At 46.2% G+C, this 66,722-nt stretch overlaps 2 protein-coding genes across 3 annotated transcripts; both read right to left on the bottom strand.

The window, feature by feature from the left end:
* Window positions 1-16,999: 16,999 nt before the first annotated feature.
* On the bottom strand, window positions 17,000-48,183 carry prdm5 (PR domain containing 5). 2 transcript variants are annotated; one of them, XM_035648547.2, is made up of 16 exons: window positions 47,930-48,181; window positions 47,110-47,193; window positions 45,955-46,077; window positions 44,400-44,568; window positions 44,067-44,244; window positions 43,780-43,872; window positions 43,554-43,675; window positions 42,801-42,880; window positions 40,141-40,225; window positions 39,866-40,023; window positions 39,280-39,373; window positions 36,252-36,412; window positions 33,262-33,355; window positions 24,550-24,635; window positions 20,362-20,466; window positions 17,000-18,461 (listed from the first exon to the last, which is right to left on the bottom strand). In XM_035648547.2, exons 1-16 carry the CDS (start codon window positions 48,026-48,028, stop codon window positions 18,297-18,299), a joined length of 1,896 nt encoding a protein of 631 aa, XP_035504440.1. In that variant the 5' UTR covers window positions 48,029-48,181; the 3' UTR covers window positions 17,000-18,296. The 2 variants fall into 2 exon arrangements, 1 of the variants encoding a protein (XP_035504440.1); XR_007032056.1 differs by lacking the exon at window positions 17,000-18,461 and adding an exon at window positions 25,335-25,460 and having other exon boundaries at window positions 20,418-20,466; window positions 47,930-48,183.
* A 7,574-nt stretch (window positions 48,184-55,757) lies between these two features.
* Window positions 55,758-66,402, bottom strand: ndnf (neuron-derived neurotrophic factor). The gene is made up of 4 exons (XM_035648650.2): window positions 65,884-66,402; window positions 60,138-60,335; window positions 59,620-59,744; window positions 55,758-58,433 (listed from the first exon to the last, which is right to left on the bottom strand). The coding sequence occupies exons 2-4, from the start codon at window positions 60,332-60,334 to the stop codon at window positions 57,037-57,039; spliced, it is 1,719 nt and encodes a 572-aa protein (XP_035504543.1). The 5' UTR covers window position 60,335; window positions 65,884-66,402; the 3' UTR covers window positions 55,758-57,036.
* Between the last annotated feature and the right edge of the window lie 320 nt (window positions 66,403-66,722).

Genomic DNA, 66,722 nt, shown 5'->3' with positions numbered 1-66,722 from the left:
TGCCTCTTGTTGGTTATGGAGTAGGCGAAGTGGAGGGAAGCAGGAGGCCAGGAGCAGATGGGCAGAGATTGGGGCCCACTGCCATCCCACTAACTGGAGAGTGTGGTGGTTCAGTCAGGGTAGAAACACTCAGTAAATGTTGGGTACCACCTGATGACGTCCGCTCATGGGCAAAGGCTGTGGTTACCTAAAGAGGTAACCAGAGTAAGAACCCTGAAAGGAGTATGTTACGAGTCAAATATGATGGGGAATCATTTTCTGATCAATATAAGATATAGATTATACCTATTATTTGCAAAAACACCTTGGAAAATATGTTATATTCTTCTTGACCTTGACCATGACCTTTGACTAATCTGTACCAACAGTTAACCATCTGGAGACACACGCACAAGTCATTGTGTGCACACACACAAATTAAATGAAATTGAGGTTTTGTTTTTACAAAGGTTCATTTTCTAGTTCATGAATGCAGTGCTGTCAAGATTAAATGTTGACGAAGTGCTTTTCCAGAGGAAAACAAGCCAACCGGTATTGAACTGTCAGCTGAGAGCAGACACCAGCAGGATGAGTCTAATGAAAAGCAGAGAGTACTATGGACACTGCAGACGGGAAAAAGAATCTTAACTACTTACAAAGTGTTATTGCCTTTGACTCTAAGAGCATGTGGAAGTTCAGTTTGCGATGACAGAAGCTGTGTTTGTGTATATTAGTCTGACTCAGGGGCCAGACAGAAGGGACACGGGGCACCTCATGACATGTATGAGAGGTGACTGGATGACAGACGCTCACGGCGGGACCTTGCGTAAACAAGCCCATCGAAGACAGTGTCAATCAACAGCGCAGATTAGTGCTCAGGCTATAAGTCGTGTCGGAGATCCTTCATCTCTCCTTCAGCAGAACTTCAGCAGCACCGGCGCACTAATTGAAGTGCCGGCGGACTGAGCTGACCTGCACACAACAAAGCGATAACTCTCTGAATTATGACAGATAATGAGAGACACTGGTGATATAAAGCCGAAACAACTTTTGAGATAAAAGTTTTAACAAGACGGCAGTCGGCCGAGAGCGGGCCAAGGCCAAATATTTGGTCCTTAGTTAGACTTCTGTTATTACACCGGGGCGCATGACAGAATATTTATGACCGGGAAGCCAAAGTTTGGTTTGACCCTGGCACTACAGGAGACGGTGTAGAGTCACCAACGGGCCATAAACAAATTTCATACCAATCAGGCTTTTATTTTCTCTACATTTGTCCTCACAGTCAACCTGACATTCAAACAAATGCATGGACTAAATGATATATGTCCACGAAAATCTCTATTTTTCTAAACCGACTTGAGAGTTAAGTAACCAAATGTACTAGCGTCGTGCTCAACAGCGTTGCACATTACTTAGTTTGAACTATGCTGGTTGGTATGGTGTGAGTGTGTGTGTGGGGGTCCCTTTGTGTGTCTGCTGCATATATTATAATACCAAGGCAGAGGGATAGTTTGTGTCTGTCTTCAGTGAATCTCCTGAGACTTCGTGAGGTCCACGCTCCCAAAGACCAGGTGTTTGTTTTTAAGTGCCAGGCGTTTTCTCTCTCAGGAGGCAGGCAGCCATGAATGAATGTATGAATGAATGAATGAATGAATGACCTCTGAGAACCTTTGTGGAGCATCTATGGTAAGGCTGCACGACTAATCGTTTTTTGAATCACAATCTCGATTCTCACACACACACACACACACACACACACACACACACACACCTTCCCTCTCATTGTTCCATGACAACAATTCTGTGCCGTGTTTGCATTAGTATTGAGATTCGGTGCGTCGAACCAAGCGCTCCTTTGTCTCCCTGAGTCCCTAGCAATAAATGACAGAACCGCGTTACGCCACGTGATGAAAACAAATCAAAACAAATGCGCGCATCGTGCTGAAATCAAAAGAGAAATGAGTCGGATAGATTGCGATATGCCGCTGCTGTGTGTAACTTCATTGTTACATTTGTTTGTACCTCACGATTTACAGTCACGGAGTTGTTGGTGCCTCCACAGGAAGTGCACTGTGGAGGAGGACTGAATACGCATGATGTCATCTGATAAAAGAAGGTGATGCTCTCATCTGGTCACACATCACATCCACCGAAGTTTATCAAACCTGCATGCTTTTGTTTTTCAGGGTAACCCCCCTTTTGGTGATTGTTATGCTCAATTAAAGCCCTTATTTTTGTTTCAGTGGTTTAATCTGACTGCGAGATTAGACGGTTTGGACGTTGGGCCATGAAATCATGCAGGTGGTTGTTGAGGGCCTTTGTCTTGCTTGTGTCAAAGTCATGTGTTGTCAGGTTTGTCTGGTGGGAAGAGTACAACATTCCTGTCGGGCTGAGGGCACCGCTGAGCCACAGCCAGGATGATGTCATCACAGCAACCACGGCCGCGAGAGCCAGATCTGTGCCCGCGTCACACTTTGATTTGACCGAAATCAAAGGGTTTGTGTGATCGCATTATGTTAGATCTACGTTTTCATTGCAGGCACACGTCACATCGGACACGCGGAAAAAAAACGTGGAAACGGTGCCGTTGAGTATCAGGGGCTGAAAGAGTCCGCGCGAGTCCCGTCGCTCCGAAACGTTCTGCTTAACAGGTCTGGTTTCGCCCGTGAAACCTGCAGCTGGCGCTTGGATGCGACTTCACCAAACAACTCGTGCATTCATACGTCGCACACCTGCAACACATTTTATTGTGTAACTTGATGATTTGCTGGCGGAGCCAAATGGGAGCTATTTCTCGTCACCCGAGAAATTATAGGTCCCGATTTCCCTAGCCATACACCTTAATATAATACTGCAACGAGCCTACTGGGACACACGGACAGAGTTCTCGGAAGAGACACCCGAACGTGCCTCCATTGATGAGAGGCGGTGAGAAATAAATCCCCCGTCGTCCTGCTAATGCTCGGCTTCTGCAAAAAAAGTGTAGTACGAAAATGTCCACATGAACCCTCTGTGAGATTATCTCTTATGCGCCGCGGTGAATACAGCGTGATCATTTGCTTTTTAAAACACAATGTCAGATCCTGCGTTGGCCAGTCGAGCGGTTACGTGCCTCATCTCCAGTAGTCGCGGGAGGGGAGACAGAGTCGACCAGCGGTGCCAGCCTGAACCAGCTCCTCAGTGCAGCAGTGCTGGCATGCGACCACGTCCATTCATACACAAACACTGACATTCCTGAGCCTCTGGAGGTTCCTCTCTCCTCCTCTTTTGGACATGCGATCCAGTGCTTATTAAACAGAGCTTACTTGTAATTAAGCCTCCCAGATGGGTTTTTTGCGCTGGAGGTTCACTCTAAGCCCCTCTCTCCGCGCCTGTCTCCCTCAAAGTGATGAGCGAGGAGTAATAGGTTTCATCAAGTGCCGCGGGAAAGCTGACGGACTGTTGAAAGACGAGCGGCGGCGGCGGCGGCACCCGCTGCTCAACAAACTCGAGCGAACCAAACACGTATTCTGGGGCGCAATCGTCCCTGTCCTGAACTTGCCCGTCCAGTGGCCCTGTGAGGTACCGTGGTGTTGCGGCTCTGCACTGCTTGCTTACTGTGGTGTGATCACAGCACGGTGTTCACTGTAAAAACTGGAGGAAGGCACAGTATTTCCTGACCAAAACACTGGAAACATTCCCTCTTCGGCGTGTTTATCTTCATCCACAACAACGTGCAGACGGGATCTCCGAATGGGCGACGTCAACATGTGACAAAACTCAGAAAGGAGCCAAAGCTTGCTTTTTGTGCTCGGGGCTCATTCGCCGTCTCCTGTTGCGACTCAACCCACAAAAGCCGCTCTGCACGGACCCACGTGCGGAAAAAACGGCAAAAACTGAATCTGACAACGTGCGGCGGCCACGAAGCAGCGAGACGGGGCCCCGGCCCGCACGTGATGCAGCGAGCAGCTGTGCACGGCTGTGCTGGGAGGCAGGAAGCCAGGTGTCCTGCCGGAGAGCGGCCCGGGATTCCTGACGGCTCCCTCTGATGCATGTGTAGGCCTCCGACACCTCGCCGCGGACCTGCGCCGCGCTTTTTACAGAAACATCTGGCGGGCGACAGGTCTTATTCTCTGCTTTTTTTTTCCGCCAATTAGTGCTTCTCTGCAATTCTATGTGTTCCCACGCAGTGCACACACACACACACACACACACACACACACACACACACACGCACACAGCGTCTCTGTTCTCTACCTGCTGCCTCCTGCCAGGTTTGACACACAGGGACACAAAAACATGAAAGGAAACCAATTTTAAAGGGCTAATCTACCCATTTTTAAACACCAAGTTTATTTTTACAGTCTCCAGCTGGACTTGCTTCGTGTGTGTGTGTGTGTGTGTGTGTGTGTGTGTGTGTGTGTGGAAGCAATCAGGGAACACTGAGAGAGAGAGTGAGAGGGAGAGAAATTATGTTCACAGATTCAAATGACACTAAGCCCAGAGGATAAACTGCAGTAATTTATAAAGGCCCCATGGAAATGATCAGCCTGCTCGGGCGATTGCCTCCCAATGGATGTCGCATTTTGTTTTTTTTTAACTCGCTCAAGAGGAGGTCGCTTTGCAAAAAAATGGAAACATTTGTTTTGTGGAGTCCGGGCAACATGCCGATCATTAGCCCTCAAAAGCCACTTCAAAGTGCGCGGGTGTGTTCGTCGCTGTGCACAAGACACACAAGAAAAGGGAAAAAAGCTCCAATCATTTTCACGTCTTCGTGTCTGTTTGCTCTCATTTATCAGGCCCACGAGTTGTTGTCTCACCACCATGTGCCTGGAATTATCCGGCCCTCGCTCTGAGCGTGTATAAATTTCAACAGCGTTGTCGCTCGCACAATAATGTTTTCGTTGTGCCGTCGCGTGTCCAGATGTGCTGAGGATAATCGAGGGACAGAGAGAGGCATTTGCCACTGATTAGAGGGAAAGCTGAACTATCCATGCTTCCTCAACTACGCTGTTCCGATCCACCAGTGTGAGTGAGCACTGTCAAGAATTACACTGGACACAAAGTCACTCGAAGGTGAACTTATCAGAGGTCGTCTAAGTTGATCCTGTGCTAAGGTGTTTTTTCTTTCAGTTGCTAACAAGCATCGGCCCATGCCCAAGACACTTCTTTCAAAACTCCTCGTACAGTCTGCATCTCTCCTCCGACACTCGCTCAGTTCACCACAACACGACATCATACGTGTCTCAAAATGAACTCGTTCACACTGTCCGTCACAACACACAGACTTCAAAACACTGACAACACACATCTTTATCTTTGAACTTTTAGTGATTCTTTACATACATCTGTATCATATTATAGAATGAGAAAAATACGTTTTACTTTACCGACTGTACTAAAGTATATGTAAGAAGAATGAGTCAGAAAATGCTTCAATACCCCCCCCCCCCCATCCTTGCATATAGTAATTTACTTGTGCAAAATAAAAGGTTCAAACAAAGTCAAGTCAAGTAAAAGGTTGAAACAAAGTCAAGTCAAGTAGAACTTTATATGTCCCAAAAGGGGCAATAACACAACACAGCACAACACAATAAATACACCAAGCAAGTAGTCTTTGTTAAGGTACTGCTAAAATTAAAATAAAATAAATCAAAATAGGATGAAGGAAAAGGATAAACAATAAAAAATAAAAGCCATATTTACCAGTAACGTCAGGTGGTGAGGCTGGTATTACCCTGTTTTTACCTATTGGAGTTAAGCGGTGATATGGCTGAGGGGATAATAGATAGTTTATATCTGTTGGTTCCAGCTAATGGGAACATTTCTAACTTTCCAGGGCTGCAATACGGATTATAAAAAACAACAACAACAACAACATCTATACTATAATTGTCATACTGTACAGTAAAGCTCAAAACTCTTCAAGTTACTCTTCAGCTCTTAGCAGAAGAGATTTTGTCTGTAATGTAACATGATGGTGCGCTGTCACTCTGATGAATTTACACCATTATACATCTGACTGCCAATATGTAAAATGAGATTGTTACGGTCCGAACCTCTCGACCAACAGGACCACCGCTGAGGTGTTGTCCGACCCTGTCTGTCCGGGCCAGTACGCTCCCCTCCACCCTTTGCCGTTTGACACGCCGCTCCTCTGATGGATGTGTGCCGTCTGGACAAGGTGGCCCTGTGCTTTCATCAGGCCCTCAGCCGGCCGGCTGATAGGCCGAGGGAGCGGGACGGGCATCCCGTGCCTCCGCGCGGGAGATAAAACAACCGTCCCATGTCACCGCGCAGGAGATAAAACAAGGCTCCTCTTCACAGGTCGTACATCAACGTTATACCGTCTGACGCCAGGAAGCAGCAGAGCATGCTGGGTAGATGACACACCTAGCAAGATGGATCTCTCTCATCTGAGGAGTGAACGCATAACTTATCCCCGGGGCATGCTTTAACGTGGGAACTTGCTTTCCATTTGGCGGAGATGTCTCATGTTTACGTGTTTATTTTGAATTTATTGCATGTTGCTGCATGCATGAATTTCATTACTCTTTCGGTGTGTGTGTGTGTGTGTGTGTGTGTGTGTGACGCACAACAGCAACATGTCTCTACCTCACTATCCGGCTGTGTAGAACTGTAGATCCTGTCTAGTCCACGTTTTCTGGTAACACTCTTCATCTGGGAATCAAAACCCACCGTCCTCTTGTGTTTGCTGAGAGCTGCGTGGCTCTGCAGGGGGCACATTGCTTTAAAAATCTTTTTTTTGGGGATGTGTCACCTCAGCTTATGGCACCGATTTTTCTTATCCTCAACAGATTCTGTGTCTTTCTATGCATTCTCATGTCTCTCTTCAGAAAACACACACACACACACACACTGTCACAGTTTGATCCTCCGCTGAGTGAAGCAGACAAACACTTGACATCAGACTCGACCCGTCGCTCCTCGGCTCCTCGCTGCGTTCTCAGCCCTTCCAACCCGATTACACGTGATCGTTCTGTTATCCTCACAACATGCCCGAGCCACCTGTCATCCTTCTTGCCACTTAACTAAATGTGGTTTTCATCTGCCTGACGTGGTTTCCGATTTCTCCCTGGAACCGAACCGCCCCCTCCTCTTTTGCACGGCCGCGGAGTTTGATTGTGGCGCTCAGGTGCCCGCTCGCTTGCATACGGGGGGGGGGGCCTGTTTATTTGGAGAACGGGCACTCACACTGTCTCAACAACCTTCCAGCCGAGTGCACCGCGAGAGCTTTAATTACTGGAGTTTCGAAAATGAGGCCCCATTAAAATGAATGACCTTCATTAAAGCGGTATTAAGAGACAGATGCCTTCAGTGGGGGGAACGTGCAGTGAGAGTGGGGGGAGTGGGAGCACTTGACCAGACGCACAAGTGCCTGTATAAACAGCTCAGCAGGTTTTTCTTTTCTTTCGCCCTCTTTGAGCGAAGCCCCACTGCGACCGCCATCAAGATTACAACCACCTGGCTGTGTGTCCTGCTCACCTCCCCCACCCCCCCACTCCCCACCCAAACATTTTAATCATGGATGAAATTCATTTATATGTTGCGATAATTGTGCATAATTGTTTCTTTGAAGGGGAGGCGAGGCCGGCAGCATCTGGCCGGCATATGGCTCGATGGTTGCGAGAGAGACTTTTGTGGCCAGCAGGAAACAGCCGGCCCGATCGACTCTCCATCGGCCATTTAGCCAGAGTGGCCCGGCCCCAGTTGTGCTCCTTAGGTAATGAGGCCGAGCCGGGGACTGAGTCGGAAACTGGCTCGTGTGCCGTCCCGCGACACGTGTTTCATCCCCCAACTGACGGCGCGTCACGGACGGGATCGGACAGACGCGCTCGTCTCTTCAGGAATTCGGCAGCTTTCGACTTCTCCAGCTGGCCTTCCGCTCTTTGGTCGTACAGTACATTCCATATGGCCCACAGACGCGGTGACGGTATGCATAAAGACGCGTGCTGCACTGCGGTGTGTCTGAAGCAGAAAGGAGCTCACAGAGATGCACGCATTCACCAAACGCACACGCTTATGGCCCGGTATTACCTTCATTATACACCGTTCCGCGCCCTCATGATTACATACAGCGCCGGTAAACTAAATGACGGGCCCTTTATGTGGCGGCTGGAGGTGGAGACTGAGGGTGTCGGGGTGAAGTCGGTTGGATGTGTGAGAAGCATGTCCAGCTTTAACGCGGGAGACCGGAATTTACCCGCCAATTAAAGTTATTATCCTGAAGAGTTCAGTCCAGGAATAGAACTGTACAACCAAACAAACCCCTGCGGTTGTAATAAAGAAGTCAGCTGTGATCTGACTTGATGCTGCACAAGTAGTTTTCCAAACAACAGCGGGGCACAGTAAGGAGTAGGATGCCTGGCTGAGGAGCTGGAGGTGGTGCTGCTCCTACCTGTTCCATTTCCCTCTCTAATGTTCAAAAACTCATCCCCTGATGAGAGATGGCCAAATGAGCCACGAGTTTTGTTTTCCTACACAGCCTTTTGCCAAAACGTCCTAATCACCACAGTTACACGTTGTGTTTCCTGCGAGTGCTTCACAATAAAAGCCAGTCGGTGTTCTGCCAGTAACATAATGTGAGCCAGGAGCAGCCAGGAAAACACTGGGTTGGCAAAACTTAACCCGGGCTCTGGTACATCTGGAGCGAAGTGAGCGGCAGATAGTAAACCGTAACAATGGATTACACAGATTGATAGTTTCCTGTGAATCCCTCGCAGGCCATTCGACATCAAACGCGGGGAGAGCGGCCTCGGCCACTACAGAAGGAATCACGCCGAGTGACATTGGCTGGTCCCTGCGAAATACAGAAACTGTGGTCGGAAGCCTGATGACATCCTAACTGCTTGCAGGGCTCGTTGGTGAGCGTCTGCAGCCGTAGCTTTTCATTACCTCCCCGCTGAGCGCGGCTGGGTTCAGCGCTGCTGCAGCCAGCTCCCAGGGCTGCTCTCTGTATTTTGCCGTTGACTTGACTCTCTGGCTCTCCGCCCCCACCCCCTCAAAGGTCAGCACTGTCGAGGCGCCTCGCCATTGGTCAAAGGTGTGAACTTGCGAATGTCAAGAGGTTTCGCCAGGGTTGAACTCTGCGCTGGGCAATTACGCCAATCCATTTCGTCTGCTCGGATGGCGGCGAGGCCGCTCTGAACACTGTCCAGGGTTTCGTGGATGCTCTTTGCTTGGCGAACGGGCCCGCTCCTCAACTTACACAGAGAGGCTGGGAAATGTGCAGCTCTCCTGTGATTAGAGGACGCATGCATACGAGCGAGTGCGTGCGTCTCCCTCTTTCTCACGCACACGCCCTTGTGTTGGCCACAAAGCACATGTTGTCAGTGAAACACGCGCCGGGGACCCCGAGCGCAGTCTCTCCCGCATGTAAACATCACCTTTCTCCGTGGCCGTCCGGAGATGCACACACAGGTCGCCATTGAAAAGATGATTATTTTTCCCTCGCGCTCTCCCTCTGAGTGATATTCTCACTCGCGCCGAGAGCCTGTCAGTCAGTCGACCCCCATCCCCGACTCGTCACTGAGTGTCGTTGATGCTGACATGTCACATCTGGAACCTCTTCCCTGCATGTGCTGCGTAGACATTTCTTCTCCGCTCGCTCTCCGTTTCCCGAGAGGCCTGAATGTGAAGCTCCTGTAGCGGGCGAGAGAGAGGAGACGGAGATTTCAACACAACAACATCTGCATTCTGGACACGGGATCAGTTTCTTCTACATGTGGAGAATGTAGCGAGAACAAAATGGTGGAAATGTTCTGCAAAGTCTAAAGCTTCTCAATTTGTCCCGCGAGGCTCTTTGTGTAACGGCGGAACAGTTAAACCTTGTTAAGAAGGACGGGATGCTCAGATCTTTGATTTAACGCGCGATAATCTCCCTCAAGCAAATTGTGAAATCTCAACGATGCTTGTTGGACAGTTGTTGCTTAGCAGGCGGCAACGGAGCCACTTCAAGGCTGCGTTTCGTGTGGAAAATCCATGCTAAGTGTGCTGCAGTGCTCTTTTACAGGCCGAGGGTGTTTCCTTGGCAGGAAGAGCGGATGAAATAATCATTAATATGTCTGAAGGGTAAATGATGTCATGCACAGTGAATATATGTTGCAGTCAGAGCATGTGAGACGTTTGCAGAGAAAGTGACACTTTGGGCTATAATGTTTCACAGGCACAGATATGGAACACAGTGTAACACACACTGCACAAAACATAGGTGTCCGCCCACACCGCACGCGCACACACACACACACACACACACACACACACACACACACACACACACACACACACACACACGTGTGGCACAGTCCATTGAGGAAGGGTAGGATGATCTGCTTCCAGTTAGGTTGCACGCTGTTCCTGTTCGCTGGGGTGTACAAAGAGACGGATCCGATTTCAGGACATGCCTTTAATGAAACTCAAACTGGAACACGTTTCTGATTGGTGAACAAAGACGGGGAATCAAAAGATGTTGCAGAGGTGACCCGAGCGAGATCCGCGCTCGCCGGCCCCAAACAAACGGCTCTCCACCGACGGCCGACTCCAAAACAAGGCCCCTCTGAAGCATCTCGTTCCTGCAACGGCACCTGACGCATGTGGCCAGACTTTGTGCCCTTTTGCAATCTAGAATTACTATTTGTTTTGAAAACTGCACCAAAAAAAAAAAAAGGACATGTGGATAAACTACAATTTAGGTAGCTTATGACTTCCAGAGAGGTGGAGATCAAATGCTGAGGCTACTGAAACCGTGGAGAGCTTTGAAGATGAGAAACATTTTCGGTCGTATGGACTGCAATCTCAAACATGTGTTGTCGTACGTTGGACACTCCCGGAGAGGCTGTGTATGAAAACTGAAACTACTACCTTTTGGTAAAGAATTGCTTGAACCACTTTGATGTCTGCATGCTAAATATATGGCCACGGTTAACAGGCAGTCAGCTTAGCTGAGACAGACAAGGAGAGCGCAAACAACAGGAAAATTGCTTCATCCTTTGCACATTAACTCAACGCACAAGACTGCACCGAGGGCCCGAATCCCATTCTAATGGTCCGCGTCCAGGAGGACCAGGTGGAAGGTCCATTAGTCTCCCCACAGAGACTGCTGTGTTCGGCGGTCCGCTGCCCAGAGGTCCCCGAGCTCAGCCTGCACCTGTGGCCCGCCGCGTCCGGGGCCGAGGGAAAGAAAACAAATACAGTAAATAACTGCCCGGCCGCTTAATGGGGCTTAAGAGCGGCCTTCGCTCATTTGCCGCAAAGAAAAGGGGGCTTGAAACGACTCCGGAGCACAATGGCTCCCAGAGAGGGCCACCTCCAGCTCCGGTGTGCATGAGCGACCCTGTGATGGTATCAGTTTGAATTGTGTGCGCCGCGGAGACGAAGGGGGGTGGAGACGTGGGAGCAACGACTGTAAAAAGGCTTGGTGCAAAGGTTAAATATACGGGTTGCCCACATTTGCCAGGAGAAAACGAGCGGAAAGTCCTACACAAACACCATTGTGCGCTGCTGAAGCACAAAGACTGAGGGTTAGTGCATCAAAAGGCTCACTCCGGGACATGGAGGTGAACTGTCTCAGGCCCAACGCAAGCTGAAACTCGAGAACGTAAATGTGGTTGCGTTGTTTTTTTCTTCTATTTTTGTGCATTTATTGTCTTGAAAAAAAGTCAGTACTGCTTTACTGTATCGGCAGATAGAGAACATTGTTCTCTGTGTTGCGTTCTGCCTCCATTTACGTCGTAGTGAGTGAACAGAAGCCAGATTTTCGCCACCTCCTCTCCCCGTCTGGCTCTGTGGACAGGGTGTTATTTATAACAAGGGCGTAATTCATGAGAATCCGAAGGCCCCGGCCACTGCACAACCCGGGTCGGACTCACTCATTCTTCAGCGTGACAGGGCCGGGCCACTGGAGTTATGGGATCAAGGCTGGCGTCTCAGTGAGCGCCGCTCGGGGGGAGCAGGTATCTGCACATCCTTATTTTATCAGCTCGCCAACAAGTGAGCATGAAGCCGCTCCCCTATAAATCACTTGCTTCTGATGACAGCCCACAGAGGTGGGGAAGGCCGCGCATTGTCTGATGTTGTACCAATGCGCAGCCTTTTTTTTTCTCTCTCTTTCTTTTACGTCTAAGAAATGTAGAATGACAGACCGGGCCCCTCTCCTCCTCTGTGAGTGTTCTGCACCGGCGGTGTGAGGACTAATTGGCTATTCGCCTCCTATCTGCTCACAGACCTGGGCTATCATGTCTTGTGCATTGCATTTCGAAGCAACGCAGAACAAAATGTGACAAATGACAGGCTGTTTTTACATTTCGCAATGTTGTGTGCACGCATGCACGGGCGCACATATTGCACGTGTTTACACCAGCTACTGTGAGCTTTTGCTTGCTGAGTGCTGAGAGCTGAAACCAAACGGGTGTGGGAGTGAACCAGCCGTCTTTTATACAAGAGGTCCATGACCTTGATTCTCTCCATCTATCCCGCCGTTCCGTTAAAGGGGCTGAGGGAGAGTGAGTTAACGTGTGTGTGTGTGTGTGTGAGGGGAAGACAGATATGGTCACTGTCACTGTCAACAAGACAAGAACAACAGATTCATAACATTTGTTTGACCAATAACTTCCTGTGGAAGATGGATGCGTTTTGGCCCCGGGCAGCTGTTCACTCTGACAACAGTCGCTCCCCACGCACGATGCTCCTATATGGTGGGAGGAAATTATCATTCAGTGCACGCATGTGTGTGTGTGTGTGTGTGTGGTCTAGGTTAACAAGTTCAGCGTGGCTAATTCAAAGGACCCAGACAGAGATCCTGGTCCCACCTCACACTTTTCAGAAGGGCCACAGACACAGGAGGCCTTTCTCCATGAAGTTAGCGCCCTTGTGCATGTCTGACTGTGTGAGTGTGTGTGTGTTGTTCTGAGTCTGTGCACTGGACCGAAACCTAAATCAGCACATGAAAGGTGTGCATCTCAGCGTTGCTTCTCCGGCGGCTCTGACAGGAAACAGACCCACACTGTGGTATTTGGTTTCTCCCAACTCACACAGGACTCAATTTCAAACATGGCTGCAAAATTCAAAACAGAAATGTGGAATGAGTGGGGGACAATGAGACCAATGTTATGTCACCGCTCACTGCTGTTCCAAATATGCCAATTATGCGCAATTAAAAAAAACAACTTTCCCGCGTATTCCTTAATCCAACAAGAAAAGTTTCACACTTTCAGTTCCCTCTGCTCCTCGGGCCCCGGCAGGAGCTGGGTGTTGTTTGTGTCGGGGCCGTGTGCATAGCGCGGGTCTCCCAGACCACCGAGATAAGGGGGGCTGGGACAATAGCAGCACAGGGAGGGGGAGGATGAACGACAGTCTGGCTGAAGACAAAAGGGAGGAATTATGGCGCATCTCTCGTCGCATTTGTACAAATGTTTTGGCTACGGCAGTCGAGCCTTCTCTGTCATCGCTAATCACCAGACAATAAATCTCCGGGCGGCCCTCGGTGGGGAAAGAGAGGAGACGAGAGGAGCTGCAGGAGAGGCAGCCTTCTGCACAGCTTCTTCAAATATTCAACAAAAAGAGAATGGGATGAAATTGGTCGCTGGCGGCTCATCACAGATATTCTCCTCTGTCTGCGGGTCACGCTGAACCGCGGCGAAGGTCGGAAATCTTATTGGATTTTCCGTTTCGTCGCGTGTTTTCTGCCAAGTTGAATTTCGGCCTCACGCGGCTGAACTTCCTGTCGACATCTTATTGGATTTTCCTGTGTCGCCGTCGCTTCTTTTGACCGTCCCCGCGGTTCACCTTGCACAAGGAGATCACGCGTGAGCGATCGGCCTCGCCCCGACTCGCGCTGTCCGTGCTGTTTGCCGCAACGGAGAAGACACGTCCAACCGCAGTGTGTGAAGTGAGGACGGCACTGCGGCTCCTAATGAGGCCGAGGAGTGACGGCCCACAGAAACAATGTGCTGACAGAGCTGAGCAGCACTACAGCTCCCGAGGTGCACGGCACACTGACTGATGTCTTTAACCCTCCGGCCCCTTTAGAGTGAAGACTCCTTTCATCCGCTGTATTCGTTCCAGTTAGAAAAACATTCTTGTTTATTGGAATTAGCCGATGTATACGCACTTGGCGCAGGCTGAGCCATTCTTACAGGATATAACCTCCCAGAGAGGACAAAACTGGGGAAAGGGAGACAATCCTCCATCAATTCTTTTGTCGCGTTTCCTGACCGGCTTTTCTCCCTCTGTACACTGGCGGGGGCTTTCGTCTTTCTCACGAGTCTGCGTTCGGGGCACCATTGTGCTCCAGTGCTCCAACTGCAATTCTGTTTCCTGCAGGCACTTTACATCGATATGCACGGATCAGCCGCAACATAAAAACGATGAGAGATAAAAACGAATAGCATTAATTATCTGTTTACATTGGCACTTGTCAAGTGGTTGGATATAGTCAACAGTCAGTTCTTGAAGTTGATGCGTTGCGGGTGTGTGTGTGTGCAAGAGACCACGGACCAGGATGCACTACGGGAAGACGGTAGGTTGGTGCAGGCGGTGTGATGCTCTGGGCAATGTTTCTGCTGGGAAACCCGAGGTCCTGACATTCAAGTAGATGTTTATGAATCTAACCATCGTTGGAGGCCGTGTACAACCCTTAATGGCAGCGGCCTCGTGCAGCAGGATGATGCACCAGACATTGTGCAGGAATGGTTTGAGGGACATGACTTGGCATCCAAAAAATGCCGTAGATCTCATTTCAGTTCGTCTTTGGTCTCTTTTAGCTCCTAGGGTTGGCTGATAATTGTCTGTGGGGTTTCTCACAGACATTTAATGGACTGTTAATATTGACCATATGCTTTGTGCTTTAAACAATACATTCAGAAATAAAAAAGGAATCAAAAAGTAATGTGATGTGAATGAATTCCAGAGTGTTGTGTTTATGTTATCTTGCTCTCCTGATTGTCTGTCCTCTTTCTCTTCACGCTCATCAGTGTTGTTTCTAGAGAAAGGGCCAAAGATGGGGTGATAAACCACTGTGAGTTCATCACCTTACACCGAAAGGTGATGTAACAGTGAAAAATAACTTCTGAAATGCTTTGTTGCATTTCCTTTTTTAAAGATAACGCTTGAAACAGTTGTTGTCTTTCTCAGACGACTGGGTATACACATGAAGTTGTGGGATGTGTGTAGTGGGGTGGGGGTTGGGGTGTGTTGTGTGCAGTCTAATGATAGTTCCTCTCCTAATTTCCTCCTAATGAACTAATTCCTGTCTACCTGACCTGATACACCGGTCTCTTGCCCGGAGTGGTGTCTGACGGTTAAATTAAAACCATCCTGTCTGTCAGAAATAGCAGACAGGAATTTCTTTGCGAGAGTGGTGAGTGTGTGTGTGTGTGTGTGTGTGTGTGCGCGTGCGAACCAGATTCTTAAGCCCTATGGCTCAAGCGTTTGACCTTTTGTTGGTTTTCAGTGTCACAGATTTTTTTAAGGTACTCAAGTTCCACAGTTCTGTTTCCATGGAAATGTGGCTTCGAGGGGTAATGTCCATCACTGCCGGGCCGACCCAGAATACCCACAACACACCCTGCCCCGTCGTATTGAATTCTTCTGGATGGCACTGTTCTCTGGGCGCACACACATTCCACATTACTCTGCTCGAGGGAAGTAGACGGAGAGGCTACCTGTTGCCACAGCAACGTTGCCCAAACACAGGGGTCAGACAAGCGTGTCCGTGTCATTCCGAACGTGACAGCGGTTTGCCATAAACCCGGGGCAGGGGCAGTAATGATACTCCTGCGCAGTGGGCGTGGCCGGCGTTCGGCTCGCCGGGGCCCAGTTTGGCCACACTCGCAACCGGGGAGGCAACACAGGAAACCGGGGCTTCCAGTAAAAACATGTAATTAGAAACACATTGACTGGGAGCTTCGGCATGATACACCCAGTGGGGAAGGGAGCGACGCATGCAGGCAGGGATGCACGCTGGGAAGAAGAAAAAAGATTGATTGAAGTGGAGGACAAGACCATTGGGTCACTGGGAAAATCCCAAGAGACAAAAATGGAAAACCAGAGACATGGACGGTGACAGGCGAGACACATCCTCACAGAATTGTGAGAGCAGAGCGATAATGAAAAGCAGGGGCATCGCAGCACCCAGGCTGACCCGTCAGAAAAGACGTGGGCCCCGACAATCGTTTTCCACTGTTGGAAATCCCTACTACTACTACTACTACTACTGTTTACATGATGCAATATAAATGTCACTGTGTTTCGCGAGTGCGTCAGTATGGCCCGGAGGCCTCACCACTAAAGAGCAGGCGGTTGGAGGCACGAGCTCAGCGGGCAGCGTGGGCCTCAGCAGGGCCGGGGGCCACGCCCTGCACGGCCATGCAGCGGACCGAGAGCCAGAGGTGCAGCGGGTTAATCCGGCCATTGCTAACCACGCTCCTCGGGACGCCTGACAGCAGCCGACGGGGGCGCCGAGACCCGGCGCAGTTCCTCCATTTCCACGCCGTGAGCAACGAAGCCAAAGTGTAATCCAACAGGAATACCAGAAATGAGTAAATTGTCTAAAGAAAACAGCCCACGTTCAAAGACGCTGGGACATACTGTAGTAGTTATGTGTTTTTTTAGGAAGCCAAAGCCGCACATGGCAAGATTTATCTGGTTTGGACAGCGGCCCGTTTGACAAACGCCACAGAAACGACACCGAGAGCGACTTGCAGCTCGACCACTTCACTCCACCGCGGGGTAGAAAAAAAACAAAACCCCAACAACCCTGAGATACCAGAGAGTCTCTGCAGGGGATGGACGTGAGAACGAGTCCCCGCATCCACAGGGAGAAACCATCAGAGGCGCTCTTTGGCGTGCGGCTTCGCAGATCAGAGATCAGGCGGGTGGTGACTGCGGCCTCAATTGGAAGAAGAAGAGGAAAAAAGGAGCCTTAATTGGCCTTCACTCCCAGCACGCTGCCAACGACAACAGTTCACAAACACATAATTAGAACAGGCAGGGGAAATGGATGCTTGGTAGTTGATGAGGTTTTTATACATTTCAAAATAGAAAAGTGTGAAGTGACAATTCACAGTCAAGAGACGCAGAATAAACAGCTGGAGGAACGAGGGGCCAGTAAGCGAGGAGTCAAATGAATAGGGACATAGCTGCACTTAAATAACTATGCAGCACTATCTTTAATAAAGACTAATGTAAACACGTCCCAATATCACCGATTCAAACAAAAACACTCAACAATTTATCAACAAACAGTACTTTGGAGTTTCTTTTTGTCCCTGTTTAAAGGGGGACAGAAGCACAACTGATCTTCACACAACAGGTGATGGGACAAGAAAGGAAGAGGTGAGCCCAGTCACTTTGAGTTAATGATGCACTGTAAGGCCACACAGTTACCCCCCAAATCAGAACTAAAAATACTATAGACCAAACCTTGGTTTTCAAGAGAATTTCAAGAGAACAACCGAACATGGGGGTCTTTTGAAATTCCTTTTTTGGGGACCTCCAGTCTTGTATTACATTTCCCCCCCCCATCAGTCATTGCTTGATGCGACAAATCATGCAGCTCTTTTTTTTTTTACGGTAAAAGGGAGCATGAAAGGACAGTATTTCTTAAAAACATTTATTTGTGAGCTGTTTCTGGGTTTCCAGAGGTTCACTTCTCCGTCTCCAGCTTCTTACCATCCCTTTATTTGAATACATCAAAAAGGTGATATTTTAAATTCATAAATGGAGCAACATGTATTCCCCGGAGGTGAATAGTGAACATGTCTGATCACTGAAGGACATCTGTAAAATGTAAGAGATGTAAACATGTATAAAGTGTACAAAAAGTGCACTAAAAGATCTATGGTCGCAGGCTTTTTTCTGTCTTTCTTTTTTAAAACTTGGCAACTGGCCATAGACTTACAGTAAGGTATTCAGTAAACACTACAGTGAAAGAGGTCAGGTTGTAGCGGTACAAACAGTAACACTGGTTAGAAGTCAGAAAAACTGCGAGTGAAATGTCAGACGTTTCATTTCCCCTGTGAGCAGACACAGCTCTTTGGAGGCAGATCAAACATAAACAGGAACTTTGTTTGCTCAAATATCCAAAACAGTAACTAAACAGTACGACAAAAAAAAGAAAAAAAAACACGAATGTACAAGTCTTTGTTTTCAAATTCAAAATGCTCTCCCTAATGATTCCCATATTCTACATGTATGTATCTGTAACAAGAACATTTCTGCTATCAATCCGTCTGTGTGTACAGTACGCAAAGGACAAACTGGCGGCACGAAGCAGCCGATATCGGATACTTTTCCAGCCAGTGCTTCAACAGTCGCCTCTAGCTCTCCGTCTCCCCGTGGACGTTCTCCATGTGCACTTTGAGGTAGTCGTTCCTGGTGAACTTCTTGTGGCACAGCTGGCACTCGGCCATGGGCCGGTTAGGGTTGTGCGTCAGCTTATGCCTGCTGAGCATCTTCTTCAAGCTGAATGACAGGTCACACACCTACAGAAAAAAAGATACGATTTTAAAAGACATCAATTTTACGTAACGCCTGACCTTGTTTTCCAAAGTCTCCTGCTCAGTGCAGAGTTCAGTCTTATCACAGGCACGGCCGGAGACACAGAGAATCATTTGTAATTCACATGCCTGTCGACATAAATCCCTTTTTTTTCCACAAGTAGAGAGAGAGAGAGAGAGAGAGGTGGGGGGGTTCGGGGCTGGTGTACGCAACTTAACATCCATCATAAATGAGCCATTTCACACTGTACAAATGACTCCATCGTCCTCTATCAATCACAATAATCCGCCGCTGGCTGGCGTTCAGCTGCAGTTTAACATGCTGCCTCGAGAATCACAGCGTGTCTCCTCCACACTCCATCTGCGAAGAACTTCAGGGCCGTGAATTACATTCGGGAAAATCTCACAGACAGTCGGAACATCTGCGGGGCAAAACGGTCGGAGCTATGAATGAAAGCGGCAGAAGCACCATATGACACCACGTCAATAGTTTATCAGGTCACTCGTATTCATGGGCCATCCTGTTCTAGCTTTACAAATAGACAATTTACAAATCTGATCCAGTGTTGGAACGTAAGATGGGGCTGATGAGAGTGAGGGCTGCATGTCTCGTGGTAGCCCAGATGTTCCTGGATGCTTCTACAACATTTTTTAATACGGTCCTGACAGACGCTGTTTACAGGGCCCCTCCGGCTTTGTCTGCGTAACGTTCCTGGAACTGTGTGATCCCTTTGTCTGACGCAGAATCCACACCAAAATACAATCCACATGTTATTTCTATCATCTTTAATAGTTTAGCGTAGAATCATTTACATGACAAAAAAGGCCGCTTCCAAAGCTTCGGGCGGAAAAAGGAATCCAGATGAATGTTGGATGTCGCTGGGAGACACTCTCTGGTGATGCTTCGCTGACAGTGAATGGGATACGGACTCTGTGGTCTTCAACAACAACTACAGATGATTCTCTCCGGGGCATTAGGGAGCATTTTCTGGTTTAGAACTCGAGGGGACGCCACAGATTGAGGCTAATTAGGGCGCTGCAGCTCAAAACGAAAATCGGAGAATCCAGATTTAGGTGATGGATCTATGGAATTAGGAATATTTGAATTCTAGGGTTACACTGGATGACTTTGGTATTCTTTCCTCTTTTCATTTCTTTTCTCTTCTTTGTTTGCTAAGAAGATTTATGAACATTTATACACAATGAACAGACGAAATGATATGCCCAGAAGCTCAACTCCGACTGAATGTGTATTATGTGTATTTGTTCAGATTTGACTGAGTTATGAATGTGAGAAGAAGGAGTAGCTCAAGTATCTTTATTGTCCACAATCTTTCGTAGTAGCTTGCGGTAACTGATCCTTGGGCTTCGCATTCATCCATCACATCAAAAGGTTTTGAGCGTTTTGAAATTTTAAGACATTTCTAAGATACAGTTGTGGCTTCATTTAAGAAACAAAAAGACGGACAAAACATCGCAGAAATTGCCCCATGTTTCCAATTTTCACAAAAGGCTAGGAAACACAGCAGCGAGTTTGTTTCAGAACAAGGGCGAGCGATTCCTGTCTGTTCCCTCCACTGTCTCTGAGAATAATTATTACTCCTACAGTATCATAAACAGAGGGCAATTTCTCCCTCTGATCCTCTCAATGTGTTTACGTGAGATCAGCCCACTCGGCCCCTCCAGAGGAACAAGATCGCTATCTGCCTCTGAGCAGCCCCCCCCCACCAACTCTTCCCCACATCTGGCCTGGTGCCAGGCCGCCATCACACACACACACATAACACACACACACACACACAAACACACATAGAGACAAACACAAGCAGGTATCAAAGGAAGACAGGTTGCTTTGGAGGTGCAGTGGCGGCAGGAAGATACTCACGTCACACTGGAAAGGTTTCTCTCCTGTGTGGGTCCTCATGTGCTCATCCAGCCCTCTCTTCTGGCTGAAGGCTTTGTTACACTCGCTGCATTTATACGGCTTCTCCTGCAGTGACACACACACACACACACACACGCACCAAATTTTAAGGAGGGCACTTCATCTGTCGGTATGTAGCAGAACAATACATAAAAGAATACTTCCTCAGTTCAGCCGCATATGGACGAAACCTGGAGGAAGAAAGTGTAATGGTCCACACAACAGTGTGCGCACACACACACACACACACACACACACACAGGGAAAAACAAACAGACGCGCACAGCACAGTGGAAAACACACAAGTGGAATTATGCCTGTAAGACGCACGCACACGTTCATTTTCACACACTGATACCTTCTTCCCTCACACCCCGGCGTTCTCTCCCTGTGAGTTTCTGAAGATATGAAATGAAAGATTGTACAGCCCCTGCAGTCGGGAGGAAATGACCGACGTAGGGGCCATCAAAAACACATGGATTCCTCAAAAGAGCAGCGAAAACACGGCACAGAGAATCCCTTTGAACGCGTATCAGAGCTCTGGCACTCCGGGGCTGTAGAATATCACTCCTCTGTCTCCACACCTCATCAGTTTACCAAAGAACATTTCCTCTGTGCCTTTCGGAGGCCTGTCTCACTGTCAGTCAAAGTACATGTCTCACTGTGTGTGTGCGCGCGCGTGTGAGTGTGTGTGCATGATGTGAGCGGTGGAGGGGTGTGTCCGACAGTGGGGGAAACGGTGGTGACACCTAAAAGACTTGTGGAGAAATAAGAAGCGCGAAGATAGCGGGGAGCCGGTTCCCAGTGTCACTCGTTGTGGGGCTGTTTTTGACAAGTCTGGCTGATAGCGAACGCTCTGCCCATTTAAAGCTTAGTTGTCATGGGAACGGGGTGAATGCAGGAAGTAAGGGGTCCTGGGAAAGGCTCTATCATGTGGGCGGGGCAAGGAGTGCCCAGTGACACAGGATACAAAAGGAGGTAAAGATCAGGTTCACTGCATGTGTGTGCATGTGAGCGGGTACATGTGCGTGGGCCGCTCTACGCATGCAACTGTTTGTGTGTGTGTGTGTGACAGAAAAGGGGACAACTGAGCTAAAGCCGTGTGTGTATGTGTGTGTGTATGCGTGAAAGCTGCGTGGAGAAACAGTCTGATCTGCGTTCCCCTTAAATATTCAGATTTAGCGAGGATCGCCTCTTTTTCCATACGGGTACAATGGTTACTTGTATGACAGAAAAAGAAAACTATGAGGGGTCAGAGTTTGTAGGTCAGCGAACACATGGATGGACTTAGGTGATGTGGTGGGCCCAGAATGCATCACTGCGACCCCGGTAACATTGAACATCTGTACCTGGTGACCCTCGCTCTTCAGCAGCTGTTCACCCGCTGACCTTTGACCCGAGTGTTCCTCTGAATCTGACCACTCTCCGCCGAGAGCGCACCCCGAAATGCGAAAAAGCGGAGTTGTGTTTATTTACCCTAAGAGAGCCTCCCGTCTCACGTGTCACGTTGAATACGTGGGTTTTTGTGAAGCGGCATGGCCACATGAAGTCCCAGTGCCCTGTTCGGCTTCAGGGTGCAAGTAGAAATCAGTGAGCGGCTCATAGTAGGTCAGAAGAGATTAGCCATGTTCAAAACAAGCTCCACTACTTTGACACAGATCAAAATTCTCAGAGGACGAGTCCTCAAGACTTTGATGATCCACTGCTCTTCCTTGAGAGCGCCATCATGAGGTTGTGGTATTTGAGTGTGAAATGTCTCTATTAAATCTAGAGCATTCATATGTTTTAACACCCTTCAAGGATCATAGTAAATCACTGAACACATACTGTACATCCACTTGAAGGGGCAGGAAGCGATTCTACGCGCTTTGTAAAAATCAGCGAATATTTCCTCACAGACCGTTTGTGTTTCAACAAAAATCCGGGTTTTCGTCTCAGCCCTGCGGATCGCGCCACGTAACACTGCAAGTGCAGTCTGTAAACGTCACCCGTCGACACCTTAAGAGATGTGCTAGCGGTTGGCGCTGGCACTGCCATACCCAAGGTCGCGTGTTCGCTGCCCAGTCAGAGCAGTAGAGTCCCAAAAACGACAACAAAGAGAGAGACGAGCTCTCTCCAAAATCGTTTGATGCCCCTTTTAATCTCTCTAATGCGATGACTGACGTCAGAGGGTTGTGATGATGATGATGGTTTGTCAAGGTTTGGGTCAGTAAAGTCTTGCGCAAACTGAGCCTTTCCAAAAGGCAGCTGAAGTGTGTCCCTCCCAAAGCGAGGCGCAAACTTCACGGCATGTCTACTCAGAATGGGAAACAACTCAGGACAATACATACATATAGGTTGTTACCGTCGCTCTGAGCTCATTGTTGCTGTGTTGCGCAAACATTTCAACAGAATGTTGGAGAAATCTAATATTCATCGTGTGCAAGTCAAAGAAGACTTCTTGCCATAAGAAGGAATCTTCGAATCCTCAATGATAAACATCCATCCCCTGTAATATCCAAAGCATCAGCCGCTCACATGGCCATCCTCTGTGTTCCGTTTCAGTTCGCCAGCGATGTGGTCTGTGGTGAAAACACGCAAACGCATCCATCTCAAATTGTCTGTACATTAACAGTGAGCTGCAGCCAAACGACATTAGTTTTCTTCAGTGACTTCATCTGGCTCTGCTGTTTGTAACTGCTCGGGCCATATTTCAGAGCGTTGTGAGCAAAGGCAGATCCGGGAACGTTAAGGGACAGAACAATCAGTCAGTTGAATCTGCGGGTCACTCGAAAATTATACCTGTCTGTTTCCACTGAGAGACGTCGACCTGGGCAGGAAGCCTCCATTATCGACACACTGTAACAGCAGAGCGCTGTGCTCTGGACAACGTTACCGGAGGACAAATCTTTGAAATTAACAGTGCTGTCAGGCCCCGACCGTCACAGTCAGAGCTGTAGAAATCGATGATGGAAATCTATGATGAAACGCACATGAAGTCCCATTCGTCCAAAAGTGACAGAGACACGCACGTCCAGATGCTCACAGAGGGCTCATGGAAAGTGTCGCTTCGGCGGAGAACTTCAAATGGGTGACGTAGGAAAAACGAGCGGCGTCCCGTCCCACGAAATGACCTCATGATGTTCAGTGAGAAACTTACCTTCTCCTTTCTCCACCCTGAGCTCTGACTCACTTTACATTTACATGTTCAGGCCACTAAGGCTCTGTTTCCCGTGTCTGCATTTCCACAGAGTCATCAGTTGGCTATTGAGTCAGCTGTTTGTAAAAGATAATTTAAAAAAGACATAACTGGGAGTTCAAGAAGCCGACACAGTGTGAGTGAATCTAATTTCTCTTCTGCCTGTATCTAAACTATCGCTGCGGACTGGTGTCAGTAGGTTTTACAAGATTTATGAAAGAACCTGCAAGCGTGGGAATTACCTCATAATTAAATGGGCAGGGAGTGTCACAAATGTTAGACACAGAGGAGACTCTTTTTCTTTTTTTTCTACTTGGCAAGATGTGAGTGTTTCTTACTCTGCAATTCGAACAAAGGCTTAACCGAACAATCCTGGAGCGTAGCACTCCGGATCGAACCACAGAGTCGTGGGACACCTGACTGACTCGGCTTTCACCTGCTTTGTCAGATGTTTTGCACTAATCTCTTTGTGTTTGGTATCTATCAAGAATGCTACTGTACATAAGATGCTGCTTTCACCATCGGATTTAAATCACAGAATGAAAAGAGAATAATTTAAGAGCCACGAGAAAAACCCGTGATGCATTTGGTGATGCTTTGCCACTGCTTTCGTTATTTCAGTGAGTATATTACAGAATGAATCCACACATTAAAAACAAACAGTTACACTCGGTGGTTTCTGTGCAGTAACGATGCATTTGACCACAACCGTGGCTGTGTTTAGTTAGAGGCCAATTAGTAAGCGCGCGGAAATAAATGCCCGCGATTGGTCCGACAGCTTACCAATGACGAGAGGGAACTCGGTCTGACGCACCAGAGAAAACACTCTTCATATCCAAACCACCACGTTTATCTTATGAACTTATAATTGTACATATGACACAGTAAGCTGTATTATGGAAAAACAACAGTGATGCCATTAATGCACCAAGTCCCCACTAACGAAAGCACAGAAAATGGTTCAGACTTACTCGAGTGTGTGTGCGGATGTGCATCTTCAGGCCGTCGTTCTTGCTGAATGCTTTGTCACAGTAAGGGCACTGGTACGGACGCTCACCTAGGAAAACAAAAAAACATCGGCGCACATGAGACCACGTCACATCACTTCACCTCACATCAGATATAAATGGGACCGTACAGGTTGGAACAAACCTACCTACAGATCTATCAAAGCAGAACGATGACCTCAGGTACGTGTATTGCAAATATTGTACATGTGCGTCAAACACATTGATGGATGAAAAGGTTCTCAAACATGACCATTTTAAAGGAAAACCTTCACTGTCTGGAAGAATACAGACGAAAACTAGAGTGGCACTCAGTAGAGCGCATACCTCCACCGAGGCCAAACAATCTTTCATGTCTGTGGAGCTCTTACAGTAGAAAAAAACAGGAAATAGACAGAATACCTGCACCAAAATGAACAATCTCATAGATCTCCACATCATGAATATGTCAGATTTTTATTTTTACATCAATGTCCAGACAGTGTTGCATGTGAAAATGTCTGGCAATGTTAAGGAAGGCAATAAAAAGATTCCTGGATCCACACACCAAAATGTACTGGCTTCCTTCCACGACCCAAACCTGGTGACAAACACACAAATACAACCTGGCAAGTGTTATGTTCCGCTGCCACGGTACCTGTGTCCTGTCCATACGTGTCAAATGTGACCTGGCTACCGGTCGACCCGATATCATTCACTCATTTCTGAAGCCCACCGACTTTCCACCCGAGATGTTGGCTACAACTCACGGCACGATATCTGAGCTGCAACTGGCCAACAGTTTAGGAGCACATCAGAGGCGGAGCAGCTAGTCCCGGTCGGATCAAAAGCAGCCCGGCCAAACTCGTCGAGATGCTATCTGAGCGCACACACCGCTGATGACAAAGAGAAAGTGACAGGCTGTCAGTCAACCAGTCCACTGACACATGGATCTGTTTACCGGGGCCTGATCCACGGGCCAGATAGCAGAACCCCAGTTGATTACTTATCTATAGAAAAGATATGAGGTAACCTATATAACAGCACTGAAATTACAGCCTCAGATGGAAAAATACATATATGAAACGGACAAGGGAGAAAAAAAGTTCTGGCTTCAATAATTGGACAATTTATTTCATAGCTGTGCCATTAATCAGGAATCTAGTGCAAACTGAGTATGTTTCCTGCGTTCGGGAACAGTAAAAATAGAGCAGGAAATCAAATGATATTAGGTAATACCCTCTTCTGAATTCATATATGTGCAGCCTGCCTGTAAGTGCACAGTTACATTTAATGAAACACTGACCAAAATGAATACCTACAGCTAGACATTTGTGTCTATCCCTTCAGTGCAACGATCATTTCCTCTTTTTTTATCTGCTTCACACTAACATAATCTCTCTTTAGTGACTAATTGCTGAACAGGCAAGCGAGTCATTTTATTGATGGGGGAGATGTTTTGCCCCTTTAAGTAATAAGGTTAATGAGCTGGGTTTCCTTGGGATTCAAAATGCAAAGATGCTTATTAAATCAGAAAATCCATCGAGGGACTATATTAGACAAGTAATATTATCCCACTGCTATAAACACGACTGTGCTGGAGGAATGGATCTGTCTTCTGTTCCGTACAATAAGTCCAAGTAGGATTTGAACAGCCAACATGTGAAGGCTTGATTGAGGTAAATACTTTAAGGCCATTTTTTTTTGTTGTGTATATTTGATTAAAAGTTACGTATGTTTTTCAATGTCCAAGGTCATTCAGGCATTTTTCTTGGCAGAAAAAAGGGAAGCTCTTCGTGGTAATGTGTGTATATTTATGCATACTTGAATACTGCTGCTGGCCTTTTTCCCTGATTTGAAACTCACGACCCGTGAGATCTCACATTATTCTATTTTTTAGACTTGACCAGCTCCAACTTTCAATTGTCGGAACGGCAGAAAAATGGTTATTTGTCTAGCGACTCATATCCCATAAATCCTGCATCTTTCAACAGAAAGGCGATGACAGCTGTTGGGTGGCAGATACAGGGTCAGGGTCTTAACCCACCACACAACAGCCGCGCTGTGACACAAAGTGTTACAACGAGTGGCCCCCGCGCTGGCGTAGGAAGGGTTAACGTGACATATGTGGACTGATTGCACATACTGAAACGTGCATGCGGGCCGGTTCTGTCCCACAATCCCCCGCCTGTGCAGTGTCAGCCCCTAGGAGGCCTTTTGTTGACAAACAGGAAAATCTGAATCCCAGATGTGTTTGGTAACGGAGACGAGCGAGTCCCGTGTCTCATGTAGCATGTGCGGTATCAGGTTGAGGCACAGCGTTACCCCTGGGGGAGTCCTGGAGAAGGCATTAGTGCGCTAATAGCACCGGAGCAAAGTGTGCCAATGTACTTCTGTGGCTTGGATCACATCCCTCCCAGGAGCTGGCTATTGTCAGTTCACACGCGGCACAGGCAACCACACCCTGCGAACACGGGGGCCACGCCGTGAGTGCACGCCAATTCACCTACTTAACCTGCACTCCCTCCCTCTCTGGTTCTGGACATGTGGGCCTCATCTGGAAAAATGCAAACAGAGAAAATGGTGGTATTCGATATTCTAAAAGAGGTCACTCATAAATATGGTGACTTAGGGCTCCCCGCTCCAAACTTTGCTTTTGTTTCCGACAGCTGTGGCCTTTTTTTCCCTTGCACCGGCTCAACCTGCTCGGGATAAAACGAGAGCAACTCAAGCCCTCAGCGAATCAGGAAATAAACAAATGCTACTTAGAAACCTAAGTAGTAACAGTCCTGCAACGTTGGTGTCTGTTATCCGTGCGAGAGACTTGGTGTCTGTTCAGCTCAGAGTGTTACTGTAACTGGAAACCCTCCACTTATTCTCCAGATTGAGCCAGATTGTTTGGGGATTATGAGGGGTGGCTGCAGCACTGAGCCAGGGCTTTATGTGTGTGGAGATGGTAACTGATTTAGCATGTGCTGAAACAGTACACCATCTCTTTGACCCCGGGTGTCTCCCCCCGCCCCCCCGCTGTGGCCCTCACACTTCTTGTCTGCTAATCGATCCGTTTGGCACCCCTCGTGTGTTGTATGTGCGCGCGCGGCCGCGTGTCTGGTTAGCAGATGGTCGGCTGTGTCGCCTTCTTGCCTGCCGCACAGCGCTCGTGTTATGGAGAATGCTTTGTAGCTTTGGGGGCTCCGGTCTGAAAGGCATTAGTGTGGTCCATCAGAAATTAATTCCCGGCTTCCTCCAGTCCAGCCAGACAGTGGCCCTCCGCGCTCTGCCCTGCGACACATGCCAACAGGGGCCGCGGAGGTAATGTGATATCGGTGTGTCGGAGATGATAAGAGATTCCCTTTGATGAGCCGTAGGAACGCCCAACAACTTTTACACTTGACTTGAGTCGATCTCTCCACTTCCTCAAGCAATTCTCCTAAACTCGTCCAGGTGAAGGGGCCTGCATCGGACAAGTCCGTGCCCGATCCCTGCCACCCGTGCGGCAGATCGGAGCCTGACACAATCCTCAATTCAAGTGAAGCATCCGCACTGCACCCAAAGAAAGCTATGACAGCGAGGCACGATTCATCACGGCGACGGACAACAATTCAGTACGGGGTGATTTTACTTTACAAGATTGTAACCATGACCACAGTCAAGACAAACAAAATCGTCTGAACACAAATAGGTTCAGTGATTCCAGAGTCGTACCAGATGTCCATTCGACAGCAGTTCTGTTGTGAGATCATTCAAACGCAGCGTTTGTAAAACAACAGAGTAAGACTGTGTGTTATTGCCCGAACAAATGACACCATGATGGGAAAAAAAAAAAGACAGCATTTTTCAAAAACAAGTGTTTTGTTTTCGCTTTCCCTTTACTGGAGCTAAAAAGGAGTGATTGTTATGACCCGGGCGGTAGTTGTCCCGTTGAAAATCATGTTTTCACAAAGATCAGGGCCAGAGGGCAATCGCAGTTACAGCAATTCAGTGTACACTGAAGTGTACAAGTACACAACAAAAATAAGTGCACCTTGACTTTATGTTTCAGGCCAACGTGATTAGGTAATTAAGTCGGATTATACCGTACACTGCGTATTAAAATTCATGTGGCAAAGATGTACTGGTGTTAAAAGGCTCGTCAGTCCCCAAGACTGAAAAAAGACCTGTCATCTGAAGTTCAAGCGTGACAGAAAACGTCTCCCCACTCTGCTTCTCTGAGGCCTGCATGTACATTAGCCACCCCGACGCCCTACTTCAGTGAGAACCTGCGCTTGTCGCTCAGTCGTGCCTGACCTCGGGGAGGCGGAGCGTCTGTTCCCACAGTAAAACGAAGAATCCCAGCGGAAGACATTTGAGTGATGATTCTTGCAAAGTCGTTACGGATATTGGGCAGCAGAAAGCCCGCGTGTGTGTCACTACTTCAGCCGGCCTTTAGTTATTTCACTGGATGTTTCCTGTTTCTGCCCCACTAATAACTCTCATGTCATCTCAGACCCTGCCTCTCCCACCTGCTCTGAATTACCTGCTGACTCCTTTCACCCGGCCTGCCCCACCCCCAGAGCCACGTGCTCCTCCTCAGCTAATCAGCCCCTCAGTATATATACACCGGTCCATTCCCTCACTTCTCTGCCAGATTGTCTAGCGTGTAGACCTACAGCTCTCCAGCACTGTGTTAGCCTGAGCCTGATTCTGCCTGTACGTGCTTTGCCTGCCCCTGCTGGACTTGTTTGCGACGCTCACCTGGTTTGACCTCTGCTTGTTCATTAAACCCCCGTTTCCGCACCTGCACTTTTTCTGCATCTTCTTCTGTGCCGCGCTGTTGGGTTCTCGCCCCGCCATTTTTCTGTGAAAAGCTCGACCGCCTGGGACGTTTGAACGAGATGGGACATTAACTTGGGAGGGAGCGTCTTACGAAAGACACTATTGAGCTCACACTATTATAGCAAGTAGGTTTTCACGCATGTCAGAAAGGCTGACAATCCGGTGCACTGATAAAAGGAAAATGCAATTAAGTGAAATAATAACAATTTTTTTTTTATTTACGAGAGACTAAATACAGTGGCAGATGACAACATCAGACCTGTAAGGACCACTTAGCAAAAACAAAAAGGAATAGACAAAAAGTTTTTTCTCCAGTACATTTTTGCATCATTTTCATTAGTTAGACTTGCCCTCTTTTAATTGCAACTCTTCGTTACAACCTCTTCTGTTGTGATTAAAATAGCAGTGATGGGGAGCATTAGCACTAGCAGCTGTTCATCTCCAATGTGGTAATCTCCTAAAATGTGCATCACAGCAGTGGATGGAAACGCATTCCTTTTCTCTTGCGGAAATCTGTTTTAACGTGGATGGTGACTTCATCGGTGTTTTGTGGATCTATACTCAAAACTGAAAGTCAGGATATCTCAGACTCTCCTGCTTCCATTTGGATTATTATTGTTTCATCTCTCTCTTGTATATCATGTCAGCGGTACACTAAATTGCTGAGAGGGCCCTTTAAAGTCACTACTTGTACATTTTTAGAGCCTCTTCAAATAGTTAAAAGAGACAATCCAAGTGGAAATCAGTGCTTCCTTATGTGTTGCTTTTGATTTATATCAGTTTCCCTCCGATCACTCAACACATAATGGCTTGAATATTCTGTATCCCATCTTAGACAGCTGTTGCTGCTCTGTTGTCCTATTCTGTCTCACATGTGTCTGCTTGACAAATTTGCAGCTTTTCTTTGTTGGTCAAGAGGATCATCATGAATCAAAAGCTTAAATTTATGACAAATGTTCCATTGGTGACTACTTAACATGTGCAAACCTACCGGAGGCCCACAGCCTCGTCTGCTTGCGGGGGAGAGTCTCAACGTTAAAATCTCGAATCAGTATCTCATCATGAACACAAAATTAGCGTTGATGGTTAAAAGACGTAGCTCGTGGGCTTACACTTTTCCTCGTGCCCAAACACGACATGTCCTATGATGTCAGCATGACAGCGAGGCACTGGATTCTGTCAACATTTCCCTTGGCACAAATAACGCACATGACCCCACGATGGCTATTTACCACATCGTGGCACGCATGGTGGGAAAAACTGCTCTCATTGAGCTCTGATGTGGAGAAGGACACATTCGCTCCATCACGGGGCCAAAAAGAACAATCTAGAAAATGATAGACACATCCATCATGACTACTGAGCTCCACGACGTCTTCAACATCCCCGTCCAAGTTTTTGACAGCTCACATTTTATGGGTCGACGGTGAACTCATAGAGGCGACGTCTGCCTCTGTGGCGCTGCAACTAATTTGTTTGAGCTCAACGTGATGTTGTAACTGAATTAAATTGGGGGGGGGGGGGGGGGGACACAAGCCAAAAAGCTGCTTAATACTATCACGTTGATGCTTTCTCCTTAATCTATTTCACACTTTACCGTTTCTCTCATAATGCCCTACAGTGTTTAATGGTAAAATGATAGGAGAAGACTTCCCCAGAAATCCCTACAAAGTCCTCTGTGTTTAGCAGGAAAATAATCAATGCTGACTTGTTCCTGTGAAGCAGGAAGACAAACAAGATCAAGCTTTCCTGTCTGCCATCCAGAGAGGCTGTCGATTTAAATGTCCTCACCTCAGCTGGTGGCCCTTCAAAGAGATTACCGACGGAAAAACTAGTCGTCTTTAAAGTTTTTCTCATTCAAAGGCAGAAGAAGATTTTATGATTCACACACTTTGATCAGACAATTCTACACATCCACCCACGGATGAGTTATATGTGTGTGCGCCCACAAAATGACTCTTCATTGAAGAGAACAAGATGAATCTTGTCAGGATTGTTGCTCAGAGAAAGACACTGATTCACCAGAGATTATTTTTTTGCGCTCGCACAAAAAGACAACAAACAACAACAAAAAAAGCCAGGTCTATAGAATGAGGGGACAGATTTACAGCCAGTCAGGGTCAAGGGTCATCCGGCTGGATGCTTTCTTGGAGTGGCCTTTTCTCTCTTTGCTCCTTTCTTTCTTTGAGGTGTCCCCTCGGCTCCCACCCCTCCCCCAGCATTCCTCCCTTTTGTTTATTCTATATAAATACAATCAGACTGGGCCGCGGCCCACACTGGTATACGTTCCCTCTTTCTGTTGGTTCGTGCACATGTACGAAAAAAACGCACACATATACACAGCTCGTGTACACACGGACACACAGGAGGCTGTTGACAGAGTGTGGTCGGCTTGTCAATGGACCATTGTTCTGGCCACACTCGAATGCAAACATTTTGACACACGAGTCGACACCTGGAGGGAGAGCTGGAGAGGCGAAAAAACATGATTCAAGATGAAACTTTCAAGCTTTTAATTTGATGGCTGCAGAAGAATCCATAGGTAAAACTGTGGGGCACTACTGACGCTGGCCACGGCACGAGGGGGTAAATGATTTGATCGTCAAGACAAGACATTTTCACACCACGGCTCCAGCAGGATTAAATTGATGGATCAGACAACATTAGAAGGCCATCACCACGTGCATCTGTTGCCAGAGAACCGGCAGAGGAAAATGATGAATAAAATCCCCCCAAAAAACACCCGGGCACAGCAAACAACGCAAACGAGGAAAAGGGCAAAAAGGGAGAGATGAAGTGGGACTGAGGGGGGAAAAAGGAGGCCGCCAGGAGCAAGGCAGAGGAGACGGAGGGAAAGAAAGAGTGACTGAACACGTTCAGAGGCCAAGAAGTGTGTGTGTGGCCGTGCCAGGGCTCTGCACCAGTCTGTTGGTAAGGAAACACACAGGAATGTGTAGTTTTTCTAGTTTAAGGCAGTTTAATGAACATTCAGGGCTCTATTTCTGTGGCTGTGCAAAGACTGGTTCAAGCAGTGCTACATTATGTTGGAATTTTCGTTTAAAATGTTAATATATTCTTCCCCTTATCTTTCGGGATAAGAAGGTGTAAAGGTGGAGGGAGGAAGAGGAGGTGCAGATTATTTTCGACATCAGTCTACTGATAAATCTTTAAAAGAGTAGCCATTTTGTTTAATATGCCTATTCACGTCCTTCCTTAATATTTAAGAACAGACCCGAAAGTAGTTTCGATTAAACTCTTAGCAAGAAAGCTAACAAGAATATTTGCCAAATTGTTGAAAACAATTCACACACAAATCACACCAGCACACACACACACACACACACACATATTAAACTGTTGCCTACTGTTATCGCACTTCAAATTTTTATTTTCAACATTCGCAGAGCAGACCTACGATGAATCAGAGCAACGAAGCGTGTAATGGAGCTCAGAGCGGCAGAAAAATGTTGATGGTGTTTGTTCTTCCTTTAGAGAAGAACTTACTTCCTGTTTCTAATGCAAATTTCCCCTTTTGTGGGACTAGAAGAGGGTCAACCTTTCTTATCCTTAATACTGTCACCACGGTGTAATCAACAGACCTCTCCACATCATCTTAGTCATTAATGAAAAAGTCATCATGTTAAAACCCAACCCATTTTAGATCCACAGTTGTGATCGGCCCAACCAGCTTCAGGACGGCATGGGAGGAGAGCGGGTAAATATCCGCTTGCTCCTCGGTCTGGTTTCCAGGCTAAATAAACATTCTCCTTTTGGTTTTTAGTTGCAGCTTCAAGGTGCAAGGCAATATTTGCATTGACTACCTGATTTTTTTTTTAATAACTTCACAGGTATTCAAAAATTTAAAAAATCATGACCACTGACCCGTATGGCTTCGGATGTGGACCCTTAGCGTGCCGTTGCTGGCAAACTTTTGTCCACAGTACGGGCAGATCTTCTCCTTCTCCCCCGTGTGTGTCTGGGTAAGAGAAATGATAAAATGGACATATGGTTGATGTTAAGAAAAAACATTTGTAACATCCGTCCTCCCTCAGTGCATTACAAAGTAAAATGTGATCGACGATGAAAGCTGGAATTCCACGTCAGGACATGTGCTAATGAAAACGTAATCTGATGTCGTCCCTTCTCTGCTCATTAAAGGCACCTCCAGAATCTACATCCTACTCCAAATGCCCTATGTGGTGCTTTTTCTCTCTGTGGATGGATAAAGAATAAACCACATCTCGTCCTCCCATAATGCACCACAAAGCATACTCAGTAAAAAGGAGATGCACATGTTGACATGACAGTGGATCCACTGAGCTGCCCTGGAGGCGGGAATCAAAGAACACAGATGATGCAGGTCTGCCGGGGTCCAAAGCCCCGGGGAATAAAGGCCAGGGTGCACACGTGCACACATCCCCTCTCTCGCGTAGAGCTCTGGGATGCATATGCAAACGGGGAGGGGGGGGGTGGAGAGGGTGTACTACTACCTCCCCTACCTTTCCCCTCACCTCTCCCCCATCCCCCTCCTCCTCTCTCCCTGTTGAAAAGTACGCTCTGAATTCCACCTCCTGTTCCGTTGTAAATTCCCGAAAATAATCGTGAGTATGAAAGGCTCAAACTCGGAGCGACAGTTTCAACAGCAGTACAACAATACAGGAACACCTCCTCACTGGGCCCCCATCCTTCCCTCCATCACCCCACTGTGTCCCTCTGACACCTCGGGTGTTTCGTTACAAAGGCTGCACACGCACGCACGCACACACACACGCACGCACGCACGCACACACACACACACACACACACACACACACTGACTGTCTCGGACGGAGCAGTGTGTCATTAGTTATTTGTACAACAGAGGAAACACTTCTTGTATGCTACCTTCATAAACAGACAGCCACGGGGGAACGCTATCGATTTCATGGGAACGTCACGTTTCAAATTTAAGGTGTGGAATTTAATGGCAGTTGTATAATTATAAAAAAGAAGTTTTACATATAAATACAGTGTGAGTGTAACTAGTTAAAATCCTACCCTGTAATTTTCATTCATTGTGAATTCTTCTGGCTCAGTCAGCACCGACGAGAGGTGAGACCGTCTTGTTCAATACGCAAAAACATACAATGCATGCACATACATGCTGACACACACGCCCTCTCATATAACACAAATCCAGGCTCACGGAGGAGAAAGCATTTGCCTGTAACACAAGAGCGCTCCGCGAATAACTCGGGTCCGCTCCAGATATGTGCAGCATTACCGCTCGCGCTCACAAGCAACTGCTGGTGACGCAAAGATAGAGAAGAACAGAGATTGAGATCCACTCTGTTTTGGCGTGAAAAGGAAAGAAGAGCCATAAAATCTTGGTCCGGGAGAGATAAATGCATTTGCAGCTAAAAAAAGAAAAACATCGGATGGTTCTTTCCATTAGGTCATGCATCTGTCTGTGCCTGGAGGAGAGTCACCTCGTCGTTCAAAGTAGGAGCTGACATGATTAGGCCATTAAACAATTAGTCAATCAAAAGAATCAACTATTATAAATAATCAATTGACAATAACTATTTTGATAATCAACACCAATCAAAAGTCATGTTGAAGGAAAATTGGCAAACATTCACTGGTTCAAATGAAAGAAATTGGTGCTTTTCTTTTCAATATCTCATCTTAAAGTTAGTTTCTTTGTGTTTTGAACTTTTGGTTTGATAAAACAACCACTTTGAAAATGTCCCCTTGGCATTTTTTCAAACAATTTCTTTTTACTCTACTCAAATACTGAAAACTATTTGGCAGATTATTTAATGAGGAAAACCTTTAATTTCAGCCCTGTTAAAAAAGCTTCTTAATTTAGTTACAATAATAATGGAGGTTCATTCTTTGATCAGTTTGGTTTTCATGGTGTTAAAAAAAAGCTTTGACTTTCTCCCAAGTTGGACAAGGTGCACAGAGCCATGGTTGGATTTTGATACTAACAACAATGGCTGTGATATCTAACTATTTGTGATTATTCGGGGAGCAAAGTTTGCAGAGTATCACCGCGTACGTTAAATAAGACTTCAACAATAGCATGGCCAAACGCAGGGTTACTCCGCACATGTAAACACAGGCAGCAAGTTGTCGTCTCCTCGGCAACTTGACTTTGATCAAGGCCAGATCTCTCAGCAGCCTCCAGACCCCATGAGCAGAGAGACGGTTCAACATGCCTGTCTTCAGCCCTACTGTTCTGAGACTTTTTTCTTTTGCCCTGTGCCAAGAAGCTGTTTGGTTTCAATCATGATCCATAGCCACACCGGACGTTGTCAGATTTAGGGCTTATAATCTGCAGCAAGATCTGTTTGGGGCTTTGAAATCCTGCAGAGCTAATGGACTAACTGCCATTTCTAATCAACATAGGAATTGATTTCCAGACCTTCAAGTGCGGCAACGGTCAACGTGGATGTCTCCACCAGGTTTGACAATCCAAGATATTAGCTTCATCACTTTTGTGAGACGAGGAATAAAAGTGGATATGAAACAACGGGAACATTTTGGAAAAGTAGATAATGGGGCTGTCATTTCTTCCCTTTTAAATTTTTTTTTTTTGATAACAGAAGATGGAAAATACTGCCGTTTAGTGGAAGGCTACCATTGCTTGTTCCTTTAACTCAAAATGCAGAGGACGTCTATTCTGTGTGTCTGAAGTTGCATTCGTGTACCAAGATGATTTTGCTGGGTTCATAGGTTATTTTCTAACCGTTCTGTCTGCCTTGCAAATAAATACAACATCAATTGTGCTTGAACTCATTTTCAGGACAAGATGACAGCCCGGGCAGACGAGCAATCTCTGTCCATGATTGAGTTCGTCTGGCCTCCAGTTTATTTTTTTCATTCACCTTCTTGTGGCTCTTGAGGACCGACGGAGTGACAAACGCCTTCTCACACAGGTCGCACTTATACTTCTTGTGGCCGTCGTGTACCACCTGGATGTGGACGTTGAGCGTGTCCTTCCTCTTGAAGGTCGCGTCGCACTGGTCACACTTGAATGTCCTCTCACCTGTAGCAAGAATAGAGGTCTGTTTGTCAGAGCCATTTCCAGTCATCCATTGTTGTGCCTCTAAACACAGTCATCACTCACAGAAAGGGGGGGGGGGGCCCAATTTCACCAGGGGGCGATTGTTTGGGCAGAAATAAACTAAAAAGAAGGGGTGTTTCATTGCACCAGACAACTCTGAACAATGGTCTTTAGAAAGGTCTGGTCAAGAAAAGTACATGGCAGGAGAAACAGTACAGTCTGCCACATGTTTATTCTCAACAGTAAATGGTTTGGTAGGTTTAGTGTGAACAAAAACACGCCCCATTATATTAATCATTCCACTGAAAAGAACTGAAACACCAGACGGACAGTGCTCAGACTGTAAGTTGGGGCACAATCTCAGCTGTTCGGAGTGACGCCCGATGTTCCTTCACGCCTCCACACAACAGCCTCTATTGTTGGAGAGTGGTTCTTTCCATTATATGGAGATTATTCCATTTCCACAGAGTAGTTTTGGAGAGACTTTGCATGTGCGTTTGCTGGGAGCAAGTGGCTCAAAAGCTTGTGCTCGTTCTCGTGTTACCAGGGCCGATGATGGTCAGCTCAATACAACTTAACAGCAGTGGAAGCTGAAGTCCATTGTGTTTTTAATCAAATCAAAAAACGTTCACTGGATGATAATTAATGTCAACGACACCCTCACATAAAGATTTCATTGTCTCTTGGAACGGGGGCTTCAGTCTGGTATTAAAATGTGCAGGCGTTTACACGGGCCCAGACACTAGTATATATATATACACACACACACACACACACACAAGCGTGCACACACACACACAGGATTATTCTCAAGGTCCTCAAACAGCTAGAAGTCCCCAGCTGACATTCAACTTTATATAAATGTGCTGGGCATTTTTCACAGAGCCTCATCCAAAAACCATGCATACAACAGGTTTGATCTTACTTGGCACGTTCTAGTGATTTAAGACAACTTGATGTTGAGAATTCAGAAGCAGTCGAGTCTGGTCATTGAGTCATGTACAAGGAAGAACAAAGAATTAAAAATAAAAGAAATACATTACCTTTGACTATTAATTGACTAATATCAAAAGAGAAGAAACCAAAATAAATTTTCACCACCAGAATGACAGGGTGTCTTCTTTACTGTCACATTATGATGTTCCTCTGACGATATGCTGTATTAATAATTTGTACCTGATTGTTTCAGGACAGACATTTACTGTCACTGTTAGATTTGTTCTGTTTGCAGTGCAGAACTCTTATTTTTTGAGTGAATGAAACTCCACAAACAGAGTAAAACAGGTAGCCTTTCATGGCTGTACAGAGGCATTCATTATGTTCATGATCAAATCTCATAAACTGGCAACGTTCAGTAGGCTACAACCATCAATTCATGACATGTTTGTGCAGTTTTGAGAGTTTGGGGAATCCAGCTTGGAACACGTACAATCAATCCTCCGATTTAAAGAAAGAGAGATTGAGGATAAGAATTCAGAAATGGTCTTTCGTGAGGCCCACTGCGTTTTTGACGTGATTTCACCTGAAAAACAGCTGTGCTTCATTTTCTCCCTGCGTGCCAAACACCAGAGAGAACATTAACTCACAAAGACGGACACATTTATTCAAAGGCATGTCTATTTTCCTCACCTGCAGTACAGCAAAAATCACATACTTGATCCTCCCGCCCCACATACTGTCTAGAACTTGATACATAATACAAGTCCCGGTATCCAGTATTATGTGGCCTGCCTCCCGAGACAGCGGCAGGAAATGCCTTGAGCTGTACAATCTCTTTGTTATCTGGCTCAATTTGAGGACCAGCGCTGCATGTTGCCGAGCCTCGACTGCAGCTCAGCTCTCCGAGGAGAAACTTACTGTCAGACTGGAGCGTCCAGGACGACTGGACAACCCTGCACACTCTGTGAGATGTGTGATAGATTTATGATGAATGGGAATATTCAAGGGGGGTAAGGACGAGTCAAAGGCCAATGAAAATAAAGGATTATCTGGTCTTAAAGGTACTACAATGGGTACATGGAGAAAATAATTTGAATGTAATTTCTTAAATTCAGGTTAATTCCTCTTTTAGTTCCCTGTTTTACCATGCTCCAACTCATTAGGTTGGACCATGGTCGTGTCTTGTTCTGACTTGTGATCCAATTAAACCTGTCTTGTTTCAAAACTCAACGTACCCACTCTCCAGGCAGGGAGCTGGAGGCTGGTTTATAAAATATTAATTCCAGGGTGAAACAGACGATCCAATTATAAATCCCAGGCCGTTCCACTATCGACTTGATGCTCTTTTCACATTAGGTCCTGTACTATCTGAATATTACAAGGTCAAACACTTGTTGTTGAACCATGTTATTAGCACCTAACTGCTTTACGGCCTATCACCTGCCATGGACCACAGAGACAGAGCGGCACCCTGGTGCTTCAAAGCAGAATAACAGAAACAGACAAATTAAGTATTTAATTAAAGTCATTTGAAATAAGAATTGAGAGAAACATTCAGCTTTTTTGCTTCAAAAATTACTTGAAGCATGAAACTTCTGAGAGAAGACACTTTCTTCCTCTTACTCTCAGAAGACGCTAGGTAAATATTGTTGTATAATGCACATAACCAAGTCACTTTGCTGACTTTATGACTCTTAAATTACAATTACATCACATTAGTTCAGCATTCAGCACCACAGTCACTTATCGAAACAGCTGCCAATTCAACTTCTGCTAATGGACAAATAAAGTTATTGATTGATCATTGCAGCTTCACCGTTTAGTGCGTTACTTCACTGCTTTTGTGGGTATATGTATTCATTGTGGGCCGGTTCACAAGAACACACAAGGGGAATAACGCTCATACTTACTATTGTGGATGAGTAGATGGCGCTGTAGGGAGAAGGGCGTGCGGAACAGAGCTTTGCACTCCTCACACTGGAAGGGCCTCTCCTCCGAGTGGGTCTGCAGAGAGAGCAGAGCGGCATCAGTGTGTCTGCGCTGTGTACGGCCTCCTTGCCCCCACGGTGGATGTCGATGAGGCTTCTTAAATGGATGTGAGAGGACGATGGGGTGAGGCTCCGAAGCCAATTTAGTTTGTTGACATGATGAGGACAAAGCGGCTCAAGGGGCTTTAAGTTCAAAGTGCTTCTGTTTTTCTGCCCCCCCCCCCCTCCCTCCGTCCGTCCGTTCCCGACCCATCTATCTGAGTGACACCTCAATCCCAAAAGTAAACATGGGGGAACCCCTGGGGAGGAGAGGGCCAAAGACCCCACAGATAACCGCCACCAACGAGACCCTGATTGATTACAGCCCAACTAATAATTCCAGCTTTGAAGTGTCTCTCGTCTTGAATGTCTCTTCTCAGCAAATAGCAATCGGCCGGATGCAACGGGATGAGGGAAACAATTACCACACAGTAACAATTAGCTCACTAGTGGAATATTATGTGATCACCTTCTTATGATTCTTGTAGACGTTGCGGTGAGCAAACTCCTTCCCGCACAGCTTACATTTGTATGGTTTGTCCTCGCTGTGGATGATCTTATGAGCCGTCACCTGATCCAGGCGCTTGAACGAACGGCTGCAGACCTCACAGGTGTACGGTCGCTTCTCTGACCAACCAGAGAGCGAGAGAGAGAGAGAGACAGAGAGAGAGAGGCACTCGGGTGAGCAGAGATGATGCGCTACGTTCACGAGTGATGTCTTGCATGCAGCATTCTTTCCCGTACCCGAGTGTGTGATCATGTGGCGTTTCAGCTGATTCGTGGAAATGAACTTTTTATCGCACGCGTGGCAGTCAAATATTTCATGTACCTGCAACAAAAGAGCAAACAAGAGTAAGCATTTTAGTTCTGGTCTTGCTGATGACTTCAAGAGCTTGGGGCTCGTCTGAAACTGAATATCGTCTGTTTTCATTAGACAGATTTCGACAGACACAGAAGCAACCACAGTGATGAAAAGTTCCAATCCTTTTTTCCTGCTTTAGAGTATGACTCCAATCATTTCACATCCAATCGCTCCCCCGGCACACAGCTACAATAGCATATGCTAATGCAGAGCAGCTCCTCTTGTCACGGCTGCCACTGCAAAAGCTTGTTCAGCTAAATGATGATAATGGCAATTTTAAGCTGCTTTGGAACTGATGTGTCACTATGTAAAGTTTGACTGCTCTTTGGGGAGAATAATACTTACTGCCACAATGTGTTTGATTGAAGCTGTGAAGCAGCTGAAGAACACACCAGATATTTCTTTGACAAAAATGTGCCACGTTTACTTTAACACTGTCGTTTGAGTGGGACTCGATTCTTCAAAATGTAATAAAACGCTGGCCTAAATTCGTGAAAACATTTTGTCTTGCTGATCTCCTTTTATAAAAGATAATGGCTCAGACAATGGCGCGATGTCTGCTATCGGGAGCCACATAATAGTAAAAACTGGCACATGGACACAGGAGGAGGCCACACAGGAATATCACAAACTGTATTCCTTTTTTAAAACGCCCAGGAGAGCTGAAAGCGGAGAACTGCGGAACTATGTCAACTTTCCAGGTGACTTTTAAGTGCTGAACAGTCGGGAAGTGGCTTGATGATAAATGGGATGACGGGGATTAATGCCCGTTGATTTATCTGGAGGACGGATGTCGACAGGGGGGAAATGAAATGTCACAATTATCAGCGGGGATAATGAATGAAGAATTGAAATGAATGAATGACAACCGATGAGACAAGTTGTTTGGAGGCAACCGGTATATCAATCCCTTACCAGACATCATTCAAAGTGCTGTCCTGACCTGAAGCAAAGTACATCCTGAAGTACATTTAAGAATCTTAATGATCTGATAGAGACAGAGATGAGAGAGATTCTCATTTTTGTTGAGCCTCGTAAAACCTTATCTCAATGTCTACAACAAGCAGAGAATGGTCGACTGAAAATTGTAAAGAAGCTCCAGATTGCTTGTGGCAGCAAAGAGTCACAATCTGACTTGGACTTTTTATGGCCAGCAGTAGCTCTGCATGCCAACACGCGGTCCTCTCGTTCATTTAAATGGAGCCGGCCCTTTTGCTGCGGGAGTTTAACCTGACTCTACTCTATCTGCAAAGCAACATGACCATCACCCAGAAAGGCACAATGTGTGATGTCACATTTCTGAGGCGGGTGACAGAAGAGATTTTTTATCACAGACAGAGATAGACAGAGATGAGAGCAAGAGAGCGACGTAAAAATGTGTAGCCTAGTGTTGTGATGATGTAATAAATACAGTGATAAAGCACAGTATCATTTTAGTTTCCCCATTTCTTAGCACAGTGAATTTGCTGTTTTTAATCGCCAAATGAACAAATCCACTCAGTCGAAAGCTTCCCCACTTTGACCTACGATCCTCAGCGAAAACGGGAAGCGCAAGCTTGAATTTGTCGGCCGTTTGGGCTTCAACAGAAGTGAGTGGGAGAACTGATAACGTTCCAGTTGTAAAATCCTGCCTGTGAGTGCAACAAACTGTTCTGCAGTGTTTTGGCATCTGATAAGCATTTAAACACATTATATTACTCCAACAGGACGTCCTGATTGTATTTCACTGTCTCACCGGTACCTTTTTAACAACGCACCCCACCAGCACAACCGGTTGTTTTCGATCTAAATCCCCACTTATGCTAGTCGGGTAAAATAATATTTTTTTTTACCACAATAGCACATAATTGCAATGAACTTTCATCTTTAACTGGAATATACATTAGGCTACTTTGTGTGCAAAGGAATGTAACTTGGAAAGAACTAGCCCCCCATAAATGTCAATGACAGCAAATGTAAAAACTGGCAAATACAATATACAAGAAAATTATGCTGGCAATACACATGACTAAAATAAATAAATTCTGGAATTTCCCAGCTTGGGATAAATTAAGTATTATCTATCTATTTATCTATCTAAGTATTTGTATGGAAATGTTTTTAAAAGTATTGAAACAGCCCCGTTCAAATATGTAATCCATCAGTAAGAGGGAGAATCCTGACGCCAAGGCTTCAAGCTTATTATCTGCCAATGGAGACACTGCACTTTCACAAGACCTTCGGGGTGAGCTCGTGAAAAAAGAAACCAACCCTCCGTTCTGTGTCACCCAGAATGAATTTGTAACAAGTCGATCATAAAAGACAGCCTCACACAGAGCGGCGATAGCTGTACAAAGTGAACTCGGAGTGATTAAGAGGTTAGTCTAGGTTATAGAAATAGTGTGAATGTGACGGTTTCCGCTTTTACAGCAAATAAGACACATCGCTGCAAAAAGGGATCATGCAAAACTGCCTAAGCAGAGTAAATCCTCTCAGATCCAATGCAAAGTACGTGGGTGAGCTCATTTGTGCTGCACCATGGACGTTCATTGTGGAGTCTCACCTTTCTGTGTTCTTGTAGATTCAGAGAGGACGAGCATTTCCTGTTGCATATGGTGCATGTGAGTTTCCGCCGTGCACTGCCTGCAATGGAAAATTAACTAGTTGAAAATGACCAAGGCCTAACTACAGGACAGACAAAATGGGCAATAATAATATTAAAAATGAGTTGCACTGGACAAAGATCATTCCTCGTCACCAGCCCATTGATCCCACCATCCCACAACTTTCGGGACCCTTCCCGTCGCCCCATCTGAACCACACGACCAACATCTGTTGCATCTGAGCCACTTCCCCCATCGCCCACGCGAACACTCGGCTGGTTCTAACCACACTGGTAAAACATAAAGGCCCCAGATCTCGCCTCCCATCGCCCTCTGAGATAAACGTCTCAATCTCGGGTTGACACTTGGTTCACGAGCAGGGCCTGTGCAGATCCACACTGCCCTACATCCCATTGTAAATAGCTATGGAAGTCCAATTATCTGAGCAGGCGAGGAGCCCCAGAACACACAGGTCAGCAATTACGGAGCTCAAGTAATTAGAAATGTGTCTCAATATTGCAGAGATTTTAAACTGATCAAGGTCAAGTGCTGCTGCCGCCGCTCCTCGAGTGCTGAGGCTGCTAATGGACAATTAACTTCATTACATGATGTGATGTGTTGCAAAAAGGAATAGGCAACGCATTTGAATATGTGGATAGAACAAGGGAAAGGAAATCACAGTGATACATACAGAGAGAGGCTCAGATGCCAACCTGTGTGAACATTCCCTTTGTGCTTCTTCAGGGCGTCCTTGCTCTTGAATCTTTTACCGCAGCTCTCCGCTTTACAGATGAACCTGGCATCGCCTTTGCACGCTTCCTTATGCTGTTCAAAACTGTAGACGCAGGGGACAGAGGAGGAGAGAGCTTTATGAGTAACAGAATAATATGTACAGGTTAAGTGTCTTAGGAAAGTTGTACTGCACTGAGAGTATACTACCTTGATTCTGAGCCGAACGTGTTGTGGCACAAGGAGCACTGGTGAGCCTTGGAGTCGCCCGATGGATCCAGTGACTCAGAACAATGCAAAACGCTGAGGGATGATTTAAAATAAAAACAAATCAGGCACCAAGAAGGAAATGTAAAACATATCGGCGGTTTCGCATAATCTAATCAAAGTCCTACATTTGCACTGAAACGGTTTACTACTTCAGACTTCTTAATGACTCGAGATACTGTGCTTTAAGGGCAAAGAATGCGTCTTAAGCGATAGAACAGTTAACCCACTGGCGCTGCAGAGCTTGTTTGATGGGGAACTTCTTGCCACAGCTCCTGCACTTGAACTCCTTCTCCTCTGTGCTGGGCCTCTGGTGCAGACTCTGGAGGTGGGCGGCCAGGATCTCCTCACTGGGAAAACTGCTCTCACACAGCAAGCAGGGGTGGTCCTCCTTCTTTATTACCAGCTCTGTAGAGATGTGGTACACACACACACACACACACACACACACACACACAATGAGCATGTAAAGACCTGTGGGTTGTTTTTTTTTAAGTGGCTATCGTAACTTATATTATTATGATTACATTGCATACAAATGAGGACATATATCTCCACTGTACCCATTTCAACGAGATGCTTGGCGTCTTTACTGTTTTCGTCGTCATCTTTGACAATCTCCTCCTCCTCTTCCTCCTCCTCTTCCTCCATGTCACTGTCCAGGTAGCCTATGAGGAGCTCTGTATCCGTCTCTATGTCGTCCACAGCCAGGTAGAAGATGTTTTCTCCATCCTGAGACATGACATCATGGCAGCCATTGAGTAATCGCACATTGCTAACGACGCCATGGATCACTGACAGGACCGCACCGCAAAATGGTGAAGTCTCGCCAAATTTTGGAAGAATGTGGCTAATGAGAAAAGCATTCTCTCTAAAATGATGGCTATAACCATTTAAGGACATACACGGTGAGTAACGATTAAGACTGACTGAAGGCTGGACTCATTATATCCCAGAAAGCATTCTGTTGTGGCCTCATTGAGGCCACAGGTCAAAACCTCAGACCCTTAAAAATGTTGTCATTAACTTCCCTGTCCTTAAAGGTCACGCTAATAAAATCAAAGCGTCATTTTGTTTTAGCTATGGGTTTCTAAATATACATAAATAATGATTAGGAAGAGGAAAGCTACACTATAAATGTCACTGTTGATGGAACACAGGGCTTTAGCACACATGGATGACCTTTAGACGACCAATCACTTTGGGCATTTTGTGTATTAATGGACGGAAGTTGGCCCTAAGACCCGGAATTCTCATACTCTCTTCATTCCAGCTCCATTTTTCTTCCACCGTGAAAGAACAAGCTTTTTTATCTTTTGCACAGAAGTGCAAGAGGTGAGATTAGCCAGATCCATTGCAGGGGAACGTTAGGGTTAGGGTTTGTGGGCTTTAAGATGTCTCATTTTGAAAACTGATTTTCTGGTATTCATGAGTCTGGCTACTGTTATTGATGCACTATTTGCCAGGATAATAGTCTTTTGGAAATAACAAACTGACAAAAATATTCTAGAGCCTGCAATACTTTGAGTATTAACAATCACAAAAACACTCCCTTGGCAAAACCCCAATAAACGTATGTCTCCTACATGCTAAATATACATGATTAATACACATACCAGGAAGAAGGGTGTACTTGTCCAATTTGACATACCTATTTATACTAATTAACAAAACACTTCAGACAGCTGGCTACAAAAAGACTTGAAGCCAAGGTGATATGGTAAATTAAAAAACATGCATCCTTATTCATGCAAGTTCATGATATGGATACTTTTCCTTTCATCTTTAACCTGTTTTCATTATGAATGCACTTAAATCATCAAGTCCAGTTTGTATATTTATACATTTGTCTTATCTGTGTGTCCACCTTGATGACGCTCTTATCACGCATCATCATATTGTAACATATTTCCTATTCCTGAAACCTTTAAAAACACATGGTTATCTGGGATCTTACAGAACAGAGAGAGAAAAACTACATTTCAGCATCTTCGATCTAAAAAAAAATATGGGCCTGTTAAGAGACCTCAAAGAAAAATATCTTTTTAAGTATCATTTGCTATTCAACAAACAAAAAAATGCATGCGAGGGATTCATTGTCCACGAGACAAAATATACCTGTATGGCTGCCAGGTTCTTCTGCTCCTGTGAAGGCGCCTGATGGACAAACCGCAGCCAGTTGGCATAGCGCGGGTTACTCGCATCCAGAATGTACAGAACATCTCCTTTACTGCCACGGACCTGTGGGATAACACAAACCAATGACTGCATGAGTTGTCTGATGTAAACAAATGGGTTTTTTTTCTTCTTCTTCTCTTGTTGCTTTCAGGGTTTGGCCTTACATATGAACACCTTGTCGTGTCTGAACCTCCCAAATGTGGCAGCTGCAGATAACTAACATCAGAGTATGTTTTAGCGGTAACCATCAATGGATACATGAGATGAGTCGGTTTGAATCAGCCAACTGATCTGCAACATGATTCATTGTTGTCTTTATCACAAGAAAAATGGAGAACTTGGGCTGTTTGGACACACGTGAGCAGCTGTGTCTTTCTTTCCCAGCTATCCTATGCTAAAGGATGAGATTTGCGAAAACAAATGCACACATAAGGAGACACTTGCCTTGTTGATTAACATCATGCATAACTCTGAGCCGTCTAAGGGGAGTCGCGACAACTCCATTCACTCCGATGTACCATTTTCTTTCCAGCAATGGCGGATCACGGAGCCTCTCTATAGTTCCCGGGAAGTGAGTGTCGGCGCATTAGAGTAGCAGCAGAATGGAGTCAATGGGCCGTCTGTGTTGCACTTATGAAGGATAAGACGTTTAAATAATCAGATTGTAGATTATCAACATGAGCATTAAAGCATTTAAGTGGACTATGAGCTATGATTATTTATGATTAAAAAAACGTATTGATTAACTACATAGGCATGTCAGTCTGCTATATTGTAAATTGATCCATTTATCGACTACTAATTACCAAAAATCACAGTTCCGTCGCTCTGAATAATGGATTCGATTTGCGCAACAAGAAACTTCCGGGAACTATCTTGAAGTCTGCATTTTGGACTTCCGTTGTCGCGACTCTCATGAGACGGCTCTGGCATAACTGATTCAGCTTGAAGTGTGAAGTAAAAGTTATTTTTATTTTTTTTTGCAAAAATTCCAAACAAAGTTGTTTTAATCACTTGTGCTTTGAAAACCTGCAAACTTTCCCCGTGTGTGCACAGTGGTGTAGGATGTGTGTGTGTGTGCGAGCGCGCGTTCACCTCCCACATCAGCCTGGTGTCCGAGCTTTCGTCCAGCTCACTGGGCAGCTTTTTCTCACCTGCAAAGGGGCCAAACTTTTCTCCCTTTTGAAGACAAACAGAGGGATCACTTGTCAAAACATGATGCCACAGCAAAAGAAAAATTTGAATTATATCAAAAACACTATACACCCTGCAATGTTAGGCCCCACTGAGGATAACATGTTGGATGGCAAGCGGACAGGCCTATATTCTTCCAATGGGCCATGTATTGGACATCTTTTCCTTTTGACTCTCCTCTTTGAGGGCTTAACGTCCAGGGGGCGGGGTCAAAATGCTGCATTCACGTTCATCCGGTTTTTTACCACAGATTAAAATGACAGCATCCTCCTGAAGGGAGAACATCCCACCCACTGACTCATGACCCCCACTCCTCTCCCGGTACATTTCACAGCCTCCTCCACGTCTCTGCCAGCGTGTAGGGTGAATATTCAGTTTGGCAAAAATATCGTGAAAAAGTTCGAAGAAGAACGTTAAACATGCATCGGACGTGTTCACGAGACAGGCGCGCGCGCGACCCCCCTCCCTTGACTACATCGTTGAGCGGCGAGCGGGGGGGAAACTACTGGAGATCTGCAGCTACGTGGCACTTCACGTCAGAGCAGCCTCCGGTCGAGACTCAACACTTTGACAGCGACTGTTCGGGATTAAGACGAACACGGGGAGAGAAAAGAAAACCCCGCATTACGGCGCTTAGCATAGTTTAAAAGCCCCACAGCTCGACACTCGGTTAACAAAAGTTACACCAGCCGGGCGGGGGTGTGAACAAAAAGAAACGCACCTTTTTCACTCGCCTCGCCGTGTAGAGACCGATTCCATCCTGGACCCTTGACGACTTCAGGGAAAATCTGTCCGGCACGTACATGCCCAACATTGTCATTGCTCGGGAACGCTTCGTTCAGTGACAGCCGACGCGCATTGTCAGTTTTGAATTTGGAGCAGATTGGGGTTTTTTCCTCGTCGCGGAGCGGGGCTCCAGGTTGAACTTCTGCGGCTCCGGCTGCAGGAAAGCGGAGCCGCGTCCTGATTGGTCCAAAAGTTTGTAACCAGAAGCGGCACCTATGCCTGTCGCGCAACACTCCGGCACTGTTTCCTCTTCAAGCCTCAGCGGGATGAAAGACACAGTGATGATAGTTGTGCTGTAGTTATAGTAGACAAAACTTACTTACTTACTTTTTCTTCAAAATGTAAACGCAAACACTTGATCTTTATAACGTTTTCACTGAGATAAAGTAGGCTCCCCCAAAGTTATTAGTCAAAGTTCAATTGAACGCATGTTTAGGATAACACATAAAGGAATTTAATTCAAACCCAATTAAAGATCCCACATTAAGAGCAACTAATTTCACTATGAAGATTAATCATTTGAATATTATGTCAATGTCAAGTTGCCGATATTCCCATTGGCAAACATCATATGAGGAGGGGAAAAAAATGTTTAAAGTGGCCGTTTGGAAGCTCGAGCCCACTCCTTGGTAGTTGTCATGACTGAGAATGGATGTGCCAGTTTGTCATTCCCACAGATCCGTCAATACTTCCCGCAGTCAAATGTTGCAGAAGCTTCATTACCCCCTACACTGATAAATACAAGCAGTTCACATTGCTCTTGAAAACCACTCGACGTCATTTTCCTCATTCGCTATTAACCTCAAAACAACTAAGTAGTACTGTGTCTTTTGGCTACGACTTATCTGTTCTCCGATCCAGAAACCGCATTGTGCCAACAGTGGTCTGACTGACCCCCTTAGCTTGAAACTGTCCGCTCGGCGGGGCCAGAAACTGCAATTTACCACAATCAGGGGCTGGAACAGACGGTCCCTCTGATCTGAAGACGGCTACTCCACATCCATCTGAACCAAACCCTCCAGAAACTTAAATCGAGGCAGACATACCTCTCCCAGGAATGACGTTAGGTCCCATGTTACATAATTTCATACATTGACATTGCTGTTAATCAAAGGAAGTAGAGGTCAGCATCTCATTCATGGCGGGTTACGTCATTATCATCAGTCCCGCTAAAACCTTGTTTAATCAAATTTTACAAAGAACAGTGTCATAAGTTATGTATGAGTACTTATATATATGTAATGTGTGCTACAAGTGAACAGAGGAAAATATATTGCATAAAATGACTGATGCCATTGCCATATTAGTTTCTTTTTTCCAAAACAAGTACTTTTTTTCCCCCAGAATGGACTCAGGGTAAAAACTACACATCCCAAACTAGATTGTCCTGAGAGGGAAAACATGGCATTGCAGAGTAAAAGTGTCCAAAGTAAAGCCAGATGAGTTTCCCCCCCTTTGCTGACGTACCGTTTACACAAAATGCTTCAGCAGTAGATGTTGTTTTAATTGAACTAAAGAAGTTGTTGATATTTTCCTGAAAAAGCTGGAACTCTGAGGCCACAAGCAGACCTCACGTTATCTACAGTATATTCTCTTTATCTCCACTCCACCTCCATTTGTTGACTTTCCCCCTTGCACAGACAGATGAGGTCATCTCTAATCACCGACTGTTTGTGTACATTCTGCTTTTGAACACCTCTTCAGCAAACGTGTTCCCTCTTTAATCAGCTGTGTGTCAGTTTTATGTTGGTTTTGTTCATGGTGTTTATAGCTTGAGTTTATGCCAATGGCTTCCTGTTGTGCTGTGGCTCTGTGCTGGACTGTCTCGTGATTGGTCCAGATGGCTGGTTGACAATTACAGCAAACACTGAATCATGATGTCCATGTTTAGCTCAGAGTCAATGAGCTGGTGTGTTCGAGTGTTTCTGTCTGACTTTCCCGACTGCTGTTTTCAAAAGGGTTTACACTTCAAAAGTGGAGCAGACATGTCCTTCACGAGGGATTCCCACCCCCCCGGGTCACTGTTGTACTTTAGATGGTCCCATCAGTGGCCTGGAGTCATATTCCAGGTGTATTTGAGTTAAGCCATGAGAGAGGGTCACAGGGAGACTTACTGGGTGACAAGCCTGATCACCGCACTGAGAGGGCCTTTGTGTGTGTCCGCCCCACCCATGTCCTCCTTGGTCCACTTCTGTCTGCCCTGACCTCTCTGTCAGAGCCTTGGCCTGTCGGGGCAGGGCGATTAAATGTCATGACCCCTTTTTTTTTCTCTGTGCCATCTGACGGCCCTCCTGTCCATTAACTTTCACTCAGCTTTCACTAAAGATGCCTGGGTTATCCAGACAAGCTCTGATCTCCAACACCTGCACAAAAGGCACACAGAAACGCACAGAGGACTCTTCTTCTAAACCAGGGAACCCAATACAAGGCAAGACGATAATCCACATTCGGCCATTTTAAGATCACGGAGAGTCTGTGCTCATCTGTGCACGATGTCACTCTCGGTCTTTGGTGGTTTGTTGAGTTGAAGTCTTTTCAGTCACGTTTCAGCCTCAGTTAAAAGACTCACATTGAAGGAAATTGGGACATCACGTGTTTGACCTGGGACAATCTGAACAGGATTCTTTAGGTTAAGCTGGGGCCTCTGTCACGCTGAATCGTATATATTTTATATCACTCCAAGGTGCTGATGGGTTGAAGAGCAAGACACGTGCTGACTTTAAATGGGTTTGTGTTTACGATGTTCACAAGAAGAGTCCATATGAGCGCCCCCCGCTTGTGGTATTCACGACCTCTGACCTCTTGGGATTTTCAAAAAGTCCCAAATTCACAAGGTGGGGTATGTTTTTGGGAATGGCGTAATTGCATGGAGGTTGATTTTCCGTTGGATGGAAAGATCATATATAGTAAAACCCCTTGAACACCGAGCATACTGTGTGCACTGCTTGTTGCATCGACTAGCTGACGAGTTCCATTTGAAGTAAGCAGTATATTGTTTACATGTAATATGGAGACGATACCTTACCAGAAAGGTATGCCTCCCCAACACATAGCAAATTTCAATCATTTTGATATTTCGGCACAGAGCGAAAACATGTGATTTGCCCTTTGTCACTTTCATAAGACAGTCAAGAACCAATGGCAAACTGTCAGCACTTAGAAAGCGTTGAAGAATACAGCAACATCACCCACTATTAAACACAAAATATAGCTGTGGCTAATGGGAATGTCAGTATTTTTGCTGGAATTTGGTCATTAACCAAAATATTGGGCAATTTGACATTTTCATCTGATCAGGGCACTTAATGAAAAGAATCACCAAACTCATAGCAATTCATCCTGAGGAGTAGCATGAATGTGTGTATCATAGTGCATAGTAATGAATGGAGTTGGATGGAGCTGGATGCTATCCATGCAGATCGCATGGTTAAAAATCATTTAGTCTCTCCCAGACATAATAACTGCTCTCTAATAGTGACGTCTGGCTATGCTTCTTACCAAACATCTTTCATTATTTCTGACTAATAATGAGGCATATATGACAGAAGCTTTCCATGACTGGGCCAATTAAGTGATGACAAAGCATCTACATGCACAAACTAGCACTCGCAGACAATGACACATTGAGGAGTTCAGAATCGACCATGTTAAAAATGTAACTAAACAAAGACATTTGGATCATCAATCCCACAGGACCATGACTTAAAACCTGAAAGCACCCAGTCATGGAGCTGAGCCACTCAGCGGCTGGACTGCCAGTTGAGTCTCTGAGGGCCAAAAGCTACAGAAACCACATTTAGGACATGGCGGAGGAATGGATTGCATTGAAATAAATACTTTCAGAGACTCTTTTTTTCTAAGTAAATATTTTCACTGGAGGAAAACCTCAGTTTGGCAAACATACAACTGGTTCCATACAAGAGTTTCCAAATGGATGTGTGCATTTTTCTGAAATCTCCCAAACCCGATACTGTAGATTGAGGGGCCAGACCACCTTTTGTTTCATGTTTCACAAACCCCCGCTGTCCTCACCACAGCTCCCTATTTCAAGGCTGTCGCCGAACAGCCAGCAAACCATTTCCTGGAGCTCCGAGGTCACTGGATAAATGATGTTTTCATTTGACAACCTCGGGTCGCCTCTAAAGGAGGGTCTTCAGAGGGGAGCCTTTTGAAATTACAGTACTGATGAAGCGTGAGAAATTACAGGCACTTAGAAGTGATTTTCATGAGCACAAGAGGGCAGGGGGACCACCCCCTATGCAGGGAGTGATGGCAGTGGGTACACAAGTACACTAACACACAAGACTCGAGTGTGCACACAGCTTATACACACACGCGCACACATTCAAGTGCAGCGGCATCAGCACTTTCACAGGTTCTTCATCCAGCGATCTTCTTGATGTGTGCTGGATTGTTTATATCTGTGTATGATAAAGAAAAAAAAAAGTGACCTTGGGAGTTTGAAATTTGCTAAATAATTACAAGGAAGCCATATTCAGGAGCCGGTCAGTGTTTTTTTTCGGTGCTTGAGTTATCCTAATGGTGATCGGCTGAGACGGCCAATGCCCGAGGGCCACTGGTCCCTCTCCACCCTTCCTGTGAACGGGCCTTTGGTCAGGATGGGTTTGGAAGGAAGCCTCCGAATTCTGCTTGGCCCTCAGAGTTATGTGGAGCTGGTTTGGAGCTGAGCCTCAACAATGATCTATCCCCGGAGCCGCCAGTGTGGAATCATTTTCATCATGGTCTACTCCTCTTTACTTCCCAGACGGGAGTCCCTCTCTTTTTGTGCGTGCTTGAGATTTTCCAAGCGTCACAATTTAATTTCACACTGTTTATTTGGGCGATTTCTGAGACAGTGCCACGAGTGTAAGGCCGAATCCTATAACATCCCTCGCGCATCGTACCAACCCCATCGAGGGTTGGAGCCCTTTGGTCACTGCACTGGGCCTTTTTACACACAACAGCGCTTCGCTGCTTTTCTCTGCCATAGGCGTTGCTCTCAAAGCCCTCCCAGCGTGTCCGTCTGCCTGCTGTCCGTCTCTGTTTGGATTCCGTTCGCGCCTCTGCTCCCTTTTCACGATCTCTGTGCAAATGTGTCACTCAGCACTAAGTTGAGCAACAAGTGCATTCAGGCACACATGAACAGAGCATGCTCACAAATGTCAAGTCCTGAAGCCCTTTGTAAAGAGAGGGTGGTGGTGGTGGGTGTCTGGAAGGAATTACTAAAGTGCTGTTTTACCAAAAGCTTTTTTATTTATTTTTCCGTGTGATTTGCCAGTTGGGATGCTTGGGATTTCCCTGCTTCTGGTCTTCATATCCTCACCTCTGCTGCAGTATTTTTATCCCCGGGGGGGACAACATGTATCCCTCCCCTCAAAGTGATCAATGCTACTTCATTACATTGCATTGTATTCTCCAATAGATCATACAAAATACCTGAAATAGACAATTTTAAACTCAGTTAAGCGTTACAACGTGAACAATATCTGTCTGACGTGTGATAAAACGATAAAATACGAAATGGACCACCCACTGTCAGCGCTCGCGTTCGTGAGACAATAGATGATTTACCTGATGATCCTGGTTCCATCAGCCTTGATCGATGTGCGGTAATCTTTGGAAGGGGGATTTAATTCTTGCATGTTTTGTTTTGTTGTGCATATGTATGTATGTGTGTGGACCTCACTTGCGGACACTTTAAGAAAAAGAAGCTCTGCCTGTCAAACTGCCTCTTTAAAGCGTTCAATAGGATCTCTGACATTCCAAGGATTTGTATTTCCATAATCCAAAGAGTTAAGTAATGTATTTAAAAATCAGATCAGGTTTATTCTCCTGTAACTGCAAACTCAGGTTTATTCAACGGTTAAAACCAACATAGTGTTGTTTCATTTGCTTAGGCCGGTCTCAAACTATGTCTCCCATCAGCCTGAATGTAATCCCTTCAAACTGACCAAATCCGGAATCAGCACCAGGTCTTCTGTGCGCTCTACCCGAGCACCGTATGTCTGTCTCCACTCCTTCCACTCAACCATATACACATCTCTCAAGCATCAAAGCTCGGCAACTCGTTGCCACGAAAAGCATAAACACGGACAGCCCCGCTGGTGGTTTGCTCTCGGATAGAGGTTTCTCTGTATACGTACGTGAGGTAATCTCCTGCAGCGTGCTGGCGATATAGCCGTGTCTGTACATTTCTTTCCATCTTAGACCTCTCGAGTTGACCGGAGAGCAGGAGACACTTAAAAAAAAGAAGCCGAGGGCTTCACGGCCGATCTTATTCACGCGCGAGCGAGCGCGGGATGACATTTTAGGGTTAAGAGCTGGCCAGCTTTATTAGCAGCAGTTTACAGGGATATCCATGACACTCCCACAACTCTCTGGAAGCTCCTCCGCATTATTCCAGGGCAGCGGCAGGTTAATGGAAGCCAGGTGGAGCCCCGCTGCATTTCCTCTGACCAGGAACCCGTGATTGACAGTGAGTTGTGGCGATGAATCGCCGCGCAGCTACCCGGCATCAAGGTCGGAATGGAAACATGGCAATTCGCGAGCGGCAGCTGCTTTTCTTGGCCACAACAAAGAGACCATTTCCATCCACCTGAGACTGCTCTTAATTGGAACGTGTGGATATGTGCACCGATGTGTGTCTGGCTTTTCTCTTTGCTTATTTGTGGTTGACTGTGTCTAATGGTTAAATACGTATTGCAAGTCACCCAATTCTCCCAAATTCGGTGCCTGTGTTTTTTAAGTGAATGCACTTAAAGCAACACACGGGTACGTGAACAGAAAGACGGCCGTAGCGAGGCCTGTTCAGTATCGTCTGTTTTTTATTTTTTGAAATGGTGTCATTTTTCAAAGGTTCCCCAGAAATTGCGCAATAAATGTGCTGCTCTGATTGACGTGGTTTCTTGCCGGCATTGAACGGTGGTGATGATTTCTTGCCAAGACCACAAGAGGTTCTAATATGCCCTCTCGTATTAAGTAACAAGACGGGCCAGGGCTAGCTGGCTAACTTCAGAAGAAGTGAAGTAATGACAAAACAAGAGGCACCAGAAAGCTCTTGGACGTGAAAAGGAATGTAGTTTGATGGTGAACTCGGGTTTCTTCTGCTCCGATAAATAAATAACTGCTACTGCAAAGAAATCTTCAAAGACGAAATAACAATTTCTTCTTCTTGGATATGAGAAATTAAATCCATTCGAGAAATAAAATGCTTCAATCCACTCAGGGCTTTTACTGCTACGGTCTCACTTGGTGTGGTACGACCCGTAGGCCGACCTCGTGGTGGCTAGTGTTGACTAATGTTTGCAAATGGTATATTGATATTGCTGTATTGACTGAATTACTTGGCTTAGAGTGTATTACTTTTACGTTCACCTTCTTTAAATACTAACTCCAGTGGATTTATCGCAAAAATAAACTGCTCTAACATTGTATGGTAGTAGAGCAAGTAACTAGTCAAGCAAACTGACTCAACAGCATCAGTTACACATCAGTATAGATGTAGGGTAGATCAAGGGTGTGTTTTATAGCTTAATAATTCGTTTTTTAATTTGTATGTGGCAGTTGATGTTTTTTTTCTTTTAAAAGTTGCATGAATGACTGAAGATGAAGCTAAACGGAACCAATTTGTTATACCTAACAAATAATGTAACAATAAATAACAGAAAAAATCATATTAGTGTCGTAGGCCTTGAATCCCCCTCCACCCATTATGAGAGATCATACATAATTTGTATGAATTTAAAATGTCCAAATCAATTACATCCTGTGTGGCAACATTTATATTTCACCAAGGAGATCATAGCAGCAACATAACATACTGTAACTACTAGTGACTGTTTGAATACAAAAACAAAGATTACAAGAGGGACCATGTGAACCAGATGGACTAAACTCTCAAATGTGCATATTCTAAGTTTCTTGTCTATGAGCACTTCTTAGAAGGAAAAAAAAAATCCTCACCACAAAAATTGTAATTGTTCTCTGGCAGAGACTAAGAAATGCACTAAAAAGAATTCTGACATGCACTGATTTATTGATGTACATGTATAAGGATTTACATCACCGAGACACTTGACTGCTAATGACTGCGCCATGAAGTATAAAAAGCGAATAATTTGTCCTCTGTTGTTCTTTTCACAGCACAAATCGTTTTTTAGGGATCAAGTCAAATCACACCACTCCTGCTTATATGCAGCCCTAATATAGATATCGGAGTCTATATTAGTGCAGTGTCGTCTTTCATCTCAGAGCCACGATTGTGATGTTAACTGCTTGGCAAAAGAACATGACACCCAGGGTGACACGGGGATTACTTGTTCTATATTTAGTGTTTTATGTACATGAATATTGGCAGGACAACTCTGTACATGTGACACACACACAGGGATACAGTGATAATAACACAGATCTCCAGCACAGAACACATTTACAAGATGGGCTCTAGGGCAAACACTGGCTGAGATACATAAGGGAATGTCTGAACTACGACAACCTCCTCATAGAACTGGAATTTCCTGGTAACAGTTATTATTGTCATCAACAAAAAGCAGACGATCGAAAAGAGAGACAAAAAAGTATAAAATAATTTAAATTCTTTTCTAAAACATGTAGTGGATATGCAGTGAGAGATTTACACAGTACAGGCAGCGACTGTATCTCCTCTGGCCGACGTGATTTGAAACTGAAGGAACATACAAATGCGACGGACGAAAGCAAGGTGTCATGCAGCAACAGAGAAACATACAGCGTGAACGATTATCCTCCTTGAAGTTCTGCCTCCCCAGTGGCAACACGATGTCAAGACGACAGGCCTGGCAACAAAGCAGCTCACACTATGGGCCGCCCAGACATGCCGCGATGAAATGTAAACATAAATATACAGGTTGATATCTCTCTCTACAAACAGTTCAGTCACCGCCACAGGCCCATCAGCTGTGTGAGTAGTCAGTCTGTATACACTCCTTAGTAGAATATCACTTAGAGTTAAATAAACTTATTTAATATATATATTTATAATAGATTTATTCTTTGCAGAGTCATTTAGCAGTATTTCCTTGTTTTCACCAGTTTGCTCTGGTATTTCACTGAGTGACCACTGTGTCCCACCACGTAAACGTCCAGCAGGTACGTCTTGCCTGGCTCCATACCCGTGACGGTCTCTGTGGTCACAGCCTTCTGCAGGTTGGGGCTGTGGAAGTACTTGCACAGGACCTTCTCCGACTTCCTGCGGGTCTCTGGCCCGGCACACTGGTTCTGTTCCCGCCGTCTCTGCTCCTCGCCGTAATTATCAGCCACCTCCTTGCGGTAAATGCAGTATTTGTTGCGGTCCTGCGTGCCCAGCCAGGCCACGGTCACGGAGGAGCAGCTGCGCAGCTTGTCAAAGGCCTTGATGCGAGTATCCTCTGGAAGTGAAGGGAAGGGCTGCTTGCTGCTGGGCCGTGTGGTGGCCAGGACCTTCAGAGTGGAGGCTCCCTTCCTGCTGCCGCGCAAACGGATCAGGTACTTGGCCTTTGGCTTTCCCCGCAATTGGAACTGCCGCACCCCCTCCACGTTCTGGGAGAGCAGCAGTTTACCATCGCGCCTCACCTGCACCTGCACGGCGTCCAGACACGTGTGGACAAAGAGGGTGACCCTCTGATGGGAAGACACGGGGGCAAAACGCAGGAACTTGCTGCCCTTTCTCTTGATGAAAACATCCGATACTTTGCCGTCTTTGAGTTCCACCGTCTTCTGACGAGCCTCCTCTTTGGTGCGGGCGAAAGTTCCCACGTATGCTGTGCTGGTGTTGGTGGCGGAATTCACAGCAAACACATCAAAGTAGTACTGTGTGTCCGGTTTCAGCTCTGACACAGTGAAAATATTTTTATTGCCAATGCACAACTTCTGAATGTCTGATGTTTTGGGCTTTGCTGTGTATGCCCGAGAGATTTTGTTACTCGTCAGTCCTCGGTCCTTGCCGTAACCCTTGTCAGAGGGAACAAAGCCAAAGTGCATAAAGTCAAACGGGCTAAAGTCTCTGCCAGGCTTTGGAGCCAGCATGAAGGCATCGTCGGAGCTGATCTTAGCTTCGGCGGCACACATGCTCTTGAAGTTGTGCTCCTTGTTGATCACGACACAATACTGGACGGGCTGGCCCATCAGAGAGCCTGTGGGTGTGGGCTTCCAGGCCAGGGTGACCGTGGTACGGCCCAGGGCGGTCACATCCACACGAGGGTCGTAGGGCAGCTCCGGGTACGGCTGGTCCGACTCTGGAGTGGTGGTGGCGTACACCTTGAAGTTGCTGTCTTTCTCTGTGGACAGCAGCTCCAGCTGGTAGAGGCCGGAGGGCGTGCTGGTGGCCACATAGGACTCCACATCGTTACCCTTGTAGGTGAAGAGCTCCGTCCCCTCGTCCACTGTCACCTGCAGCTTCTGCTGGTCCAGGGGTTCAGGCTCTCCTGGAAAACCGACATGCATAATGTGAGCTCTTTGCCTGACATTTCATCCAAAACGTTCCAACGAATGTATATTACAACTCTTTTGAACACGTCGACAGAGTTTACTTTTTTCCATTATTTTTCTTCTTTTCCATTTTTTGGGCTTTGATGAAAAAGTCATATCATCCGATACTAAAAGTCTTTTAGCGGCAGATGCTGTGAGGTCATGATGAAAACTCTGCAAACCTCACAGGCGATTAGCCCTTCACATGGCAGCCATGTTTTCACTCCAAACATCCCCAAAGATCACAGGCCAGCATTCACTCAGCCTTTCGGGGGAGCCGCGCTAGAAAGAGGTGCATTGTGGCTTTCTACATGAGAGACACAGCCTGGGCTCTTACTCCGGCTTGAGCAAGAAACCATAATATTATGTTTGTCAGCCAGAGAGTGTGCTCAGAGATCTACTAAAAATTAATGCTCAAAGACCACCAGAGACATGCAGCAAAAACAGAGCTGCAAAGAGAGGAAGAAGTTCACCGGCTGAACTAGAGCGGTCTTGTGAAGTCACACCACCAATGGCATCGCATGTGTTGGGTCCAGATTAATCATTATTCTACCACTTCAGGATGAATTCTTCCCGCTTGAGGCAAAGTTCATGTCTTCACCAGTGTAACCACTCAATAAATCATTTTGTTACGTTTGATTTGACAGGAGCAGAGACACACACACACACACACACACACACACAGGTGCTCGTGTATTGCCATTCAAATATATGCTACACTCAGAGCCGCCACTTTAGTCATCTGGCGAGATCTGTGATGCTGAAACGCCCTCCAGATGGAGACAGTTTTAATGTGAGGCAAGAAGAAAGAAGTAAAGGGAAAAGAGGACGGAAGACAGACAGACAGAGTGCAGCGGGATCTACCTCCAGAAGACCCAAGACAGCTTAAATAAAAGGGATGTAATGGCTTTGATTCAGTCGGCCGACTGGAGTGGAGCCCTTCTCTGAAATTACAGTCGTCGGCTTGGGCCGAGTCAGACATCATAAGTGGTCAGACGAGACGCTACGACGGTGAGTTAATTAAAACCCAGCGAAAACACAAAGCCTAGCATCACCGTGTCAGTTAAGTGTGCGTGGTGGATAGTGATATTTCCGCACAACATGTCATTAACCTCTTCCACTGCTGTCTGATGTCAATTATACCTGATCCCTCCCCGCTGGCCTCCTCTGGCAGCTCCTGCAGGGTGAGCTTCCACTCCAGAGGAGCGTCACAAGGTGTCACGGTCACAGACAGGGGTGTGTTGTCTTCCTCCACCACAAAGTAGTACCTGTGGAAAATGATAGGCCTCGATATGAGCATACCAGCATTCACGCTTCATCATAGTTTCATCCTAAACAATGTGCTGGGCTTAATGCATGAGCATCAGCGATATTATTGTTCCACCGACCTCGGTCTCTCTCTCCCAAAGACTCAATTATGCAAGAACGACTTTCTCATCTATTATTTAGTTTTTGCATCAACATAATAGATCATTTTACGGAGCAACATGTGACGTTTCCCTATCTGCTTACAGTAAGTGGCCATCAACATGTTTGATGTTTCCCGCAGTGGTTGTTATGGATCAGTCAGCGAAGGAAAGGTAGAATTGGACGCATTTTGCGCTCAATAACAAAATTGTAAACGTTTTTTAATAGCCGGCGTTGCTCTGAAGAGCGCTCACCTTTTAGGCGTGTCCCTGAAGAGGTAGCCACTGATCTCAGCTCCGTCCGGGATGACGGAGGAGTCGTGGAACAGCGTCTTGTCCCTGATCTGCATCTGGAAGAGCCCTTCGTCTCTCGTGGGCAGCTTCTGGGCCCCGGCTCCCAGCCCCGAAAGCACCAGCAGCACCACCACGCTCCAACCGCTACAATGCCTCATTCTGAAAGATACAGACAGGTGACTTCAGTTTCCTTTACGGCATGACATATTGCCTAGAGACAGCCCCTTTCAGGTCCCGTTTACTGAGATAGTATTTTCTGAGATCACAGAGTTGTGTTTGATTTTATGGGTAACAGTTACACGAGAAGATTGATATCACCCAGTCATCAGTTGGTACAGCTACTGTCATCGGTTGGTTAGTTAAGCTCAGCATAAAGACTGGAAACACGGGGGAAATAGTTCCCCTGGCTCTGTCTCCAAATCATTGACAAAAACATTGTAGAAATGACAGGTTATCGTTTTAACAGTGAGTTAAAGGTAATTGGGTAAAAACTGTGCTCCCGTCATAGAACAAGTTTAATACTACAGTGGACCCCAGGTAATATAAAAATGCTAAAGGTCCTCTCTAGACCCAGTGGAGGTTTGTCCTTTATGGGCTACGGTTGAAACATGCTGGTGCAACATGGGAAGAGGACCCACTCCCGATGTAGATATAAAGAGCTTGTTCTAATGTCACAAAACCATTCTTAGTCTCATGTGAAGACACACTAATGAAAACATAATCATATTCAATAGATCCCCCTACATACATAACTATTGGACTTTTAATATCTAATGTATTTAGAGTACAAATATGAATGTGGTATCAATCTTCTCATATGACTCCTGGTAAGAAAGGGAATCAAGCGTCTTTCCAAAAATATAAAATGATTCCTTTATAGCGTCCCTGGTGAGCGAATGCTGGTTACAGCTTATTCATCTTGCAGACGTTGGTGATATCATTGAGCGGTATCGACTTCTGACCCTTGACCAAAGGCTCAATTTGTTCTCAATAACTTATATTGCAAACATATACAAAAGAGGAATTGCATTCGGAAACATTCCGCTCCAGTTTTCTTTTTCCTCTTTTTTTGCACTTCATATTTTACTTTGTGTTAAAATGTGTTTTCTTAATTGACATTTAACATCAAACCCGGACGAAAGGCCCCACACCATCAGTGAGAGACAAAGAGTGAAGGAAGACTGAATGAGTTGTCCAGGCCGCAGGGAGGAAAGGGGGAGGGGGGGGGAGAATAGATTTAAACACAGATGTGTGAGGGAAAAGACACTGCCTGGAGCTCGAGGCAGCCACGCTATTTCATAAAACTCTTAAACATAAAACTCTTAAACATAAAAATCCCCCAAATCCATGTCGTTTAACTTTTATTGACGCTAATATAAAAGTGTTTGGCGGCTCCGTCCGCAGATGGAGCTGTGGCCCAGGACAAGGTGCGGCTGAGAGCCTCTCATGTTTCCCCTGTCTATTGATTTGTGCCCCATTGATTGCAGCTGATGGGAACGCCAAATCCCTGGTGATTTAATCAGCGTAATGATGGCAGATTAGCCAGATACTTTACTGCCATTTACTGCAAGCGAGATGGTGTCCTTTTAATGACCCCTCTCCCTTTCCCCGCTCACCCTCCCCTTGTCTGTCTCTTTCCCTTGATCACGGCCCTTTTTTAATCAACAAATAATCCCCTTCTCCTTTCACACATACACATGCAGCCTTCCCCCTTTCGGCCCCTCCTCACCACCTCCTCCTCCTCCTTTCGCCTTCTCAGACAGATAAGTGAAGCCAGAGGCCACTCATGCCTGGACGAACTTTCCTACACTACAAACATGGCTTCATTTCTACATTGTGGTCCTTTAACAACACACGCAAGGGGGAAAAAGGGCCCTTGACAGCTCCTGTCAGTGTCCGTGTCGGTGCTTCTGTCGGAGCCCGGCCTCCCGTTGTATTGCCAGACTTCAGAGAGCCACAGGAAAGCCGCCTAAGTGGCACTTTGAGGTTTGACTCACACAGAGAGTGGAGATCCTTATCGCCTCGGCTTGTCTCATTCCACTTCAGAAGCGTGTCAGTCGGAACAAAGACGTGTCTATTAATACTCGCGGCGGCGCTCAGGTGGTATGTACAGAGCTGTTCAGAGCTGCCTTTCATTCCAACGGCCCCAAACACCACGGCGACACAGCGAGGGCCCCGTCCCCCCCGGGCCGGCTCTGTCCACCACGCTGATGCCATTACACTAAAAGTCTGCGATCACTCACACAGGAAGGGTTTTATCGCCACTGTCATTAGCACATTAGATGTGTGCTTTCAATGTGCTCCTCGCGTGTGACGCTACCGATTCAAACCCCACGCCGGAACCCTCCACTTCTCCGACGTGCACCGAGGCTCTCAGTCCGCGTCCGCGACGTACGCCGCAGAGAGAGGACGTCGTGCGGCAGTTGTGTCGGGTCACTGTGGTTGCACGGACCAGCGCAGAGTCAACATGGTCACACAGCCTGCACTGGAGCTGCTTCTTACATGCTCGCACCATTCTCATGCCACAGAGTTCCCCAACCGAAATAACACATCAAAAACGAAAAGAGAGAAGCTGCATCTGGAACAAATAAAGTCTCATGTTTAATTAGAACGAGGAAGAATGCGCGATCGCAATTTGAGGAACGGATAATTTCAAGGCAATGTCACCCGCAATCTTGTCAACTTTGTTTTGCTGTCGCTTTTTATTTACACAGTTATAGCCTTTTGTTTCACTTTTAGTGGAATTAACTAAGCATTTTGGTTTCGAAAAACATCCCGTACGTCCAAATTGTCAAGCCCAGGAATCTAGAGAGCGGTATGAAAAGGGAAAATGCAGCATTTTACAATGGGTGGACATTCTTTCCTTTTCATGCTTGTCTTTGAAACATTTACGATATCAATCTTAAACAGAAGAAAAAGAAATCTGAGGCTTGGAACCCCCTCCCCTCATTTGAATACTAACAGCTCTGACTGTGCTGTAATTTGAGGTCATTACAAGCGAATCATGGGCAAATGAAAAACAAAAAATGTTCACACTATTACTGTCTTTACATCTCCCAGATGGATGCAATTTCTTCAGTGACTTCAATCAACTGCAAAATGAAAATCATTCACAATCTGCTGATGATTAAAGCAAAAAAATATCAATTACTTGCGCCGATTAGGGCCACAATTTTCATCCACCTGATCGCGCGTATACGTCCCGAGCGCCGTGATTTGTCTGTGTGCACCAAGCTGCCCCTGACCTCCCCTCTCTCCCCTCACTTTGTTTAGCCGGTCTCCCTCTCCTTCCCTCCGGCTCCTTGTCAAGGCGGATAAGCCTCCTCCTGCCTGCTGCCACATGGAGCTCATTAACAGAACGGGAGGGGAATAAAAGACAGTTTAATTTCAACACAAATAAAGAGACATTTCGGATTCCATCCAACAAGACGCCTGGCAAGGCGCTCGCAGGACCTGAAGCCTCTGTGTGTTTTCTTTAAGGAGGTTTGAAGGGAGATTTATGTTGGGTCCTCGGTAGCGAGCTCCATCACCGCTGTCACTTCAGGGCCAATGTGCGGATTGGGGTGAGTGGAGTGTATGGAGGGCTCGGAGCCAAGGATGGAACCACACAGGACCTGGACCTGTTCTACAGGCAGGCCAAACCAAAGCAGGTCTGGTGCTCTTGGACAGCTAAACAGCTCATTAATGAATTGGTAGAGACTGTGGTAAGGGCTCCAATCCAATAATGGAGATTTTTATCTGGTGTGTGTGTGTGTGTGTGTCCAAACCATCGCATTCCTCCACTCCACTCTGTGTACGGGTCTAAATCATCACTCAGGACCTGTCTCCTCGCCATCCACAACATCACTCACAGTTTGAGTTTCTGAACTCTCCACATCATCAAAACCACAAAAGCTGGCACAATAGCATGATGGAAAGGAGAGCCCAGTTTTCCTTTTCCTCCTCCTCGTCCTCCCCTCCCCTCCTGCTTCTTTATAGTCCATCTCCGAGGCTTGTATTTAGCACTGCATCCTGGAATGTCTCTGTGAGGAAGGGTCAGGTCGCAAGGGCCGCTTTCTGCGTTTTCTAAATAGAATTGAGGGTGGGTGGGTGATGTGGGGGGTGTTGGTGCTGGTGGCTCTGACTGATGTGCTGGCATTGTGGCCAGAAGGGCGATTATAGATTACAACAGCAAAGGCCCCATGGGAAAGTCATCCTGCACCCAGCGCCCATCATCATCCGGGCCGTGCACATGCACACGAACTGGTTGCATCGTGCATAGGAAATGAGTCAATCCTGATCCGCTGTGCTTTAGAATAGCAGGGAAAGGGAGGCACAAAAAAGTCTGTTTAGCAGCTAGTGTGACCGGCGCTGCCTCTGCTTGTGTCCATCTGAGGGAGCTTAATGAGGGGCTTTGCAAAACAAAAAAAATGAATGAATGAAGCAGGGGACTGGGAGTGCACGGTGTGTGTAGATGTGATGAATAATTTCACAAGGGAATGAAACAAATTGTAAAGTCCATGATCTTCCACCAGTGACTTTGGATGTGTGACCCAAGAAGAGGAGAGGAGACTGTATATCCACCGCTGAAGCCTGTCACTTCTCTGGACGCACACGGCCATAGCGACACTGGCGGAATTCTTTCAGCCAGAGAGTTTTCATATGCAAATCACGGTTTAGTTACGGTATGCGACGCAGACCTTCCCATTTTAAGACTTTTTTTTTTGTGTTCATGATTCATTCTCCTGAGAAAGTAGAAGGGGAGGCGGTGTGCGGGCTTCGCCCTGCTACTAAATACAGTTATTCAAATCCTGCACTCCGGGTATGTCTCTCATTAAAACACCGACCGAGAGGAAAAACAGGGCTCTCACATGGCCCCAGCAGGATGGAGGGGGGAAACAACTGGCAACGTGAGCTCAACTGTCAACATTCTACCCCGCGAATAAGTTGCATTCAAATCATTTTATTCAAATTTGAATTAGGAAATAAATCAATAAATCTTCATTAAGCACGCCACTCCTGCGCGTCTGGTGCTCTTACAGGTGCGTAAAAGCGCCCGTGCGTAACGCAGTGAACCAAATTGAACAAAAGTGCAAAAAAAAACAACAACAAAAAACTTGGAGAGAACGTGGAGAGAGGACAACGGCGAGTTGGAGATGTATAATTATTATTATTATAAGTCGCCTTCATAGGGTGCTGTGTCACCTCCGGGAGCATGGGAACACCTCGGGGAGGCACAAAGGCGAGAGAGGGTTTTCTAAAGTTCACCACATTAACGGTCCCCGTCGGCGTCCGCGCCGTGGATGTGCCCACGCCAAAAAATATAACACCAAATTAAAAGAGCATGTGCTCGATTGAAATGTGTTTGAAACTTTTCTTCTTTTTTTTTGACTTCCCGGAGTTGTAAAACCGCAAAATCTCTTCCCCTCTCTCTCTCTCTCTCTCTCTCTCTCTCTGGCAGACGTTTCAAAAGACACGACTTTTGGCTCTGGAAGCCCGGCGCTGAATTTCTACAGAGATGTTTCTGCACATTTAGGGGGGGAAAAAATGATAATAAATGAAAGCGTCAGTGGGGAGGGGGGGGAAAAAAGTTAAAAAGAAAGAAAGCATGGAAGGGAAATTGTTTCTAATCCCACAATGTCTAGAAACTCTGGCTCGTCACGCAAGAGGAAGATCATGAGGGGGGAAAAAGAAATAGACAATCTTCACACGAGACAGTCAATCTTACCTTTCGGATTGTGAAACGGCGAAGTCGTCTGGAGGATGGCGCTTCTTGTTCTTAAACCAAGTCTGATATCTCAAGGATTTCTCTCTCTCTCTCTCTCTCTCTCTCTCTAAGTGCCTTCAAATAAAGCGACTGGAAAGAAGAAGAAAAACCAAAACACAAGTTGTCCTCTGCAGCGTCCAGTAGTTCCCCCCTGGTTTTTCACTTCTATTGTTGGTGCCTATCAATCGGATTAGGCGACTGCTCTGGTGCGCGTTCGCAGTTTTCTTGCGGATTTTAACTGGTCCGTGGTGCGCAGGAGTGTGTGTTTGCGTCTGTGAGAGAGTGTGTGTGTGTGTGAGCGTGTGTTAGAGAGTGGGTATCCTGAGTGCTGGCGGTGCGTCCCTCCCCTGCCGCGCTGCTGCTATTGAACCCTCCGCTGGATTGGAGGCACACACACACACACACACACACACACACACACACAAAAACTGGTGCGAAACTTCGTCTTCCTCTCAGTGGGAAGACTCCAAGACAGAACCAGCCCACTCCGAGAGCACTGGTGAAAAAAAGAAAAAAAGAGGGACCAGACAGAGAAACTCCCAGCTTTGACTGGCCCCTCAAACTCTGAGCACAGAGGGGAAGAAGAAGAAGAAGAAGAAATATTAATAAATCCTGGCACACCCACATCGCTTGAATTCTCCACGGTGTAAATAATTGCTAAAAGTCAAACCACCTCTGAATTGAACTTGACTTTAAATCGCATTAAGGAATAAACCTTAGTGCTGCAGGGGGGTGGGAGGGGGCACACAGTGTGTCAGATGTCACCAGGGAGCGGGGTTCCCCCTCTCAGATTTTTTTTT

This window comes from Scophthalmus maximus, chromosome 13, assembly GCF_022379125.1.
Source record: "Scophthalmus maximus strain ysfricsl-2021 chromosome 13, ASM2237912v1, whole genome shotgun sequence".
In the NCBI taxonomy this organism is placed as follows: Eukaryota; Metazoa; Chordata; class Actinopteri; order Pleuronectiformes; family Scophthalmidae; genus Scophthalmus; species Scophthalmus maximus.
The sequence above is the reverse complement of the archived record's forward strand: the minus strand, read 5'-3'. Positions and strand labels throughout refer to the sequence as shown.

Coding starts and splice junctions, on each gene's coding strand:
- prdm5 (XM_035648547.2), bottom strand. CDS start 48,028: ATGACAATGTTGGGCATGTACGTGCCGGACAGATTTTCCCTGAAGTCG. Junction 40,024..40,140: donor CCACATGATCACACACTCGG/GTACGGGAAAGA, acceptor CTGGTTGGTCAG/AGAAGCGACCGTACACCTGT. Junction 36,413..39,279: donor CCATCTACTCATCCACAATA/GTAAGTATGAGC, acceptor TTCTTGCTACAG/GTGAGAGGACATTCAAGTGT.
- ndnf (XM_035648650.2), bottom strand. CDS start 60,334: ATGAGGCATTGTAGCGGTTGGAGCGTGGTGGTGCTGCTGGTGCTTTCG. Junction 59,745..60,137: donor TTCAGGGACACGCCTAAAAG/GTGAGCGCTCTT, acceptor CATTTTCCACAG/GTACTACTTTGTGGTGGAGG. Junction 58,434..59,619: donor GGCCAGCGGGGAGGGATCAG/GTATAATTGACA, acceptor TCGGTTTTCCAG/GAGAGCCTGAACCCCTGGAC.